At 39.5% G+C, this 72,089-nt stretch overlaps 1 protein-coding gene across 2 annotated transcripts; it reads left to right on the forward strand.

The window, feature by feature from the left end:
• Positions 1-3,872: 3,872 nt before the first annotated feature.
• LOC127409910 (interactor protein for cytohesin exchange factors 1-like) lies at positions 3,873-28,424 on the forward strand. 2 transcript variants are annotated; one of them, XM_051644879.1, is made up of 10 exons: positions 3,873-4,023; positions 4,576-4,745; positions 5,121-5,194; positions 6,340-6,411; positions 7,256-7,317; positions 7,474-7,571; positions 13,783-13,954; positions 14,838-15,019; positions 23,523-23,644; positions 25,847-25,985. In XM_051644879.1, exons 2-9 carry the CDS (start codon positions 4,587-4,589, stop codon positions 23,616-23,618), a joined length of 915 nt encoding a protein of 304 aa, XP_051500839.1. In that variant the 5' UTR covers positions 3,873-4,023; positions 4,576-4,586; the 3' UTR covers positions 23,619-23,644; positions 25,847-25,985. The 2 variants fall into 2 exon arrangements, with proteins under 2 accessions (XP_051500839.1, XP_051500838.1); XM_051644878.1 differs by lacking the exon at positions 23,523-23,644 and having other exon boundaries at positions 25,847-28,424.
• The last annotated feature ends 43,665 nt before the right edge of the window (positions 28,425-72,089 follow it).

A 72,089-nucleotide genomic window follows, 5' to 3' on the forward strand; every position in this document is an offset into this window, starting at 1 on the left:
AGCATGTAGTGTATTTTTACTGTAGTTTACAGTAAAATCCTGCAAATATACCTCTAGTGAAAAAGTGCAAATAAACAGTAATTAACTGCTAATCCTTTTGTCAGTATCTTACTGTAAAGGTAGTAAAATAACAGCTTTATGCTGTATTTGCAAAAACAGTAGCAAACTAAATTTCAGCTACAGCAAGATACTGTTAATTTTACAGTAACTTGCTGGCAACCCTGCTGCCAGTTCTTTACTGTTTTTTTACGAGGAAATTTTTAACAGTGTGGCTTGACAGGTATGTGAGTTTTAAACACAAACTGGCACTCTTTCACTTTCTTACACACTTAACACACCAAACAGCAAATGTGTTACGACCAGTGGAAAAAAGGACCCGATAGCGAGATGAATCACACAGAGCTTTATTAGGAACAGACAGGGGCAGAACAGAAAATGTAGTGGAAGGTTTGCTATTGGAGCTCTGTGGAAAACAGGGAAGAGGCACACACTGCTGGCAGTAGAGATACAGATACATTTATTTATTTTTTTCACATTTTAGAATAATAGTAAAGTCATCACAACTATGGAATAATAGAAATGGAAATATGGGAATTATGTTGTGACTAAACAAAATCCAAAATAAATCAAAACTATGTTATATTTTAGCATCTTCAAAGTGGTCACCCTTTGCTTAGATTTTGCAGAAATGTACTCTTGGCATTTTCTCACCCAACTTCTTGAGGTATCACTCTGGGATGCTTTTTAAACAGTATTGAAGGAGTTCCCATCTATATGCTGGGCACTTAGTGGCTGCTTTTCTTTTTTTTATGATCAACATTTTTATTTATTAAAACACAGGAAAACAAAACATAATTATAAATGCACAAAATCAACTTTTAACTCAGAACCATACCCCCTAAACACTGGAGGATCTTTCACATCTGTTTGCAGTATGACATTCTCCTGAGAGCGGTCAAAAACTGCACTGAATCTTGAGCGTTTTGTCTAACACTTCCCCCAGAGAGCTCAGAAAGCCCCTCAAACTACCCAGAACACAAAAGTCTGGCAGTAATGGCATCACCAATGTGTTTCCCCAATTCCTCAACCATTACACTTAATTCCCTAACAACACTGGATTCACCTGTATCAGCTCCGGGCTTAGGCGTAGACGAACACTGTGGTTGATCCACATCAGAGTAGATGTTGGTAGGGTTGCAACGGTATGAGACTTTCACGGTATGATAACCATCTCAGAAAATATCACGGTTTCAAGGTATCACGCAATTACTATTATCAGTTACAATGATCTTTAAAAGAGTGAAAACAGAAGTTTTTTTTTTTTTTTGGTTGAGCAAACACTATTATAATTGAAACTTGAAACCATTTTTTTTTTTTTAAATTGAAGTATGTGAAAAAAAGTCTCCCTTTTGAAAATAAATAAAATAAATAGAATAAATAAGAAAGCTAACAGAATTATAATATACCAAATTATAAACATGATACAAAATTGCATGTAACTATAACATAACTAAAGCATGTTAGTATACATGTTAGCATAGCATGATAAAATGTACTTCTAAATGAAAAATAACATCAGCTGTGTGAGCTTTTAAAGTAATGTCCTATGATTATTAACACTTAACATATACTGTAGGTGCAGAACAGCACAGCCAGACTGCTCCTGTCTGTACCTTTAACTCAGTGGTTCTCAACTGGTTTTGCTTCAGGACCCAGATTTTACATTGGAAATCAAGTGGCGACCCACCATAGTAAAAAAAAATGAACCTGTATTTAATGTATCCTGGGTTGTATTTCCTTTTATGTTGCACAGTTTTGTTCATGGTTTTCAAGTACAAGGACATGCATCAAGTGGCATTTTTGTTGTTGACGTCAACAACAAAAGCGAAAGGAACACATCTTGAAAAATGCCACTGTTGTTATAAAATGAGGTCTAATAGATTCTAGCTTTAGATTATTTCATATGAAACTATAACATTTTGTCAAAATATAAAACAATTAATTTTACTCATGTAAAATTGTGAAACAATTTTGTAAAGGTGATGATGCATAATGAAAAAATAATAAAAAAAAATAGCGCATAACACAGTGTTGCACTTTTCCTTCTCAGTGCTGTTTGGCATGTCAGAGCTGCCTACTGTTCGAGAGGTTCGACAGTAACGCTTTAAACTAGAAAAGTCTCACTAGAATTGAAATTGGTCACATCAGTTTTGAGGTCTGCGCTCCGCAATATTGAGGGAAGCCCGGTAGTTGCACGCGTGCGCCAGATGAGAAGCCTATCACTTGGGCGGCCGCCGAAATATCTTCAATGGGAGAACCATGGCATTGTTCTTTCCCTGCTGTCCACGACCCAGTCCGAATAGACCTGCGACCCACCAGTTGAGAAACACTGCTTTAACTCACACACACTCACTTATGTCAGACCGCCTCGCCTAGCTTCTCTCTGACATTTTCTCCGCTGCATGTGAGTGTGTGGGGCAAGTTGACGAGTCTGACAGACAGTCGAGGAGGAAAGGAAATGCGCACGTGCAGGTGAGATTCTCCATCCGGTTAATTTTCTTTCTCAATACCGTAGATAAGCAAATGTACATGGTATGATAACCGTCAATTTTCATACCGTGGTGTACTGTGAAACCGGTATAACGCTGCAACCCTAGATGGGTCATATCATAGTCATATCAAAAATAACAATGTTCTTCCGAGCACTTGCCCCATCATCAAATTGTACACCTGCTTTACTTCTTGCACCGGTAATAATCGGACTACCCATAAAATGAGCCATTTTTAATGTACATCTACAGTGAAAAAAATAAAAACAAAATCACATGTACAAGACCCCCATTTTAAATCATGAGAATAAAAAAAATCAAATAAGCAAATATATTCACTCAATGGGAAAAAACAAAAAAACATTTATAAATCTATGTTGCTATGATTATCTAAACTAAGTATGCAAATGACCTTTGTAAATAGAGGCCCAGCTACAACACATCCGACTAACAGAATCCGATGCCACCGCCGAAGACAAACTGGGTTCGATGACAACACAGAAGACCTGCTCACGCCACCACTGTAACCCCTTCTTGTCTGGTCCGTTGTCAATGATGACGCTAGTCAAGCGCAGATTGAGTTCATCCTCTTTATTGAGCTGGTAAATCTGTTTTTATCTACTCGCGAATTGTGAGATCAACAATGGGGGAATAAACACTGTCAAAAACACCTTCTCAGCTCCAAAACTCATCCTAAAGTGCAAAAATCAAGCATTTATTTTATCACGCACACTCCAACCACATGTTGCACAGCGCTAGCAAAGCTCGCCTATATCTTTCTCAAATTAGCTGATAAAGAAAACACTGAAATCTTGAAATACTATGCTAAATTTGGCACATAATATATTTTCAGTTGTACATTAAGCACACGTTTAACAGGTTACACATGCACATATAAAATTATTAAAACAAAGAATTATTTATTTAGTGCTGGTGGAGCGGAGAACATTTAAACGTACCGCCTTTCTCACAGCCAAACTCAGACTGTGAGAAACGTGATGGTAGTTGCGAGAAAACCCTACCGGTTGTTCCCCCTTCTCCCACTAGAGAACGCATTTTGTCCATTAACGGGACAGAATATACTACAGAATATATTTTTTTACAGAACAAATACAAAATGAACATTAAAGATACTTAAGACAATTATATTGAAAAAGTAACATTTCCTCTTTTGTTTTTTGACGAACTTCAAATTACCCAACATTTCAAGTTTTACTCTGTTACGTGTATGTGTGTGTGTGTTTTGAGAGAGAAATATGTCACTGTTGTTGCATGTGTACTTGTTCTCTTACTGGTGTGTGTGTGTGGTGGTAAAGGGAAGTGAAGGCTCTCTTTAGAGGCAACGTGTTATTAACACTGTCTGACTTTACTGCTTAATTTACTGCCTCTCTCTCCCTCTCTCTCTCTCTCTCTCGTTTCCTCACACCTTCAGTATCCTCTCCATTACAAGACTTTGCCGCTGAGAGAATACAAGGTAAGTGGAAGGATTGGTTCTTGAATCTTGATGTAGATGATTATTATTGTCAAGGGAACTTACAGATGTTTTAAACTTGTTGAAGGTGTACAATGATCATGGTTATTGTGCATACAGTATGTAATATACAAAGAAAGAAAATAAACTCACCATCATGTTGTTCCAAACCTGTATGACTTTCTTGTGTGGAACATAAAAGGAGATGTTAGGGAGAATGTTTGAAATATGATGTACTTTCATTGCATCTTTTTTTCCATGAAATGAAAGTGTATGTGTGACTGAGGCTGACATTCTGCCCAACATCTCTTTTTGTGTTCCACAAAAGTGAGAGAGTCATACATGTTTGGAATAACATGAAGGTGAATAAATGACAGAATTTTCATTTTGGTGTGAATTTACCCTTTATCTTAACCCTGTTGTGTGCATCATACAGGCGTGTCTCTATTATCCTTTGTTATTGATTTTTCAAAGTACAATCGAAAAGAACCAGTGAGAAAATTACTGCTGAGTTTTCCCCTTCATTTACATGTGGTTTTTTTTTGTTTGCAATAGGCGATGGTGCGATGAGCCGCAGGAGGGTCTCTGTGAAGGACCTGGGGCAGGGCGACTGTCAGGGCTGGTTGTACAAAAGGAAGGAAAGCAAAGGTCTCTTGGGCTGGAGATGGAAGAAGTTCTGGTTTGTGATGAAAAAATGTTCACTGTACTGGTACACATCCGACATGGTAAGCTGTGTGGTTTTCCACTGGTCAAGTGTGGCTTTGCTGCAGAAAATGTGAACAAATGTTTGTTTTAAAAATTCATGGTCGTCTGTTAACTAATGTTGAAAACAAGTATCAACCCTGCTGAAAAAAAAAAAAAAAAAAAAACTGAAACCAGCCTAAGCTTTTTATCTGGTCTTGGCTGGTTTCCCAGTCTGGTCATGCTGATCTGTTGGTTGGTTATAGGGGGGTTTTGAGCACTTTTCAGTTGATCAGGCTGAGGGACCAGCTGGCCTCCCTGCTAAACTAGGCTGGGAGACCAGCTTAAACTTAAGATGGTTTAAACTGGTTTTCTACGCAGGGAGGTCTTTTCCGGAGATAAATTATGTTTCCCTCTAGGCCGAGAAAGCCGAAGGCTACATCAACCTGAGGGACTTCACTGTAGATCAGGCTACTGAATGCAGGAAGAAGTTGTAAGTTCATCTTCCTTATTTATAAAGATTTTGGCCATTTGTGGTTAAAGAACAGATGCGGTTGGTGTTACTGCAGACCTGTTTACTTCATGTTGCTGTGTTATGTTGTCTTTCTGTTATAACCACATGTTGAATGGTTAGTGGTAGTTGCTAAGGCATGCATCACTATTACTTTTAAACATATCTGGTGTTAGAGATTTTAACATGCACTAAGTACTTTAATGTGACTGGTCCGCACAGTTTGTGCTACAGACAAGGTATGAAGGATTCCTCAAATTGTGTGGCTTGTTGAGGAGAGATGTACTGTCACGATCAGTCTTACATTTTTGGCCTGGAACAGTAACGGCCACCTAGAACATAGCAATGCCCCAGGAACCACATAGACAGTCAAGTCAAGTTTTATTTTCATTGTATAGGCACAACAAGGTTAATTTTTTATTATTTTTAAAATAAAATTTAAGAGAAATACTTGAAAAACATTAGCACCCTGGCAACCACCCAGAACACCCTAGCAACCACCCAGGACACACTAACAACACTCTAGCAAGCACCCAGAACACCCTAGCAATGCCTTAGCTACCACCCTGAACACTCTACTGTAGCAACAATCTAGCAAAGCCCTTGCAACCACTCGTAACACCCTAACAACCACCCAGAACACAATAGCAACTCCCTGGCATTGTTGTAATGAGTTTTGCTTGGGAAAAACCACTCACGGTTTCCTCAGAAAATGGAAACATTAAGTTATAGGATTGTCATGTATCTGATGCATTTTGAACATGCAGGGTGAACTGATTGTAAACCCAGTGTTAAGTCAGATTCTTATCTAACTATAACTGTATTGTCTGTACGTCCCTTAATAGTGTGCTGTCTTGAGCTCTTCTAGCACAGGAAACCATCTGCTTTAAGTCTGCGGTCAGAGCTACAGTGTTTCTCACTGACTTGCTTTGCAAAGACACACAGTAATGGCGCTTTTACTTTAATCACTGTGATCAAGTAGAAAAGACCAGACTGCCATTGTTTTCAAATGCGTTTTTGTATAATACTTCCACTATGCCACCCACACAAACATAAACAAAGATATTGAACCTGAGAATTGCCTGAGATGTGTGTTTATTTTTTTTTATTAAAATGTTTTTTTCCAGTGTGATAAAAGCGAGCCACCCCAACATGGTGACACTCTACATGGCAGCTGAGAATCTGAAAGACATGAACAAGTGAGTGTACAATGAAACTTATTGCGCATGTGTGTCACTGTGATAAGTGATACTTTCTGATGGTAAAGTCTCATGCTCTGTGAAAAAACACTTACCTATTTTAGTCTTGTTGCACTTATGCATACATTTAATGCGTGAACGTCCGGTGTTTGGTCCGATGTGACATATTTGCACTGCAGTGTGGTGGCACTCACCCTGTGGTTTGGTCTCATGCCTAACTATTGTGCCAAAGCTCCAAGCTCTCAGCAGCACACCATCCAATGGCACATTTTTATTGAAGATACAGGTTTTAAAGAACTCTAGAACTACAAATACTGTGATTCTGTGAGAACGTTCTTGGCATGGTATAAGATGTGTATAATTTGTCAACTGATATGTTTTTAGTATAAAAGGTCTAGAAACTGGTTTCCAAGCTCAAATGCTTCATAAATAGTTAAAGGCATAGATTTTTTTACTCAACCTCATGTCGTTCCAAACCCATAAGGCTTTCTTTCTTCTGTGGAATACAATAGAAATATTTTGAAGAATGATCATGCTGCTCTTTTTCAGTTAAGGACAGTTTATAGTGACCTTGTCTGTCAAGCTCCAAAAATAACCATACAGGTTTGTATTGACACATGTGAGAAAATTATGACAGAATTCTTATTTCTGTGAACTACTCCTTAGAGGTTTGTTGAATGATATTGGAATAACCCTGTAGGAAAAACACTGAAGAGAAACTTAGGGTGTGTTGTTATTAAACTGTGTAGGCACATGACACATAATGATCCATGACAATATTTCTAAAGGTTTGATGAATCTTATGAGGGTTGCTTTACCGTTATTGATGTTATTTTTAACTCAGATGGCTGACTAAACTCAAACAGGCTTCAAATGAACCCGAGCCCACAGACTCAACCAATGGAGGTAAAGATTCATAGCATACTGTACACTCATAGAAACCCAGTTAACACTCTGCTTCTATTTCAGTCCACTTTACATCTTTCAGCAAAGTCTCAGCCAAACCTGACACTTTAATAGCGAATTTGTTCACATTGAGACTGTGATTGTGTGTGTGTATAGAGTGCTACAGTGAGGAGAGTGATGATGATGATGATGAAGCAGACACAACTGATATGTGTGCAGAGTACATGGATCAGCTGACCCCTTGCTCTCTGCATGTGAGTAGTCTCAGCCTCAAACGGTCCACCCACAGTCTGTTCTCTGACTGTCTGATGCATATTGCACACAAAACTGGAAAGCACTTTCTCTATCTAGTAAGCTCTTATCTGATTGGCTGGATTTACACATTAAGGGCACATTCATTAAGGGTTTCTTGTGTTTACAAGAAATCGGGTTGATACAACAAGCACTTTTGAGGATAAAATTATTACTGGATTTGTCTGGTTATTGACATCATGGGCTCTATTTTAGTGACCATGCTTGCCACAGTGCTAAGCGCAACAACCATGTGCTACGTCTTACTCAAATTTGGTGAGGCCGCTAATTCTATGTGCAATTTTTGTGCCAGCACAAAGCACACGTAGGCATGGATGGAAGTGTTTGCACTATCTGTGGGTGTATGCGTGCAAACTGTGGATGTATTGTATGTTAATGAACTGGTGCAAAGCGCAATTTGCTATTTTCCTGACAAATAGGTTATTGCGCTAAGACGTCTGAGAAGCACGACTTATCATGGCGCAAAGTCTAAAAACAGTTCTTGCATTTGCAGATTCCAACAGAAGATGATATCAGAGAGTTATCGATCACTTTTAATACTAGCCATTCTTTAAGTGTCAGTGGATCAGTAATGTTTATTTTGTATAGCACCTTTCCAAAGCTGAAAGACACTGTACAGAAATAAAACATTAAACAGAGAAACATATAACAAATATACTGTACATTACAAAACAATGAATAATGGGAGAGAAGTAGGACAAGAGCCAACAGTCCCAGATAGGCCAATTGAGAACATACATCACAGTTGCAGGGGATGTATTGCATACAGCCCATTTACACTACCAAATTCTTATGAATGGGCTATATTTATTTATATTGAGGTTGCTTAACATGAAATGTAATATACAGTATAATAGGGTCAGATGGTGCGATAACCAATAACCACAGTAATATCACCCACCACTAATCAGAATAATATTTCACTTCACCCAGCCCATTAATGCTTTGCGCGCACAGTTTCGCAAACCCAGTTGTGCCTAGACTTAGTGCAACCCACCTCCCATTTTTTCATAGAAATAGCGAAATACATTATGGAATCAACTGCTCATGCATTTCTGAGATCAATATGAAGTAGCAATTTTGCTTAGTTTTTTTCAAAGCTGCATACCCCTTAAGAATGTGCATTTATATTTACATAGTAAAATAATTGGATAGTTTAGTATGTTCAAAGGCAAGATTATGCCTTACCTCAGGCAAGAAGATAACCTTGTCCCAGCTGTCATCTGATTCTTATAAAATGCATAAAATACATCAGATATCATTATCATTTTTTTTTTCCATTTAATCTACAATACTATGTAGATTAAAAAAACTATTTTCATAATAAAGTTAAATTATGACAGACAAAGAGATTCATCTGAGAGAAAAAAATATATTCCATGAAATAGGCATATCCCTATGAATATACGGTATACATATTAAGACACATATTTCTAATTGAATGAATGTTATAACAGCAATCACACGATTTTAAGGTTCCCCATCTCTGAAATCTCAATTTAACACCTGCTTTCAAGACAAAATATTTTATTAAATGGCATCTAATACCAACTGAATATGTTCACACTCCATACAAAACCTTCCAGACGAATAAATGGTTAATTATTGTTATTTACACAGATGCCAGTTGGCTACTCATATTAATAATTATTTTAGCGACTCAATATTAGGCTACAGCAAGCAAATATGCACGATTTGTTTTATTGCCATAACAGCAAATTAAATAATAGTAAGTGTCAGATCATCCCAGTCTACAGACTCCATTTCCCAGCAAGCAACATGGCCTCCAAACATGGCCGCCACGAACTCCAATTCCCACAACACAATACAGCACTCTCAATCACCAGACTTCTGATCACACACACCTGCATGCAATTACACTCTCACAAACACCCTTTAAGAGACTTTCTGCCCCAGTTACTTTGAGAAATATACACTCTATTCCATGTGTCTTTGACGTTACCAAGCCTGTATATTCTCTGCCTGATATTTACTGGTTTTTTGACTTTGTTCCTGGTTTTTGAGTCTTTGTCTCTGATATTCTGTTTGCTGATTGCCTGACCCTTGCCTGTTCCTGTTTTGATTCTTGCACTACGTTTCTGTGGAATGTTTGCCATTCTTCATTAAAGTCACCTAACCTGCACTTGCATCTGTTTCAGTCATCACTGACAGTAAGCACTCTTTGCTAACGCAGCAAAACAAAAATAAAAATTTAAACCGTTTGACCTGCATACGTCATTAAATGTGGTACCGCACCTATGTATCATGCAGTTGAATTAAAGTTTTGGAAGTTAAGATAAAATTTAGTGGAGAGATAAATTTGATGAATTTATTTTCAGTCATCTCCATGCTGAATTGTTTCGAGTTTGATTGGATGCTTACTGTTTTAAATGTGAATGGATGCAAGTAAAAAGGAATGTTACAAATGTGGATACACTCGTTTCAATGCTACCACAATCTAATAAATTTGTATTAATGCAATAATTGCACTGTTATTATGTATTTGTTTTAAAATGTTAAATTCTTTAATGTTTTAAGATGAATTTGGTCATGGACACTGATCTAGAGTCAGCTTTCCCTTTTCTAGTAATTAAAGTTTGTATATGAGGTGGGGAAACAGATCCTAGACAGTTTAATGGTGCAGCTACAAGCAGTGTTATCCTGGAGCGGCAAAAGAGACTTTCGATCAATAAGCATTAATACGAACATCATGCCCTTGGCCAGGGAAAGGTGAAGCCTTGCCCAGCCTTACACACGCTCTGCCTATAACTATACGTGGACTATTTTTACAATCGTTTACGGAGACTGCCGCTCCATTTTTTTAAATACATTTTAACAACCCCAGTCAATTATTGTGATATAATCTATGTAACCTACCCTTAAAAGGCTCGTAAGAATAAAGCAAACTGTGATTATTTACATGTCAAACATTGTTAGTTCTTGGGCAGATTAAGCAGCATTGTGGACCAGATGTTATACCATTTAGTCAAAGGTCTGGCTATCTGAGACTAGAATGTGAGTAACCACACACACTCTGTACAGACATTCTAAGAGCCTCCTCTGATGTCATTGCAGACAAATGTTACAGTTGCTGTTGAAAGCTCAATGTGTTTTTGGTTGGTCCAGCATTTAAAACTAAAATTGATGTGCTGTGCAACAAAACTACTTAGTGGTGTTTGCTAAGACAAGTCTTACCCCATTTGGCACCCTAGGCAAGACCCTCAAGTTACCCCCACAAAATAACTATTACGTGGGGTTCACACATCCTCTGTGACGCCGGGTTCAACACATCCTCCATGAGCGGGGCGTGAGCGGTGTGTTTTCATTTCGGGACCCATAGATGACACCGTTTACACTGCAAGCATGAGTCGTGAGGTGACGCGGATAGTTTAGGCGTTGAGCCTATTTTTGCCACGTGGCTCATGCTGAGCTCAACAGCTGTGGGTGCAGTACAACACTAAAATAATCAGGAGATTATAGAAAAGACACAAAGGCAAATCAAAATTATTCAAACTGAACCTATAGTACACTACAATTGATATGTCTGCATATACTGCAATTTATATATTAACTGCAAGTTAACTGAATAAAAAACTTAATATAAGAAATAATTAATAAACTGCTGTACATTTTGCCATTCTGTGTATATAGGTGTATAGTATAGGCACAACATTAACCAATCACAACCAAATGTGCTGAAAAAAATGAAGTGCACATGACTGCCCGCTGTTGTCCTTGAAGCAGCCATAATCTCATCTTATGACCTTATTAAAGAAAAATAAATTAGCGTAGGACCCCATAGATATCTTTATTTCCTGCGCAGAGGCGTGCTGTTTCTTGCGGAAGAGATGCAGCCAATGTGAAAGTCCATCATGACCGCCCCGCTCACGCCACGTTCACGGAGGATGTGTGAACCAGGCGTTAGAGATTTATGTATTTATTTTTATGCAAAAAAAGAGATTACAAATTATCATTATTAAATACATCACCAATGTGTATAAACTCAAACTAGCCAAACATTAATAATAAAAAGGTTGGGAAGAAATATGCAAGTGCATGTTATGGCTTCTTAAGTAGGCATCATAAATGTGTATCACCATATATAGAAATAAACTTAATTTAAAGTGCACATAAACCAAACCAAGTGGGCTAAGATGATAAAAAAACAAGAAAGAAAGAAAGGAAAAAAGCAAAGGCGCACTGCCCTGAAGATTGCACATTGTATGTTTCACAGCAGTGGCATTTGTATGCTTTCATTATTACTGGGGATTCTGGGGCCCATCAAGTACACAATCTATTGTACCGTGATGTTGTAGGGGCATCTGGGGGCATGCTCCCCTGGAAGATTTTTATTTATTTATTTTTTGCAAAAACAAAACCAAAGCATTAATTGTTTGTGATTTTAGGGTCATTATTTGAACATTTTCGTTGGAATAAGTTTACATACACCTTAGCCAAAAACATTTTAACTCAGTTTTTCACAATTCTTGACATTTAATCGTAATAAACATTCTCTGTCTTAGGTCAGTTAGGATCATTACTTTATTTTAAGAATGTGAAATGTCAGAATAATAGTAGGGAGAATTATTTATTTCTGTTTTTATTTCTTTCATCACATTCCCATTGGGTCAGAAGTTTACGTACACTTTGTTAGTATTTGGTAGCATTGCCTTTAAATTGTTTAACTTGGGTCAAACATTTCGGGCAGCCTTCCACAAGCTTCTCACAATAAGTTGCTGGAATTTTGGCCCAATTCCTCCAGACAGAACTGGTGTAACTGAGTCAGGTTTGTAGGCCTTCTTGCTCACACACGCTTTTTCAGTTCTGCCCACAAATGTTCTATCAGAGTGAGGTCAGAGCTTTGTGATGGCCACTCCAGTACCTTAACTTTGTTGTCCTTAAGCCATTTTGCTACAACTTTGGAGGTATGCTTGGGGTCATTGTCCATTTGGAAGACCCATTTGCTGATGTCTTGTGATGTTGCTATAATATATCCACATCATTTTCCTTCCTCATGATGCCATCTGTTTTGTGAAGTGCACCCATCCCTCCTACAGCAAAGCACCCCCACAACATGATGCTCTCTCCACTATCACTGTAATGAGAAACAACTGTTAGAAATCATGTCAACCAGCTTGACGAGCCACACCACTCCTTCTCTTCCTCAAACAGACACACGACCACGCCCCTCTCACCACAATGTCTTTACCTGCAGTAGACAATCACTCACAGGCTGCACACCCATTCGCACAAGACCTTCTTCATCACTGGCAAATGATTGAATACAGTTGCAGGTTTTGTTTCAAATGATTTGTAAGTAAATATCCACTTCATTAGGTGTTGTTTTGTTCTCTGTCTTCTAAAGCATTCCGTTACTGCTTTATTGCATGACAAAGCGTTTCAAACGATTCAGCCCTCATGTTAGACAAATTCATCGAGAAGAACCGACTCAAAAGAGTGATTTTACGCATCGGGCATTGCTCCCATTCACGAGCCCTGCGCTTGTGAGTCTATGGCCGTGTTCACAATGGCATACTATCCATACTTCTCTCACTGTTTTTGCCAAACACAGATATAACAAACTGTGAGAGTAGTATGGTAGTAAGGCATTCAGTACATGGTCTCTATGTTCCGTGGCGGGCGCCACAACATGTTATGGGAACGCACAGGGTGCATTTTGTTTGACACAAATTGGACACATGCTGATATTGGCTTGGTAGATCGGCGCCCCCAAAGCGATGGTGCCCTAGGCGCCCTCCCTATGTCGCTTAATGGGCTGACCGGCCCTGCAAGCATCACTATTGCTAATGCTCAGACTTACAGTTAGGGATTTGAACTTGGCTTTAAGTATTAAACGGTATGTTACTCGTTTTGTAATACACACATAAACGTTACCTCATTGTGTGGCTTATTGAGGAGGGGAGTTATTAAAAATGCCATTAAAAATCTAGTTTGAACTTAACATACTGTTTTAAAATTGCATAAGATGTGGTACAATAGCCAAAGATATCCATCTGATGCATTTTTACATAAACCAACAATAGTACACAGACCAACCAACTACAAAAAAAAGTGCAGGAATTTGGACACATTAGTCCAGTCCAGGGGGAGGTAGTATATTGAATATTGAAAATTTATGTGTGTGTGTCTCAGGGTTGTCTCCCGCCTCCCTGCTCATCTTCGTCTCCGTGTCAGGACATTTTCCCGCTGGTGTCTGGGGTGTGTAAGCGCACAGAGACTCAGAGTGCAGACAGCGAGTCTTGGCTGGAGCTCAGCTCAGAGGACAACCCCATCCTCAGAATACAGGAGCTCAAAGGAGATGACTGTGAGTGACTGCTGAAATAAGAAGTTTTATCCCAATGAGTGCTCTTAATGGCACACATATATAAGTATATAGTTATATATAGTTTTAATACACAGCAAATGCTTTCTCAGTAGTGTCTATATTCTGTAGTTCAGGGCTCAGCAATAGAGAGTTTTGTGCCAGTTGATGGAACTGTCACTTGTCCAATATGTCTTATGTTAATTAGTCAAATAAATGTTTTTATGCCTTGCCAACTTAAACATTTGGTTTACTGGCATGTATTGAAAATTGCTGCTGAATTGTGCTTATTTACAACACTATCTAGCAGGCTAACGTATCAAGATAATATTAATCTTGGAAGCATCAGTCAGAATGGGTACACATTATAACCAAATCACTGTATTTCATCACTTTCCAGTATGATTGAATTTATAGCTGTCATGGAGATACATTTATAGCTGTGTAATTTTCAGATAACCTACTAATTATTTGTTGTAACTTTTTTTTGTAAATAAAACTTTAGTTTAATGCAAAATATAAAAATATTATTTTTGAAATATATAAAAATGTCTCTAAAAATTAAATGTATAATATTTTGTGGTGGGGCAAGTGAAAATATTGTCAGGTTAAGTAAACATCTGAAATAATGGCCAAACAGGGCCAACTGATTAATAAAATTAATGAAAATCTTCAAAAGTAATTGAAAAGCCATGGAAATCTCTAATTTTTATAATTCTGTTGGGTTCTAAAACATTTCTTCGGGTAGAAAATCCTTTTTGGAGTGCAATCTCTAAAATATTATTTTGAATCAACTTGAAAAGGCATGCTGCAATTCATAGGTCAAAAGGTGTGTCAATCCTACAAATTTGTAATGTAAAGAGTTTTTTTCATATTGTTTAATCAGGCCCACCTTCTGATGAGATGGAGATGCTGTATCTTCACCTCAAACACGCAAGATTATCTCCCACAGGAGCCCTGCAGCCAATTACCAAACGCGACTTCAGATCCTCTTTCATCAGACGCTGTAAAGACGAGAGCATTAATGACAAGCTGCACCTCATCCGAACTCTCAACAGCACTCTAAAGGTGAGATCAGCCCTATAAAGATAATTTAATGCCAAGATTTGTGAAAGTGTAAATAAAATTGCAAGCATAATATTCTTTACATGCGCACAGAACATTACGTAAATGTGTAAATTAGAGTTCTGCGTGGGATGGATTTTTCAGACCCGCTCCCTAGAGGTTCTGTTCTGCAACATTTTTAAATATTTTGTCCTGCTCCCGCCCGCAGGTAGAGATCCATGTGAATTTTTCAGTTCCGCTCCAATAAGATTCTGTCCCGCACCGGTGTCATAGGCTATTTTTTTCTAATTCTCACCCGTAAAAAAAGAAAAGCGAAGAAAAACAGAAAAAAATTGTGTTAGCACTCTAACATTGCAAAATATCTGTTTTACCTTTGGTTGGTTTCAAAGTTTTATTTAATAAAGCATTAACATCGGAGAGTCGTGTGGCGCCATGCAAGGTTCGGATGTGTGAATGGCGAGCTCTGCGCACTTTGCTAGTTTTAACACTATTAATGTCATAAACCGGTGAGATTCGATACACTCTGTTCCATGACTGTTCTAGGAAGACAATATATCAAAGAATTCAAAATCCTCGGGCTCTGGAGACATTAAAAGACACTTACGTGCTCAAGCTGACGCCCCCCCGGAGGCCCGAGCGATTTGGCCGGAGAAGTGAGGGAAATTCGGCGAGAATTGTTGAACGTGTCGACAATGCTGACAAAGGTCGTTGCTGACTTGGAGGATCTTGCTGTAATACGTCGATCGATCACTGCCATGGAGACTAAATTCTCTGAGGTGGTTACAAGAGTGGGGGATGTCGAGAAACGGATCGATTATCTGGAGTCATCGGAAAGGGAATTATCTGCTAATCCGCTAGCGACCAAGGTGGATTTGGAGTGTGTCTGGGAGAAGTTGGAGGACTTGGAGAACCGTAGTCGGCGGAATAACGTCCGAATTATTGGAATTCCTGAGGCCGAAGAGGGTCAAGATGTGGTGAAATTCCTGGACAGGCTCTTTTCGAGACTGCTCGACATAACAGGCCATAAGCTGGAAATCTGCTGAGGGAGACAGGCCCCAATCAATTCTGGCCCAAAAAAATCTGATAAAGATCTCGTGTTACGCGAGGAAAAAAGGAAGGCTTTCTTGGAAGAACCACAGCATTTCCTTGTTCCCAGACTTTGCAAATTCGACAAGAGAAACGTGTTCGATTCAAGGAATGCAAGAAACTCTTACATCAACGGAAGGTCGCTTTTGCAATGATGTTCCCGGCCAAATTGAGAATAGATCCTAAGGATGGCCGCAAAATATTTACATGTCCCCAGCAAGCGATGTCCTTCATAAAGTCAATGGAGTAAGTTATTTTGTGGTACTCACATTGCAGCTGAGTGGACTGACTCACTGAACATTCACTTGACTGTCCATGGAAACTGAGCGCCTTTTTTTTTCTTTTTGTGCTGGTTCCGCCAAGCGGCTGGAGTTTGTTTTGTGAAGTAACACTCCTTTGGGACAGTTTGTGGGTGAATCTGCACAATCTTTGTGCTTATGCCTTCTATTGGCTGGAGTTTGTTTTGTGGAGTGTTTCTTGCAAGACATTGGAGTGATTACGTCATTTGTTGCACACATGTAGCAGCCAAATAGGCCGGCTCACTGAACATACGTTTGACTGTCCAAGGAAAATGAGTGCCTTTTTTTTTTTTTTGGTGCTGGTTCTGTCTAGCAGCTGGAGTTTGTTTTGTGGAGTAACACACCTTTGGGACAGTTATGTGGATGAATCTACGCGCTCTTTGTGTTTATTCCGCCTATTGGCTGGAGTTTGTTTTAGAGATTATCTTTTGTTGTGTAATTCTGTCTCAATTTTTTATAGAAACACCGGACTTGAGCAATCCAACAGCAAAGCTGTCACGGGGGCTCTTGTAGGCGTACATGGACTGTTTGAGTTTAGAGGGATGGATGCCAGTTGGCGCTGGCGTGCGCACGTTTTACTTTTTTCTGTTTGTTTGGTTCAGGTGGGAAGTTTGGGGTTTGATTGTTGCACTAATGTTGGAATGTGGTCTTTATAATTTTGTTTTTGACACGCAATCTATTTTTTCTCATTTCAAAATGTCAAATGTTAATATGAGTGGATTGTCTCTCTCCACGTGGAATGTGAATGGGTTGGGGCACCCCATAAAAAGAAGGAAGGTTATTTATCTTAAGTGTAAGAAATATAGTGTTTCTTCAAGAAACACATCTTTTCCTGCAGGAAGCTGAAAAATTTGGGAAGATATGGGGTGGACATGTTTTATTTGGTGCTGGCTTAAGTAAGAGCAGGGGAGTCATTACACTAAGTAAGCATCTTCAAATGTCTCAAACAGACTAAAGATAAATTAGGAAGGGTCATTATTGTTTTAGCAGAAATTCAGGGGCAAAGTCTTATTTTGGCTAATATTTAAGCACCTAACAATTGTTAATCAGGGCTTTTTTATAGATCTTGAGGGAATGTTGCAAGCTGCTGGCACCCCTCAAGATACAATATTGGGAGGAGACTTTAATCTTTTGATGGACTCAGTCCTTGATCTCAGCAGCCATACATGGTGCCCCCAAGCTGTCTGCTAGATGGCATCATTGTATCACAAATGAGCATGCCACCTGTGATTGCAGCTCAATGCAATGCCCCAGCTCAAGTGGGCAGGATAAAAAAATCACATACAAGCCTGGCACACTGTGTCGGCTTCCGAGTGGGTGATTCCGACAATTATGCAGGGCTACAGGCTTCAGTTTGCCACGAAACCCCCACGTTTCGGCGGTGTAATTTTCTCACAGACCAACAAGAGCTCTGCTCATTTTCTGGAAGGGGACATTTCTTCTCTTCTAGAGAAAGGGGCAATTCGGGTAGTTCCCCCGGGCCAATGTCAACAGGGGTTTTATTCACATTATTTTCTAGTTCCAAAGAAGGGTGGTTGACCGCGTCCTATTTTGGATCTCAGAGTGTTAAACAGACATTTGAGAAAATAAAATTTCAAGATGTTAACATACAATACTCTCTCGTTCAATACATCAGAACGATTGGTTCACATCAGTTGATCTGAAAGATTCTTTCTTCCATGTCAGCGTTTATTCCCCACACAGAAAATGTCTTAGTTTTGCCTATCACGGCATTTGTTATGAATTCACGGTCCTGCCATTCGGTCTCCCCCTGAGCCCGTGCTTATTTTGTCTGTGTGTGGAAGCAGGATTAGCACCGTTATGCTTAGCGGGGCTGAAAATCCTGACATATACACCGGCGGCAAAAAGTTTGGAATAATGTACAGATTTAGCTGTTTCGGAAGGAAAATGGTACTTTTAATTCACCAAAGTGGCATTCAGCTGATCACAAAGTATAGTCAGGACATTACTGATGTACAAAAACAGCACCATCACTATTTGAAAAAAGTAATTTTTGATCAAATCTAGACAGGCCCCATTTCCAGCAGCCATCACTCCAACACCTTATCCTTGAGTAATAATGCTAAATTGCTAATTTGGTACTAGAAAATCACTTGCCATTATATTAAACACAGTTGAAAGCTATTTGGCTCGTTAAATGAAGCTTAACATCTTTGTGTTTGTTTTTGAGTTGCCACTGTATGCTATAGTCTGGCATGTCTTAAGCTCAATATTAGGTCAAAAATGGCAAAAAAGAAACAGCTTTCTCTAGAAACTCATAAGTCAGTCATTGTTTTGAGGAACGAAGGCTATACAATGCTTGAAATTGCCAAAAAACGGAAGATTTCATACAGAGGTGTTGTGGGGATGGGGGCGTGGCCATGTGTCAGTCTGCCGGAGAGAGAGAGCGGTGAGGCTTGTCACCTGGGTTGTAATTTATCTCTAACACCTGTCTCTTATTATAGTAATAGCAGAGGGAGACCTGATAAGATGCACCAGCACATCAGTTTGGGGAGAGAGAGAGAGTGACACGAGAGCACGGTGTCGCTGTATACTGAGTGTATTAAAGTTTGTTACTGAGTGTGGTGAAGAAGCTACGTGAATTGAGTGTTTTGATAAAGCAGCCAAACAATACAAGATGCTGAAGGCAGAAAATAAAAAGACTTGCCTAAAACTGCTTTGTTGTCTCCTGACTCCATTGCCCTGAAGAACAAAACCTACACTTCAGTCTTCAAAGACAAAGGACAACTGGTTCTAACAAGGACAGAAAGAGATGTGGAAGGCCAGATGTACAACTAAACAAGAGGATAAGTACATCTAGTTTATAGAAAATAGAGTCTCTAGTTTGAGAAATAGACACCTCACATGTCCTCAGCTGACAGCTTCATTGAATTCTACCCACTCAACACCAGTTTCATGTACAACAGTAAAGAGAAGACTCGGGTGCAGGCATTGCAGGAATTGCAAAGAAAAAGCCACTTTTGAAACAGAAAAAAAAGAAATGGTTAGAGTTGGCAAAGAAACACAGACATTGGACAACAGATAATTGGAAAAGAGTGTTATGGATCTTAACCCCATTGAGCTTTTGTGGGAGACTGTAAGGTGCGTGAGAAGTGCCCGGCAAGACAGCCACATCTATGGCAAGTGCTACAGGAAGCGTGGGGTGAAACATCACCTGAGTATCTGGACAAACTGACAGCTGGAATGCCAAGGATCTGCAAAGCTGTCATTGCTGCACCTGGAGGACTTTTTGATGTGAAATCTTTGAAGTAGTTTATGAGGTTCTGAACATTTTTTAAAAGTTGTAATAGTAATTTTTCATGTTATTAATGTCCTGACTATACATTGTGATCAGTTGAATGCCACTTTGGTGAATAAAAGTACCAATTTCTTTCCATAAGAGCAAAATCTGTACATTATTCCAAACTTTTGGCCGCCAGTGTATAGACGATTAGTTAATCGTAGCCAATTCAAGTGAGAAAGTAGTGCAAGACACACAACTAGTGCTCTCGCACCTCTCATCTCTATGTTTCAGTATAAATCTGAGCAAGAGCAATTTCACTCCATCCCAGAATGTAACTTTTCTGGTACTGGAGCTGAATTCCACTGCAATGCGTGCTCATCTGTCAGAAGAGCACATTATTTCTCTAATGAATTGTCTCTCACAGTTCAAAGAGGAAGTGAGTGTGCTGTAATCGCATTTGCCTCAGACTACAGGGCCTTATGGCATCAGCCATCCGGATTTTGCCCTTGGGGCTTTTGAGAATGACAGCTTTCATAAAATGGAATTTGTCTCTTCGTCTCAGCCCCCTATGCGATCTCCGTCGAAACATTACAGTGATCCACGCTTGCAAATCAGCATTGCGCCACTGGACAAGCACTGAGTTTTATGTACACGGGATGCCTCTAGGGCAGGGGTACTCAAAGTTCCAAGAGGCCCGGTCTCTACATTTCCTTCCCAGCAAAGGTCCGGATAGTATGTAGCTTACATGGTGTCAGTAGTTATATGGCTAGGAAATTATGTATCTTTTTTTAAATATTTTTTTTATATTTTGCCATGTTGACAGCAATAGTACTTTGTTAAAAAAGAAAAAAGAAAAAAAATCCTGATGAGGATATTGGGGGCCCAGAGACAGCTAGTGGGGTCTGAGAGATCTTTTCTACCAAAAGATTAAAATATTTCATCAAGACTTCATCAGTCGAGGGCACTTAGATGTGAATATTAAAAGATAAGATCAACAGTTTGTTTTGAAGCTGAATGACAGCGGTCCAGTTTTGTTTAAATATTTTTACATTCAGAATCTATACCAGGGGTCGGCAACCTATGGCACGTGTGCCAGCATTGGCTTGCGGAGGGGTAATCACTGGCACGCCAGCAACGGCGAGAGAGGTGTGGACTATTTTATTTAAATAAATTATGCACCTGCATTCCAATCTACATATTTATGTAATCCTTCCTTATGATTACGCAGCGTGTTTTCATCAGCTGTATGGGAAGCTAAACACTATTAAAGTGTGATGAGACTCGCGCTGTGCGTGCAAGCCATTCGCACATCATGAGCTGGCAGCGTTTCTTTTTCGGTTAATTGCACGAGTAAACGCTCCCGCTTTGCTTCGGTCAGGCTGCACAGATGACAGCCTACATTTAGTGTTTCATTTGTTTCTTTTTGCTTTCAGAACAGCATGTCACGTAATAAGGAAAACACCACTATTAATCCTTCAGATTTCCATTACCGAGCTCTGCGTGATTTTGAAAAATTTGACATAAGAAATATTTAAGATTTAAGATCCTTGGGCCACTACAGCAGATTCCAACGTGAGGCTGCCTCTGCTGGTGAACCCCGCTCCAGACCCATTCTTCTCTTCACTTCATCCCTCTCCCTTCTACCATTTTAATCTCTCCTACTCCGGATCCATTCCCTGCACGAGGCTGCCTCCACAAGTGAACTTCTTCCCAAATCCCTCCTCAGCTAACCATAATTAAAGCAGAAAACTTTCCAGGCTCAAAAACCATTTTGCTGACTCTTTCTTGTTTTTCTTCAGAGATCCAGAGCCTTGGCCCTAGAAGCAAACCCGACAACAACCCCAGTTCCTCCCCCATTCAGAACTTAAATTCCTAGAAATCACCCTCCCAGACTTCTCCACGCCCCCCAGGACTCTTCAAGCCCAAACCCCCAAATCCTACAAACATATCGGACAGCTTGGACATGCTTCAAATATTTTCACCTAAATTACAATCTGCCATTTCTAGATTTTTCTCTCCTCTCTGTATCCTCCTTCGCCTCACACCCAAACAAGCCTAAAACTACTTACTATCGATCTACTATCTCGTTGCTTAAACACTCTTCGTTAGGGCTACATTTCTCTAAGCACCTCAAATAATACTCAAGCCATTCTTCAGCCTTTCGCATCAGCACCGCAACCATAGCAGCCCACAAAGGCCTGCCCGAACACCAAACACAACGGGACGCTGGCCATTCGACACATATCTCGGTATCATCCGCACCAACCATCTTCACATCAGGAAGGCACATCAAGCCCTGATTAACTAGTCACAAGTTGTCATCTGAGGTCAGGGGGATGTTTGCTTCATCCTCGACTTCCCAACAGGCTGGCCCCACCGCTCGGACACAGCTGCGGTCCACCCAGGCTAGTCCGGAAGCCCCCCGTCCCACAATGCAGGACGGGCCTGTGTAAAGCACTCAGGGGCTCTTCCGTTCGAACCGCTGCGGGGGTTCTCCCGCTCGAATGCCGTGTGTGCTAACTCACGTTTATTTGTATTGTGGGTACCTAGGATCCACTCCTATACTCGGGGTGACCTGCCCTAGTGGCTAGGATTCACGCCTCTGCTCGGGTGGGCCTGGCTCCCCCAGCACAATCCACAAGGACTCTCCCATTCAAACCGCAGTGGGGGTCCTCCTGTTCCGAACGCTGAGTGGGCTATTCATGTTTATTTGTATTGTGGGCTCTCCCGTTCAAAGCTCGGAGAGACCCCATTCGATTGCAGGTTGGGCTCGCCTGCTCGTGCGGAGCAGTGCTCTGTCCCTTGGGATTCACCTGCTCGCTGCATGGGCCCATCCATCGAACTTACAAAGCCTGGAGGGAGACATAAGGTTAGGTCCGGGCAGCTCGGATTCTCGCCTCTGTCCGGGGCAACCTGGGCCTAATGCAGGGGTGGCCCCCGCATTCGGGCATAATGATCCCTTCAGCACTTTTCAGCTCTCGCAGAGCTCATTTCTATGTGGTCGCAACCGCCACTGTCTCTTCAGTGCTTCTGCCTAATTTCCATTCTCCACCTCTAACTATTCTACATCTCCCAGTTTCCTATCCCTGAGCAGACCCTAGTGTGTGGCTGCCTCCACTAGCATCCCCCGCTCGTTCTATCATACTTTGGCACCCCTGCCCACCTCCCACAGGGCTCAGCAAGCGCCTTCCCCTTCCCCAAACTCATTTTAACACTCCATGCTCCTTTTTGTGGGGTACAAGAGGTATCATAAATACTTCGTCTAGTCTCAAATACAAGACTCCATAGACAACAGCTCGTTGTCCCGTTTTCTGGCATCTTTTAGGGGGTATTTGTACTCGGGTTAAGCCTCGAGCCTCAAGCCCTTCACCAAGGACAGCGAGCCACAAATGTTTATACTATCCCCTAAGCAGAATTACATTAACTTGCAAACTACTGAAATGGAGTTTTATATACAAGGTTCGGGAGGAGCAAGGTCATTTAATCTGACCAATCACATTGCTAGAGTAAGCATATATAAACAGCGGCTTACCTCTACATGGCATCGAGTCTTCCGGCATACCTCCACCTCCCCTTTCTCCTTCTATCCATTTACTAATAGCTAGCCTAAGTTGGGGGGTATTTGTGCTAAGGTCAAGCCTCGAGCCCTTCGCTCAGGACAGCGAGCCACCAACATCTACTCTATCCTTTAAGCAGGATTACATTAACTTGTGAACTACTGAACAATATTTCTAAATGTGCACACTTTTGGCCAGGCTAAACATTCTTTTGGATGTAGTTTACTGAAGCCTGCATAACGATCAATGGGAGTTTACACAATTGAACAGGTATGTGCGTATTTACTATGTTTTAATTTTCATAACTTTCGTTTTGACAGGGTTCGTACAAGGTGCATGAAGTGCTTGAATTTGGCTTTTTCAAATTTAAGTCCTGGAAAACCCTTGAAAATACAGGGTTCGTACAAGGTGCATGAAGTGCTTGAATGTGGCTTTTTCAAATGTAAGTCCTGGAAAACCCTTGAAAATAGCTTTTTTTTTTTTTTTTTTTCAAAAAGAAGTGCTTAAAGTGCTTGAATTATAGAAAATTGTTAAATACATTGGCTAAGTCATTTAATAAATGACATGTATTTTCATTAAAACATGACAAATATTTTTAATCCGACATACAATGTTCCATATTCCCTTTTGTTCTGCTCTCCCTTTTAGCATGACTTTCTCACTCACAAGAGTTTTGCATGCCCAAGGAGAAAGGCTTTTTTACCTTCTACTCGTAACCAAACAAATTAGGTTTTTGTTGACCAACAGTTTACTCTGATCTGATTTGTTACATAACATGACAGACAGCTTCATCTTTATATAGCTCAGTGTCATTTTAAATGTTCTTTTATTGTGTGTTTAAAGTTGGGCCGACACCATTTATTGATATAAATCTATATATGATACATTGCTTAGTCTCAATCTGATGTTCAAATGTTTCTTCTTGATGCTGTTAATTATTTTTATTATATTTTTTATTTATTTATCATTGGCATGGCATTTGGATGGATGGATGGAATTTGTTGGTATCATAGAACTTAAATACAAAATGGTAAAAGTAAGCCATATAAAGAGTTTTTCACTCTTTCTGCTGATTTGGTGTTATTTTTTTTATAGATAGATAAATAGTTATATAATTTTGTTTTCTAGGCTGAGTTCTATGATACCAGCAAATTCCATCCATCCAAATGCCATGCCATTGATAATTACAAGTACGGAGAGACTATTTGCACTAGGTGTAAATAGCACCTGCCACACAGTGGGGCTATTTGCACTCCAATAGTCTGGTGAAACACAGAAATTAAAGTCAAACTGTGCCCCCAAGCATCGCTGCATTAGCATAGTGCAGTGCTACTCAACACGTGGCCCACATGCTGCATGATTTCATCATTAATAATACTGTATATTTAGCCTTTGTCAGTTCGAACCAGTCTGGCCATTCTCTGTAGACCTCGCTCATAAACAAGGCGTTTCCGTCCACAGAACTGCCGCTCACTGGATGTTTTTGGCACCATTCTGTGTAAATTCTAGAGACTGTTATGTGTGAAAATCCCAGGAGATCAGCGGTTACAGAAATACTCAAACCAGCCCATCTGGCACCAACAATCATCCATGTGATTAACTGATCAGCCAATCATGTGGCAGCAGTGCAGTGCATAAAATCCGGGTCAGGAGCTTCAGTTAATGTTCACATCAAACATTAGAATGGGGAAAAAATGTGATATCAGTGATTTGAAGTGTAGCATGAATGTTGGTGCCAGATGGGCTGGTTGAATATTTCTGTAACTCCTGGGATTTTCATGCACAACAGTCTCTAGAATTTACTCAGAATGGTGCCAAAAGCAAAAGACATCCAGTGAGGGGCAGTTTTGTGGATGGAAATGCCTTGTTGATGAGAGAGGTCAACAGAGAATGGCCAGACTGGTTTGAACTGACAAAGTCTACGGTAACTCAAATAACTGCTCTGTACAATTGTGGTGAGAAGAATATCATCTCAGAATGCTATTCTGAGATGGTTGGCGCTGTTTTGGCAGCACGAGTGGGACCTACACAATATTAGGCAGGTGGTTTTAATGTTGTGGCTGATTGGTGTATATACTGTATAAGAATTATTATAAAAATTATGAGTGCGGCCCTCAAGGCTACACATATCCAGCTTTGCGGCCCTTAAACTATCCAAAGTTGAGTAGCCCTTGCGTAGTGTGTAAAGACGGTGTGGATGAGTTTTTATCAAGTGGACATCCAGGGTTCGATTCCCCCCTTTGTCTCACTTTTTCCCATCTTGTCTCCACTTAATATTTCCTTCAATACTACTTATAATAATACATAAAAATTAATATAATCAGTTTTCTTTGGGCATGGTGGGGAGTTGAGAGAAAGGTTTGATGTAGGTAAAATTAACCATGCTTTTACTATAGAAATATCGTAGCAACCATGCTTTTTGGCCATGCATTTTAATGCAATTAATCATTGTGTTATTACAGTAATATGGTGTTTAATTTCATGGTTTACTATGATTTTACTACAAAATACCATGGTGATACTATGGTTACTGTAGTAAAACCATAATTTTTGTAAGGTAGGGTTAGGTTGGGCAGCTTCACTTTAGCTTTGTGAAACTTCAAATGTTATAATTGTTCTTAACACTCTGTGTATGTTATTTCAGGCTAAGGAGGCCAATCTGCAGGCCATAGAGCAAGTTTTGAGTGAACCCTCTCTGAACGTTTCCAAATACAGACAGTGGCGAGATGCTAATGTGCTCTTACTCCAGGAGATCTGTGAGAAACACAAAACCGCTGTGGAGCCACAGGTCCAGAAACCTCTGGTTCAAAATCAACCCCAGCATCAGTCTGTCTTTGGCTCAAATGCTGCATTCCCTGTCATCTCCATGTACACAGAGACCAGCCTGTGAACATGAGAGGCTGATTTCCGAGGTTTAACATGGAGGAAAAACACTCAGAAACCAATTGTGCCTTGTGTGAAGATGAACAAAGAACCGAATAACATTGACAGGACAGGAGCATGAAATGTCAAGAGCTGGTTTCCTTGATACATGAAGCTCGACTGCCTCAAACACTCCACACAGATAATTTTACACTGATATATATATATATATATATATAAAACTACTGAACTTTTTTTTTTTTCTTCAGATGTGTGCTTTTTCTGTGAGTTTGTAGATATGCTGTAATGCCTTAACTAGTTCAGCTGTTGGAAATTAAATTGTGCATTTTTGAAGGTATTTTGGAGATTTAGTTTGATCTATGAATTTGATCACTGTGGATTGAGATTGGAACAATATAGTTTATAGTTTGACTTAAAAGTAGTCTAAATGTTAATTTCACCAAATTGTGGATTTTAGACAGGACAAACACTATGTTTACACACATCTTGTTCAGCTTTAGCATTACCCAATCACACCATTCTGCACACACACAAACACACACATCTATGGTCAATTCTTCCTTCCATTCTAAAGCTTGTTAATATTTGATCTTTTTAGGAGTGTAAAAGCCTTCTGTTTATATATTGTATTGTATATATTGTTTATAACATGACGGTTCACTTTAGATGTACATATTTAAGCATATTTCTATGGTATAAGTATACAGGTGCTGGTCATATAATTAGAATATCATCAAAAAGTTGATTTATTTCACTAATTCCATTCAAAAAGTGAAACTTGTATATTATATTCATTCATTACACACAGACTGATATATTTCAAATGTTTATTTCTTCTAATTTTGATGATTATAACTGACAACTAAGGAAAATCCCAAATTCAGTATCTCAGAAAATTAGAATATTGTGAAAAGGTTCAATATTGAAGACACCTGGTGCCACACTCTAATCAGCTAATTAACTCAAAACACCTGCAAAGGCCTTTAAATGGTCTCTCAGTCTAGCTCTGTACGCTACACAATCATGGGGAAGACTGCTGACTTGTCAATGGTTGTCTTTTGGACAACTGTCACGTTGCACAAGGAGGGCAAGACGCAAAAGGTCATTGCAAAAGAGGCTGGCTGTTCACAGAGCTCTGTGTCCAAGCACATTAATAGAGAGGCGAAGGGAAGGAAAAGATGTGGTAGAAAAAAGTGTACAAGCAATAGGGATAACCGCACCCTGGAGAGGACTGTGAAACAAAACCCATTCAAAAATGTGGGGGAGAACCACTACGCACAGACGTATGCAAGACATGGGTTTCAGCTGTCGCATTCCTTGTGTCAAGCCACTCTTGAACAACAGACAGCGTCTGAAGCGTCTCGCCTGGGCTAAAGACAAAAAGGACTGGACTGCTGCTGAGTGGTCCAAAGTTATGTTCTCTGATGAAAGTAAATTTTGCATTTCCTTTGGAAATCAGGGTCCCAGAGTCTGGAGGAAGAGAGGAGAGGCACACAATCCACGTTGCTTGAGGTCCAGTGTAAAGTTTCCACAGTCAAGTGATGGTTTGGGGTGCCATGTCATCTGCTGGTGTTGGTCCACTGTGTTTTCTGAGGTCCAAGATCAACGCAGCCGTATACCAGGAAGTTTTAGAGCACTTCATGCTTCCTGCTACTGACCAACTTTATGGAGATGCAGATTTCATTTTCCAACAGGACTTGGCACCTGCACACAGTACCAAAGCAACCAGTATCTGGTTTAAGGACCATGGTATCCCTGTTCTTAATTGGCCAGCAAACTCGCCTGACCTTAACCCCATAGAAAATCTGTGAAGAGGAAGATGCAATATGCCAGACCCAACAATGCAGAAGAGCTGAAGGCCACTATCAGAGCAACCTGGGCTCTCATAACACCTGAGCAGTGCCACAGACTGATCGACTCCATGCCACGCCACATTGCTGCAGTAATTCAGGCAAAAGGAGCCCCAACTAAGTATTGATTGCTGTACATGCTCATACTTTTCAGTTGGCCAAGATTTCTAAAAATCCTTTCTTTGTATTGGTCTTAAGTAATATTCTAATTTTCTGAGATACTGAATTTGGGATTTTCCTTAGTTGTCAGTTATCAAAATTAAAAGAAATAAACATTTGAAATATCAGTCTGTGTGTAATGAATGAATATAATATACAAGTTTCACTTTTTGAATGGAATTAGTGAAATCAACTTTTTGATGATATTCTAATTATATGACCAGCACCTGTATAGTGCAGTACAATATTGCATAACTATCTGATTTAACTGTGTAGATTTTTTTTTTTTTATATTTTTGGAATAACTGTGCAAAAGGGAATTAAAAATGGCTCCTTAATAAATTATTTCTTTCAAAAACTTGACAAATTTGTCTACTTGAATAATAGCTAGAGTGCAATGTATAGTGGCCCCAAAATGTATTGTGACACTTCTGGTAATCAAATGTTGGTGAAACATGTTCATTAATGTGATGAATGACACACTATGGTTACTCTGTTAGGACACCTGTGTCAACTTGAGGACAACTGACTTCATACCAAAAAAAAAAAAGCACCTTGAAACCAGTGCTTAAAATGCATTGCAAAAATGTCTGTTAGTTCTGGGAAAAGCTCTAACATTGTTTTTTGCAAGTATTGTAATCTTTGAGAATAATCTAACAATTGAGTACTTATGTAAGGGACCCATTTAGATAACTGTGACCAGTGTTACCTAGACGTTTGACATTTTAACTTTGTCATATTTTTCCCATCAACTGTCAGCTTTCCATGAAACAAGACGGTAATGACAAGGCTGCTAAATCTGAAGCAACTTTGAAAAACAAGATAACACCTTTGACTAAAACAAACAAAAATAAAAAAATAGTTTTGCAGTCCATAACACTAGACTAAGCTGCAGTCCTCTATCATGCCATCTGTGAGGGATGAGTAAATGAATGTTTACACAAAACTCTTCTATTTTCATTAACAGGGAGTTTGAGAAAAGTCCAACATTGATCATAATCAGCCATCTGCAGCCAGCTTTTGTACCCCAGCACAAAGTGTTAATCCGGCTGCTGTCTGGTTCTCCCTCACACCCACACTGATTTACGTGACAATAGAAGAGACTGGATATGTTCAGACAGCTGCTGACATGTAGGGGGCACCATCGAGTCTGATGTCAAATTTGACAGCACACAAGCTTTAGCGTCGTTTCACATGTTCCTAACATGATCCTTATGTTTCTTGCAAACAGAGCGCAAGAGTCGGGTTCAGAAGTAAAAATCTCTTTCTTTTTTCCATAGAGAAATAGATTTTTAATGATAACAAAAACTTTTCCATGGCAGACCTAAAGTATGCTTCTTATCACTGTCATGACTGCTATGTCGCTCGGAAATGCACCCAAGAATTTCACACTATTGCACTTGTGGATATGGTTGTGTGACAATAAAAGTGATTTGATTTGATTTAGAAGTCACTATTCAGTGTGATTTCAACTTCCAATTTATTATTATTATTATTATTATTATTATTATTATTATTATTATTATTTTGAATAGCAGAATTTTCAGTGAAGAACACTACCCAAGATCCATCAATCAGAGAAGTCAATAGGCTTATTTGAGATGACAAATTTCTTTAAAGTAGACGAGAGTAGGCGGCTGCAGTCAGGGGAGGAGTGAAATAAGTTCAGTCAAGTCGTACAGTTCTCACTTCTTGTAGTGGATCAGCCACCTACGAGACCAAAGGCAGATATCGCGTGATCCGATATGAAAAAAATAAAATAAATAAAAATAATAATAATTACCCTCTGAGAAAAAATAAAAAATAAAAAAAATATTCGCAGTTAACAAGTTTTACGAAATTTACACTGATGCAAAAAATGTATATCATATCACAATTGAATGTCTTAGTGGACATATTTCTGGGGAATATGTGGATGCTAAGGGCAGCCCTATAATAAAAAAACTGATAAATACACAAAATGATACAGACACCACTTATTCCCATCCCAAGCTCAGTGATGTGCTTCAACATAACCGGAGTGCTTCATAAGTGTATATTAGGGCTGCACAATAATGGGTAAAATGATAATCACGATTATTTTGATTAAAATTTTAATCATGATTATAAATCACGATTATTCTGCCCTTTGACGTTTTATTTATTTTATTTGTTTTATTGCAGGGCTGCACAATAAAAAATAAACAAAATATTATATATATATATATATATATATATATATATATATATATATATATATATATATAAAAAAAAAAAACTGTTGCCACAGCTTTTTTTTTTTTTTTCCTGAACTAAACCATAAAATTACATTAAATAGCAGCTCTCATGTTGAACAAGGTGTTAAAACTACAAACAAGTACATTATTCTTTTTGACCAAAATTAAGTTATGTTTTGCCCATGCTTTCTTCCAATTTAAGGGTTTTTACTCTCAAGTTCTCTAAAAAATTATTTACTTTTATTATTATTATTGCAATAAACAGTAGTAATATATTTCTGTAATAATTTAGCAGACGGCAATGCTAAACTGTCTGAAGCTTTTACTTTGATGTAAAAAAAAAAAAAAATAAAAAAAAAAATGGAAGTGTGTATGTTGTTTCTTTTGACAACAGTTTTGGCAGGCTCTGGTGCTCCATCTAAAGATGGTGAAATGCTCTCATCTCCTCCACCCACAAAAAAAAAAAAAAAAAAAAAAAAAAACTGGTGCCATGGGTTTACTTTAGATTTTTTAGACACTTGTAATGGCCAAACATACCTGAAATTACGCAAATGTGCAATGAGGTAAATCTGGAGTGCTTTTTAGTGCGTTCAACACAAGTTAGCGACGAGCACGAACCGAACCGAACTCTGAGCACAGCTGCTGGTGTATAATATATAATGAGAGCACGAGATGAAATTAATCGCTATTGAGCACAGAACCACTCTAAAAACCACTGTAACACCGCACTGCAACCAGAGTTTTTTCAGCTGAGTTGCTGCGTAATCAGTTAATGGCTGAACAGACAGAGTTGTTGAATGATTGATCTCAGAACAGTTTGAAATGCACCTGATTTTCATCCTACCCCCACATACCGTCTCCGAATGCAGCGTGTTCCAGCTTTCTGATGCGAAGCATATGTATGTCAGCGTGTGCTTAAAACTGAAAAAGTGATTGGTCAGTGGCAAACTTCTGAGGAGAGCACGATTGGTCAGGTAGGTGAAAATAGATTTCAAAGGCACTTGTGATCTGTAGACACAGCAACTTTACCTGGCTGATCATTTCTGTTTGTTAGCTCACTAATATCGCCGACGAATATGCTTAATTAACCGTGATCGCGATTAAAATACGATTAATTGTGCAGACCTAGTCAAAGGGGTGAGAAAACCAACGAAAGACATCTTGAACACAATCCGTTTGCACAGCTGCAGCCAGCAATTTATTGTAAGAGACTCTTGTCATATGGTGGAGCACACTAGGGTGGACAAAGGCCTCACGGCTAAGGGCATCAGCAACATTTTTTGGACCTGGAATGTAGTTAATGTCAAACTGGTATGGTGCCAGTTAAGCAGCCCATCTGTGCTTGCAAGCATCCAGTTATGCTTTGGAAAGAATATACATTAATAGGTTATTGTCCATCCATACAATAAATTCCTGACCCCTGAGCCAGTAATGGAACTTGTCACAAATAGCCCATTTTATGGCAAAAAACTTTAACCTAGGCGCAGGATACCTCAATCTCGAAGTGACTTGCTGGCAAAACAATTAGCCTAGCTGTCGTTACACCTTTAGGAAACAAATTACACCAGCATCATCCACATGAAAGTAGCAGGACTATTACACAGCCTTGCGGTAAACGATTCTATTCGAATAGTCTGAATCGGGATGTAAAAGCTGTGTACTTTCGATCATCTTCGTGCACCTCTACATTATAGTAACCGGAAGTGAGGTCCATTGTCGAGAAGTAGGCATTTTCACCCAGTACAGCAAGAGCATCCGCCTGGTGGGGAAGGGCATGTGCATCTTTGATGGTATGAGCATTAATCCAACGAAAGTCTGCATATACCCGAATCCCCTGACTTCTTCCAAACTAGGACAAGAGGTGATGCAAACTCACTGCTAGACTTTCTAATGATCTCATCTCATCCAAAGCTTGGCAAAGTTCCTCATATTGATTGCTCCTAGCAAGACGTTGGTATGGCAACTGAAAGAGCTTGTCATCACTGAGATGAATCTGATGAGCAAAGCCTGTAGCTTTTCCACAGTCCAACTTATGTCTTCAAAAGATGGAACAGTACTAAGCTATAAGCTGAATGAGTTTTGCCTTGCAGTCAGCCGACACATCACAAGAGTCAATGTCTAAATCAGATAAGCCTAATTCACATAAAACAGCTTTCCCCTCAACAACACTTGAATCGTTATGTGCATCTGAAATGTCAGCTGTTCTGTGCACTTTCTGCTCTAAAGAGAATAAGGAACAGTCAGACACTTCAAAACAGACCAAGTCCTGCAAGGCCATAAATGGAAAAGCATCAGCAAGCTTGGAATTTCACTTCAAAGTAACAACTTTCTCAACACCTTAAGTGGAGTTAAGTGCCTTATCCAAGGACACAATAGTGGTGGCTATTGGGATCGAACCAGCAAACTTCTGCTTACCAGTTCAGTGCTTTAGCACTAGACGTCAGTTTCTAGCTCACACACTCCTAAAGGACATGTTCTAATCCTGCCACATCCAACCAAAACAAACTCTTGGGGCTAGTGAAGGGCTAAAAAAACACAACAGCACTTAGCAGCTTTGACAAGATTCTGGAGCTCAGGGTACACATCGTCCCACTGTCGAGCATGGCCTTGACTTGGACTTTTGCACCGATAATTACCTTTGTATAGAACAATACATTATATGACTGAAGTTTTTGTGTTTTCTGCAGTACAATTAAGACCATTCTTGTCACACACTATTATATTGACCCGTTTCAGAAACATCACTTTTTCCCAGCAGCCGCCATATTTGTGACCATCAGGAGGAAACAATGGTGGTGAATGGAAAAACACCCATAAATCTATATCAAGAAAAACCTCAAAAAATGGTATTGATCCATGCCAAGTCCCAGGAAAGGTGTATACAGGTCTGAGGTCAACACAAATATGGCCAAATTTGACTTTTGTGGACATTTAAATATATTTTATCCATGATTTACCTCCGTAAGGTGGCAAGTCTGTTGTGTGACCGTGACTGCACACGCCTATTGGTACATCACCATAAACATCTCTCATTCAAAAGTTACACATATTTGTGTTATTTTCTGCTCTGATTTGGTCAAAATATTACAAAACGTCTGTGATGATCCTGTCTGTATGAATGTAAAAGCTGCTTTTAACTCATGAAGAATACACAGAATGCAACCGAGGCATATTAATGAATAAGAATAGTATGTTTACATTGTAGTCTGGTGGTGTGAATAAAGTCTTTGCTTCATAATATTACGATGTATTGTTTATTGACTAACATTAGTATATACACATAAAATATATACTATATATTCACATTATAGTGCTTTTTTATTTATTACAATGTGTTACAATTATCAGTATAATAACTGACACGTGTACAGATAACTGACATGTCTGAATAAATGAGCAAAAGACCCACAAGTGTTTTTAATCCCTGCTCTCCCACTTCATCGCTGCTTGTCTTTGGTGAAATTAAGCCATTACACTTAAAAGATAAAAACGTTATCACCTTTTAGCAGTATCACCTTTTTCACGATTTATAAATAGAAGCTAAAATTTAGCCGACTTTTGCCGCATCCCACAGCGCAGCACAATGAAGGTAAATGGAACTTTGGTCACAAACATGGTGGCGGGGTCATACATCACATGAAACAGGTCAATACAGATTCCAAATCAAAATCTGTCAGAGATGGGGGATCATCACTAGGCCTTGCGCTTGTGGAAGATCAGTCACAGGCACCACACTAACTGTTGAGCAGGATTTGGCTCTTAAGCGTTTAGTACATGCATGACCTGCCTTGTAACAAAGAAAGAATAAATGATTTACCCTACAGTGAAAGGGAATTGTGTGCCAAACATCCCAGTTACATCCCCGCACACCTCCCATGGCACTGAAGGCCGGACTCTGGTCTTTTGACTATTAAAGTGCTGCCGTTGTGCACCTCTGTGATTTCTTGATTGTCCTTTCTCCAAAACACGCTCTAACATTCAAGGATTCACTCTCCTGTCTCTCCTGACCGAGCTTGTGGATGAACAGCCTCAGACTTAGCAATCTGCCTAACTTTTGCATGAGTGTTCTCAACAGCAACTTCCTGTTTCAAAACAGTAATTGCTGGGCAAGCTACACACAGAAAGCTACATTGCTTCTCCCTTCTGTACTCTTCCAACCACTCATGAACATCATCTGCTGTCCATTGCTCAAAAGGTCTGCACTTGAAAATAAGAGAAAGTTCAGGGTCCTATTTCTTACCAATGTTTTTTTTTCTTCTTCTTTTACAGAGTACTATTACTGCCAACTTGGAAATTTACAATTTGGCCTACTATTTAAAAAAAAATGATAATTCCTTATGTCATAGCTATACTGACTATTAATACCATGCAAGTTATTGTCCGGACCTTTGCTGGGAAGGAAATCTAGAGACCGGACCTCTTGGAACTTTAATTGAATACCCCTGTACTAAAGGCTAACAAAAAAAACAAACAAAAAAAAACAATTGCCCCATTTGTTATTTTCAGCTCTTTTTAGCTAATTGTTAGATGTGATAGATGCGCTTCAAATGGGGGAGCCCACGATACAAATAAATGTGAGTTAGCTCACACGGCATTCAAGCGGGAGAACCCCCGCAGCGGTTCAAAAGGGAGAGCCTTTAAGTGCTTTAGGCGGGCCATCCTGCGTTGTAGGATGGGGGGCTACCGGACTGGACCGCAGCTGTGTCCGAACGGTGGGGCCGGCCTGTTGGGGAGTCGAGGATGAAGCAAGCATCCCCCTGACCTCGGATGAGAACTTATGACTGGTTAATCAAGGCTTGATGTGCCCTCCTGATATGAAGACGTTTGGTGCGGATGATGCCGAGATATGCGTCAGATGGCCGGTGTCCCATTGTGTTTGGTGTTCGGGCAGGCCTTTGTGGGCTGCTATGGTTGTGGTGCCGATGTGAAAGGAAAGGCTTGAGTATTATTTGAGGTGCTTAGAGAAATGTAGCCCTGATGAAGAGCGTTTAAGCAACGAGTTAGTAGATCGATAACAAGTAGTTTTAGGTTTGTTTGGGTGTGAGGCGAAGGAGGATACAGAGAGGAGAGAAAAATCTAGAAATGGCAGATTGTAATTTAGTTGGAAATCTTTGAAGCATGTCCAAGCTGTCTGATATGTTTGTAGGGTTTGGGGTTAGGGCTTGAAGAGTCCTGTGGGGGGGGGGGGGGGCATGGAGAAGTCTGGGAGGGTGATTTCTAGGAATTTCAGTTCTGAACGGGGGGGAACTGGGGTTGTTGTCGGGTTTGCTTCCGGGGCTAAGGCTCTGGATCTCTGAAGGAAAACAAGAAAGAGTCAGCAAAATGGTTTTTGAGCCTGGAAAGTTTTATGCTTTAATTATGGTTATCTGAGGAGGGATTTGAGACAAAGTTCGCTTGTGGAGGCAGCCTCGTGCAGGGAATGGATCTGGAGTAGGAGAGATTAAAATGGTAGAAGGGAGGAGGATGAAGTGAAGAGGAGAATGGGTCTGGAGCGGGGTTCACCAGCGGAGGCAGCCTCACGTTGGAATCCAATGTAGTGGCCCATGGATAGGAAGGGGTAGAGGAATGGATGTTAGCAGAGAGAATAGGTTGTGTGGGAAAAAACATAGGCATCTGGAACGTATGTGAGGCAATGTAAGGATACGTGCTTGAATGGAAATTGTGATATGAACGGGCTGAATCCTCAGGTGCGGGATCACAAATGGGTTGAGCATGGCATTCGACGTGAGGGCATATGGTAGGCTGTGTTTGAATGAAATCGATTGGTGCGAAGATGCAGGCTTATGGGGAGCTATTTATGGAAGACCTGACCTGACCAGATTGTTGTCAGTTGCTAGGTGGGTGACGGTTCGTTTGTTTTGAGTGGGTTATAATATGGGTTACAGAGCAATGAAGGCAGAGACGCATGGTCTGAAAGATGTGCTGCGGTTGTGGCACGTGACCAGTTGCGGCGCTTGGAAAGCATGTGCGCTGTTTGCACTGTAGTGGGGGTTTGTTGCAGGCCTGGAAAGATGCCACAGTTGCGGCGCTTGGACAGCGCGATGCACTGTTTACAGTGTAGTGGGAGGTTTAGTCGTACAGCCCTGGAAAGAACAGAAGAACAGACGGAAGCCACTCCTCAGTAAAAGGCACATGACAGCCTGCCTGGAGTTTGCCAAAAGGCACCTGAAGGACTCTCAGACCATGAGAAACTAAATTCTCTGGTCTGATGAAACAAAGATTGAACTCTTTGGCTTGAATGGCAAGCATCATGTCTGGAGGAAACCAGGCACCGCTCACCACCTGGCCAATACCATCCCTACAGTGAAGCATGGTGGTGGCAGCATCATGCTGTGGGGATGTTTTTCAGCGGCAGGAACTGGGAGACTAGTCAGGATCGAGGGAAATATGAATGCAGCAATGTACAGAGACATCCTTGATGAAAACCTGCTCCAGAGCGCTCTGGACCTCAGACTGGGGTGAAGGTTCATCTTCCAACAGGACAATGACCCTAAGCACACAGACAAGATAACAAAGGAGTGGCTCCGGGACAACTCTGTGAATGTCCTTGAGTGGCCCAGCCAGAGCCCAGACTTGAACCCGATTGAACATTTCTGGAGAGATCTGAAAATGGCTGTGCACCGACGCTCCCCATCCAACCTGATGGAGCTTGAGAGGTCCTGCAAAGAAGAATGGGAGAAACTGCCCATAAATAGGTGTGCCAAGCTTGTAGCATCATACTCAAAAAGACTTGAGGCTGTAATTGGTGCCAAAGGTGCTTCAACAAAGTATTGAGCAAAGGCTGTGAATACTTATGTACATGTGATTTTTTTTTTCGTTTTTTTATTTTTAATAAATTTGCAAAGATTTCAAAAAAATTTCTTTCACGTTGTCATTATGGGGTATTGTTTGTAGTATTTTGAGGAAAATAATGAATTTAAACCATTTTGGAATAAGGCTGTAACATAAAATGTGGAAAAAGTGAAGCGCTGTGAATACTTTCCGGATGCACTGTAGCTTCATTAATCAGCATGTTACAAGTCTTTCATAATAAACAGATTTTTGTTCTAATTTTGTGAAAATTAAGTAGAGATGTCATCGTGGCAAGGAAAGCCTATTTATCCTTAAATTAATCAAACAGATATTTAACGCTTCACTTTTATGTAAATTGTTTGTTGTTAGTGGATTCTCACTTTAAGGAAAATATAAAAATGGTCCATTCAGGCTTTTACGTTTTTATACATTTTCTCTCAGGGGACACCCCTGAACCCACAGTATTTTATCTGTCAAAAGGCCTCCTATGTCGTATAGATTCTGAATGTAAAAATATTTCAACAAAACTGGACTGCTGTCATTCAGCTTCAAAACAAACTGTTGATCTTATCTTTTAATATTCACATCTAAGTGCCCCCGACTGATGAAGTCTTGATGAAATATTTTAATCTTTTGGTAGAAAAGATCTCTCAGACCCCACTAGTTGTCTCTGGGCCCCCAATGTCCTCATCAGGATTTTTTTTTCTTTTTTTACAAAGTACTATTGCTGTCAACATGGCAAGTTATAAAAACTATATATAAAGATTCATAATTTCCTAGCCATATAACTACTGACACCATGTAAGCTACATACTATCCGGACCTTTGCTGGGAAGGAAATGTAGAGACCAGACCTCTTGGAACTTTAATTGAGTACCGCTGCCTTAGAGGCAACCCATGTACATAAATATCTGTGCTCATCCAGTGGCGCAATGCTGATTTGCAAGTGTAGGTCACTGTAATGTTTCGACGGAGATCCAAAATCCATTTTATGAAAGCTCTCATTCTCAAAAGCCCCAAGGGCACAATCCGGATGGCTGATGCCATAAGGCCCTGTAGTCTGAGGCAAATGCAATACAGCACACTCGATCCCTCTTTGAACTGTGAGAGACAATTCATTAGAGAAATAATGTGCTCTTCTGACAGATGAGCACGCATTGCAGTGGAATTCAGCTCCAGTACCAGAAAAGTTACATTCTGGGATGGAGTGAAATTGCTCTTGCTCAGATTTATACTGAAACACAGAGATGAGAGGTGCGAGAGCACTAGTTGTGTGTCTTGCACTACTTTCTCACTTGAATTGGCTATGATTAACTAATCGTCTATACACTGGCGGCCAAAAGTTTGGAATAATGTACAGATTTTGCTCTTATTGGAAAGAAAGTGGCATTCAACTGATCACAATGTATAGTCAGGACATTAATAACATGAAAAATTACTATTACAACTTTTAAAAAATGTTCAGAACCTCATAAACTACTTCAAAGATTTCACATCAAAAAGTCCTCCAGGTGCAGCAATGACAGCTTTGCAGATCCTTGGCATTCCAGCTGTCAGTTTGTCCAGATACTCAGGTGACGTTTCACCCCACGCTTCCTGTAGCACTTGCCATAGATGTGGCTGTCTTGTCAGGCACTTCTCATGCACCTTATAGTCTCCCACAAAAGCTCAATGGGGTTAAGATCCGCAACACTCTTTTCCAATTATCTGTTGTTCAATGTCTGTGATTCTTTGCCCACTCTAACATTTTCTTTTTGTTTTTCTGTTTCAAAAGTGGCTTTTTCTTTGCAATTCTTCCTATAAGGCCTGCACCCCTGAGTCTTCTCTTTACTGTTGTACATGAAACTGGTGTTGAGTGGGTAGAATTCAATGAAGCTGTCAGCTGAGGACATGTGAGGTGTCTATTTCTCAAACTAGAGACTCTGATGTACTTATCCTCTTGTTTAGTTGTACATCTGGCCTTCCACATCTCTTTCTGTCCTTGTTAGAGCCAGTTGTCCTTTGTCTTTGAAGACTGAAGTGTACACCTGTGAGAAGGTTTTGTTCTTCAGGGCAATGGAGGAGTCAGGAGAAAATGAAGCAGTTTTAGGCAAGTCTTTTTATTTTCTGCCTTCAGCATCTTGTATTGTTTGGCTGCTTTATCAAAACATTCAATTCATTTAGCTTCTTCGCCACACTCAGTAACAAACTTTAATACACTCAGTACACAGCGACACCGTGCTCTCGTCACTCGCTCTCTCTCCCCAAACTGATGTGCTGGTGCGCCTTATCAGGTCTCCCTCTGCTATTACTATAACAAGAGACATGTGAGATAATTAGAGATAATTACAACCCAGGTGACAAGCCTCACCACTCTCTCTCTCCGGCAGACTGACACATGGCCACGCCCCCATCCCCACAACACCTTTGAATGAAATCTTCAGTTTTTTGGCAATTTCAAGCATTGTATAGCCTTCATTCCTCAAAACAATGATTGACTGATGAGTTTCTAGAGAAAGTCGTTTCATTTTTTTGTGCCATTTTTGACCTAATATTGACCTTAAGATATGCCAGTCTATTGCATACTGTGGCAACTCAAAAACAAACACAAAGACAATGTTAAGCTTCATTTAATGAGCCAAATAGCTTTCAACTGTGTTTGATATAATGGCAAGTGATTTTCTAGTACCAAATTAGCAATTTAGCATTATTACTCAAGGAAAAGGTGCTGGAGTGATGGCTGCTGGAAATGGAGCCTGTCTAGATTTTATCAAAAATGACTTTTTCAAATAGTGATGGTGCTGTTTTCTACATCATTAATTTCCTGACTATACTTTGTGATCAGTTGAATGCCACTTTGGTGAATTAAAGTACCAATTTCCTTCCGAAACAGCAAAATTAGTACATTATTCCAAACTTTTGGCCGCCAGTGTATATGTCAGGATTTTATGTCAGGAATTCGTAACAAATGCCATGATAGGCAAAACTAAGACATTTTGTGTGGGGAATAAACGCTGATGTGGAAGAAAGCATCTTTCAGATCGACTGATGTGAACCAATTGTTCTGATGTATTGAACAAGAGAGTGTTGTATGTTAACATCTTGAAATTGTATTTTCTCAAATGTCTGTTTAACACTCTGAGATCCAAAATAGGGTGCAGTTAACCACCCTTCTTTGGAACTAGAAAATAATGGGAATAAAACCCCTGTTGACATTGGCCCGGGGGAGCTACCCGAATCGCCCCTTTCTCTAGAAGAGAAGAAATTTCCTCTTCCAGAAAATGAGCAGAGCTCTTGTTGGTCTGCGAGAAAATTACACCACCGAAACGTGGGGGTTTCATGGCAAACTGAAGCCTGTAGCCCTGCATAATTGTCTGAATCACCCACTCGGAAGCCAACACGGTGTGCCAGGCTTGTATGTGATTTTTTTTATCCTGCCCACTTGAGTTGGGGCATTGCATTGAGCTGCAATCACAGGCAGCACGCTCATTTGTGATACAATGGCGCCATCTAGCAGACAGCTTGGGGGCGCCATGTAGGGCTGCTGAGATCAAGGACTGAGTCCATCAAAAGATTAAAGTCTCCTCCCAATATTGTATCTTGAGGGTTGCCAGTGGCTTGCAACATCCCTTCAAGATCTATAAAAAAGCCCTGATCATCAAATATTATGTTTAAATATTAAATATTAGCCAAAATAAGACTTTGCCCCTGAATTTCTACTAAAACAATAATGACTCTTCCTAATTTATCTTTAGTCTGTTTGAGACATTTGAATTGAAGACGCTTACTTATCAGTGTAATGACTCCCCTGCTCTTTCTTAAGCCAGCACTAAAGAAAACATGTCCACCCCATATCTTCCCAAATTTTTCAGCTTCCTGCAGGAAAAGATGCATTCCACAAAACATTCTCTAGCCAATAGGAGGCATAAGCACAAAGAACGTGCAGATTCACCCACAAATTGTCCCAAAGGAGTGTTACTTTACAAAACAAACTCCAGCCGGTAGGCGGAACCAGTACAAAAAAAAAAAAAAAAAAAAAAAAAAAAAGGCGCTCAGTTTCCTTGGACAGTCAAGTGAATGTTCAGTGAGTCAGTCCACTCGGTTTCAGTGTGAGAACCACAAAATAACTTACTGCATTGACTTTATGAAGGACATCGCTTGCTGGGGACATGTAAATATTTTGCGGCCATCCTTAGGATCTATTCTCAATTTGGCCAGGAACATCACTGCAAAAGCGACCTTCCGTTGATGTGTTTCTTGAATTCCTTGAATCGATCACGTTTCTCTCGTTGAATTCGCAAAGTCTGGGAAAAAGAAAATGCTGTGGTTCTTCCAAGAAAGCCTTCCTTTATACCTTGCCTCATGTAACACGAGATCTTTATCGGACGATCTCAGAAATTTGGCCAGAATTGATTGGGGCCTGTCTCCCTCAGCAGATTGCCGAGCCAGAACACTGTGAGCTCGCTCGATTTCCAGCTTATGGCCTGTCGAGCAGACTCAGGAGCCTGTTCAGGAATTTCACCATATCTTGACCCTCTTCGGTCTCAGGAATTCCAGCAATTTGGACGTTATTCCACCAACTATGGTTCTCCAAGTCCTCCAACTTCTCCCAGACGTGCTCCAAATCCATCTTGGTCGCTAGTGGATTAGCAGCTAATTCCCTCTCCGATGACTCCAGATAATTGATCCATTTCTCGACATCCACCACTCTTGTAACCACCTCAGTGAATTTAGTCTCCATGGCCGTGATCGATTGACGTATTGCAGCAAGATCCTCCAAGTCAGCAACGACCTTCGTCAGCATTGCCGACAATTCTCACAGAATTTCTTTTACTTCTCCGGCCAAATCGCTCAGGACCTCTGGAGGGGCATCAGCTTGAGCACATTTAATGTCTCCAGATCCCGAGGATTTTGAATTCTGTGACATATTGTCTTCCTAGAACATTTATGGATCATGGTGTATCGAATCTCACCGGTTTATGACACAAAAAGTATCAAAACTAGCAAATTGCGCAGAGCTCGCCGTTCACTCGTCCGAACCTCGCATAGTGTCCATGTTGCCCCCCTTAAACCTTTTTTAAAATCTGTCTGAAGAACAAACATAGCTCATAACCTACAATAACAAATAGGTTGATCAGCTTGAAAATAAAACAATAATCCTTTCAACATATCAGGGCTATGGTTAAACTATGAAACCTGAGAGGAATATTTAAATCTGCTAAAGCCCTTATCTTGACCGTATCGACGCAAATAAGAAAAACAATTGCCATCGGAGAACAAACTGATTTGCTAATATTCAGGATTGTGAGGGCTGACACACATCTCTGTATATAGAACCAAACATTCTCTTTAATACATTTGTGCATATGAGTAGACATCACTCTGTCGTCATTTTTATATGTATAGCGCCTTTCATAACACACATCGTTTCAAAGCAGTTTTAATCATGCATTAACAGAAAATGAAACGGTAATATCTATAATGTCTTAGTCATCATTGTGTAGTTTGATAAAAGACGATTGTGAATTGTGTTTAAAAATAATTAAATAATAATTGTATTTATAACCCCAGTGAGCAAGCCGAAGGCGACTGTGGCAAGGAACACAAAACTCCATAAGATGTTGGTTAATGGAGAAAAATAACCTTGGGAGAAACCAGGCTCACTGTGGGGGCCAGTTCCCCTCTGGCTAACATCATGAATATAATGCCAATATTACTTGTGTATAATGCAAGTTATGGTTTAAAATTATTAAACTGTGCAAGTGTTAAGGGTCAGTGTTTAAACAAAGATTTTGTATGAACGGTAAGATTAATGACAAATGTCTTTGAAGTCCATCCTGGATTAACTGCAGAAGTTCACATAGATGCAATTGTCCTTGTTAGTTGGCTGATGAAGGGTTTTGTTGGCAATTAATTGATAGTCGATGTATTCCATTTCAAGAGTGTAGTCCATCATTAGACCGAGGTGATGCAGGCAGAGATCAGTTAGGTGCATCACAGTTCAACCGGCCAGTAATTTCGGTGAGGTCTATCCTAAGTCCAAGGTTCAGGCAATGACATATGAAGTATCCCATGTCTTATGGTTGGAGTTGGCATCAGTTCATCCTCTGAAGTCCATCGTAATAGACTGAAGTGATATGGCACCGGCTGCTATAGATTATATTACATATAGATTATAGATATTACGGTTTAATTTTCTGTTAATGCATGATTTTCTGTAAAGCTGCTTTGAAATGATGTGTGTTGTGAAAGACGCTATACAAATAAAAATTACTTGAACAGTAGGCTTGGGATTGATGACTTTTTCATGCATCAATAATCGGAAGATTTTCCTGATGATTATATATAATGTGGATTTTTTTTCAGATATAAATAGGGCTGCTCGTTGCACAATAGTATTTGTCTCTTCAGACATATTTCTCAGGACAACTTTGGTATTTGGGAGCGGCAGGGTAAATTAAAGGGGGTCGCACAACAGACACATCTGATGGAAGACATGGCGCATTCTAAAATTAGAAAATTATTTATTTTCTACAAAGGTACACCCACACCGCCAATGCTCAGCATCAGCGTCAACATTCTGAAGTGCCAGGGACCGCAACTCGGAGCGAATAGTTTTCCATTAAATTAGACCCAAATCATTATTAAAGGACAAAGATTATTTACTCTAGCCATCACTGGATGATATATTGTTTATATGTGTCTTTCATTTAGCCTATACAATGTATTTTCAGTTACAAGGAAGTTGTTTTTTGGTTTGACAGCTATAATGAAAGACCTACATAAAGAGAAATTGCACAATAATATAGTCGTATAATAATAACCATTTCTAATCATTCAGTTTGCGCAGTTACAAGGGTTTCACTAACCTGCAAACTCATTAACGTCACTTTAATTCTTGAATAAGTACCAAAACTTTTGTAACTTTGGACTACCATCTCCTGTGCTGCTTCAAGTTGTCCTGTGTGTGTGCTTCAGTAAATGGTATAATCGCCCTCTTGTGGTCTCCCAACGCTATTACTCCAGACTGTTAAACAGAGGCCAACTGAGTGTATTGGAAAGCATGCAAATTGGGCTTCTAATTTCAATGTCGGCTAATTTTAATATATCGGTAAAATAACGTGCCGATCAATAATCGATTTATTGATATTTTATGACATCCCTACTGAACAGCCCCTAAATAGCTGTTCAAGACACATTGTCAGAGTTTTTCTGTGTGTATCAGTGAAAGAATGCAGATGTCCTTGAACCATTAACACAACCAAACATCATGAAATTAAGTTATAGTATTTTTTTTTTTTTAATATAAAATTGGAACAAGCTTTCAAATCCCAACCCCACTGAGGCCTTTATTACACCTCCGTAAAGTCCTTTAATAACTCATTTATTATGTCTCCAAATTCCAATGTGAAAACTTGAATCTTCCTTTATCCTCTTTGTCAATAAGGCTCATGATGAGTTTTTTTTTTTTTTTTTCTCAGCCAAGTGAAATTAATTATAATGCTGATTGGCTTTATTTCTTCTGCAGGCGGTTTGTAACCCTTGATTTCTCTGATGTTGTTTTCCATTCCATGATATGATTACACTGTTCTTGAGATCTTCATCTCTCACTCCCCGCAGCTATGATTCTGTGGCCCGTATGGTTGCTGTTGTCATTGCCAACGAGCCCTGAGACATGAAATGTTGGACTCGGAGTGAAATGTGGCTAAACCAGGGGGGGAGATAATGGTGTTTGTGTGATCAGCAACCACAGTTGGAGCTGCAGGCTACAGGCCAAATCACATACTTGTCTTTGTAAATGACGATGCCCCTCTATACAGACGGGACCTCAACCGAGAAAGAGAGAGAGAGAGAGAGTGAGCGACAATAACAATGGAACATCCCCTGCATAAGACTTAACCAGTCAAGCACAGACAACATGTGCCCCTATAGTCTGGCGGGTTGATTGAGTTTAAGTTTGTGTGAGATGAGAGGTCAAAGGGTTTAACTGAGAATTGAACAGTTTATGGTATCTAAATGAGCACAAATATCCTGAAAAATAATCATTTAGTGTGTCTGCATCTGCCTTTGTATATTTTCCTTACAATTAAATATTCCTGTGCAGGGGCAAAATACATCTATTTTTATTGTTTTATCTATTGTTTATATACAGTACACAGTATACAGTCCTGGGTAGATTACTTATTAATTGAAATCTGGAACCGATTACAAATTACATGACTGCAATTGCAATCAGTAACAATCTCTTATAGTTTTGGCAACCTAAATACTTTGAGTAATGTATTGTACTTGATGTCACATCCTACCTGATGTTACAGTAGGATAATCATACAATTTTGACATTACAGTATGCTGCTTAAATGCATTTAAAAAAAATAAATCAAAATGAGAATTGTATGAACATATTTTAAATATAGAATATGATTTTTGTGTTTTACTCACTATTTGTCTGTTACTGAGTGAATAAAAAAGGCTTTTAAAGGGTCCACAAATACAAAAACACATTAACACATATGTTTTGTCCAAGATGGCAGAAAAAGTTGGTGTGAATTATTCTTATTTAGAAGAGGATTATTAAACTATTGACATTTTTTTTCCTCTAGACTTCCAGTTAGTGAAGGTCACTGGATATGATGTAGATGTAGTATTTCACAGCTATACAGCAACAGTATTTAGTTACTTTTACAATTATTCATTATAAGAAGGCATGGTCTAATTGTTTGATTGGTGCTTTTGTGCAGAAATTCAGAAACATGGATCGCAAATGTATTTTACATGATGTTAAAATATGAAGGGAGTTGCATGTTTCCTCCTGTGATGCTGATAGTTCTAGGCCCTCCATAGATGACTACATGCACACCAATGCAATCGGTTTACATGTATATTTAAGTGTACTGTAAGACTTAAACATTATTATACCATTCAGGGTTGGGAGGGTTACTTTTTAAAATGTATTCAACTACAGATTACAGAATGCATGCTGTAGAATGTAATTTGTAATATATTCCGTTAGATTGTTACTGACCTTGAATAATCTAAATACTTTGGATTACTTATTCAGCACTAGCAGATTTTTTTTTTTCACTTGTTTAGACTATAAACAAGTTAATAACATGACTGCCAGTAAAGTAAGACCAAATACACATATTAAAAATATATTTTCTGGAGAAAAAAGGGAGAAAAAAAAAATTCAATTTTCTGAAAAAGTGTAAATTTCTTATGCAAAGTAAATTAATCCTTTTTTTTCTTTTTTACAGGAAAAAAACAAATTACAAAAATCATCATCAAGAATAAAATTGAAATATATATTTGCCCTTATATCAAAAAGGTCTTACTAGAGAAAAAAAAAATACTATATATGTATGATCGAATGTGGATTTTCTTAAACAATACATAATCGTGGCTGGTAACGTGCATGTAAAAGGGCTAGAAATAGCATTTTAGCTTAGCATAAAGCAAAATGTTCACATGGAACTATTTCTGCTGATCCAAACTTCAAAACCCCACAAAGTGTACACAACCACATCTTTTCCCTCAATGACATCATATCCACCTTTTCACTCATAACAGTGTAAATGTGCCCTCTTGCTGCAGGTATGAATGAAACACATTTCTAAAAAGAGTTTCACTGCTGTTCAAATGTTCCTCGGATCACATCATTTATACGGATAAATGTTTTCCTACTGAATAGACTAAATATTAAATTAAACAAATGGCAATATAATGCCAATTAATCTAATCAGTAATCAAAATACTTTAATGTTGCTGTATTCTGATTACCAACTATTTAAATTGTACCTGCTGTAGAGGAAGACAGTTACTAATATTTTGTACTTTAAATACCAACCCTGATACCATGGTATTTGCATAGTACTCCAATGTATTTTAAAGAATAACATGATGTTACCATAAAAGGCAGTGTTGTGTCCTGACCATCTAATGTGGAGGTGTTTAAGCAGAACATACATCTTTACAGAATTTAATGACTGCAGTGCGGTTTCATTAACATTCTTCATTCACGTGTACTTTAGACAAACAACTTGGACGTTGTTTAAGAGCGCTCAGAGTGTCTTGTACAAATTGAAATCAGGACTCTCTTGTTAACACATTAGATGTTTAATGTGTGTTTAGTAAGATGTGTGGAATGCGGTCTCTAGACTTAGACTTTAAGAACACAAAATATTAAAGGAATAGTTCTCCCAAAATGAAATTTCTGTCATCATAAAAGCTGTATATCAGAAGGTTTACGCCAGGTTCACACATCCTCTGTGAGCTTGGCGTGAGCAGTCGTGTTGGACGTTCACATTGGCCACGTCTCTTCCATGAGAAACAGCAGTGCCTCTGCGCAGGAAATAAAGTTATCTAAGGGGTCCTACGCCAGATTTTCTCTTTAAAAAAGGTCATAACAAGCTGAGGTTATTGCTGCTTCAAGGACAACAGTGGGCAGTCACTTGTACTTCATATTTATCAGCACACTTGGTTGTGATTGGTTAATATTGTGTCCAAGCTGTACACCTATATACACAGAATGGCGAAAGGTCCGGCAGTTTATTAATTCTTTATTTTATTGAGTTTACTTGCATGCAGACATATAAGTTGTAGTATACTATAGGTTCGGTTTGAATAATCTTGATTTGCTTTTGTGTCTTTCAATAATATCCTGATTATTTTAGTGTTGTACTGCACCCACAGTGGCTCAGCCTGAGCCACGTGGCAAAAATAGGCCCAACGCCGAAACTATCCACTCACTGCTGCGTCTAGAACGCTTCACCTCGCGACTCACACTTGCAGTGTGTGGTAATGGGGGCGTGGTCATGTGTCAGTTTGGGAGAGAGGGAGTGGTGTGGCTCGCCAAGCTGGTTGACATGATTTCTAACAGCTGTTTCTCATTACAGTGATAACGGAGAGAGCCCTTAAAACAGCAGAACACGCCCGAGAAGGGAGAGAACGACACGAGAGTGCAGCAACTGGCATCTTATTACTATATACTATATTACTATTATAACGTACACATATGTTTGTGTATTGAGAGTTTGAAGAAGTTTGTTTACTGAGAGTGTGTTACACTGAACTAAGAAAAGCACCTAGAAGAGTGCACAAAGTGTGTGAAGGCAGAGAATAAAAAGTCTGACCTGAAGTGTGTCACCGCTCCCCATCTCCTCATTTCCACACACGAACCCTGACGTGGTGTCACACTCTTCTCTGTGCTTTTCTTAGTTCAGTGTAACACAAACTCTCAGTAAACAAACTTCTTCAAACTTTCAATACACATACGCTCAAAAAGACATGCCAGTTGCTGCACTCTCGTGTCCTTCTCTCTCTCCCTTCTCTGCCATGTTCAGCTGTTTTAAGGGCTCTCTTCACTATCACTGTAATGAGAAACAGTTGTTAGAAATGATGTCAACCAGCTTGACAAGCCACACCACTCCCTCTCTCCTGCAAACAGACACACGACCACGCCCCCATTACCACACAGCGTAAACTGTGTCATCTGTTAATATGTGCGCCGAAATGAAAATGCGGTGCTCACGCATCGCTCACGGAGGATGTGTGAACCCGGCTTTACACTGTTGTTTTCCATACAATGAAAGCATATAGTGAATAGGGGCTGTCAAGCTCCACAAAGGACTAAAAAGCATCATAAATGTGATCCATATGACATTTGTGATTTGTCCACAGACTGAACAGACTTCACCTCTTTGTGTGTGACTGTTTGAATGCAATTCTGCTAAATGAATGCAATTGTGAATTAGATTTGAGAGCTATCGCCCAGGGGAACACTTCCATTGAGTAATAACTTAATATTTGGTCTGTTCCTCACACAAAGCTATTGTATGACTTCAGAAGACTTCACAATATAGCACATAATAGTCTCAATGACTAACTTTATAGTGCTTTTTGTCTTTTTTTAAATAAATGATGACAGAATTTCCATTTGGGTGAGCTACTCCTTTAAGATATTGGTAAATGCTTTTGGTTTGTTTTGGCTTATTTTGGATACTGACGTTTAGACACTACACAAGCCAGGTGCGTAAGTACAGTAACATTATGCCCCTCATGTCAACCGCACTAAAGCCGAATAATATGTAAATAATACCACCAACAATGCAAATAAACCTATTTAATTGGCTAGTGACTAACAGACCCCATTTTTTTCAGAGTGTGTGGCTTTGTTTTCGGCTGGTTTAAATAGTTTAGAGAGGGCGGAGGTGTGGTTTCATCGCGCCTGATGGTTTTTTCGCGCTCACAGCTCGAGGAGGCAACATCATGTAATTCATCTGGCCAGAAAAATAATGCCATATTGAAATATCTGTTGTATAATAAGAATATATTGATTAATGACGAGAAGTTTTCTTCATTTCAGCTGCGGTGAGTATGTGACTCTTCTATTAGCGCAACATCATGGGTTTAATATACTTTGCTTTACAGCTTCAGAGTTGTTACATTTGAGATTGAAACTGTTGTGTGTAACAAGCACAAAATTGTATTGTTGTCTATAACATTACATTTTGTATATTATCTTAGAGCCATCACCATTTGTGGAGAGACAACATTATAACTATGCTAGATGTGTATTGTACTGTGTACATTGTACGTGTACAGTATTTTAAGCAGCCACAATATTATGAAAAACAAGACAAAAAACAAACCAAACACCAGAAGACATTGCATAGCACCATTGTTTGCATAAATATTTTGCCATGTTTTTCTCTGCCTGTGTCTTTCATTATAGGCTACAAACAATTGAAAAGAGTTCTCTCGCGTCCTTTCTATTTCCTTTCTTTCTCTATTGCTATGAATTTGAATGCACTTACAATTTCTGAATGTCACATTGTATTATATACAGTAACAAGAATAAACACAATTTGTAAGCCAAACATTAAAAAGCGAAGTGTGTTAGGCTTAAAATCACAAAACAATACGCTATTTAAATGTATTCGGTTTCGTTGTCAAACGTTAGTGGATATAGTTCATTTGAAGAACTACGAGGTAATTTTGATTTTTTGATTTGATCCCTTGAGCGACCTTCAGGACATTTTTGTCTTTTCCATTTTTGCTTTTTCTATCATTTTGGTTTATGCCAATGGCATAAATTTTGCCAAAGGTGTGTATTTTTGGGGGGAATTTTGATATTTCAACCTCAGTTCCTATAATAGCCTACATCTGTAAAACACTGTGTACACAAAATAGTTACACTCATGACCTTAAGGACAAAAATATCCCCATTTAAACCCATGAAAACTGCAATATTGGATCCCATTGCCATTAAAGCATAACATCATGAATTCTATGATATTATACTTTCATTCCGGAGCCTTGGCTTAAAAAGTATTTATATATATTTTCCACCAGATGGCTCCATTTTTCTCATGTTTAGCCTATGGAGCAAATAAATGCTTTTTTCCTATTTTCTGTTTGCCGTATTATAGAGCATTGCAGGCCAATTGAATAAATTATGCAGCTAAAATTGTGTGGGTGTGTTGGTATGGATGTAAGAGTGTGTTTTGTATGTGTGTATTGAGAAATGTTTGTGTGTGTGTGTGTGTGTAAAAGACAGTGGCATTATGTAAACAAACTGGCATTTAAAAGATTAAAATCCTGAAAATGAATGAATATTTGGTAGTTATGATCAGGACTGATGTTGGTTAAAAAATCTAAGTCAGTGACAGTGGAAAATAATATTAATATATAATATTTTTATGGCAGTTTTTTTGATGTGGACATTTTTGTCCTCTTAGGTACTGAGTGTGAATTTGTTTTTAAATCTGACACTGCACAAAAAATAATAATGCATCAAAATCAGTGTTGTTTCTAATCATTGACATATCTCAGACTGTGATAATCCCAAAAAAATAATTTCCCCTTAGCATTTAGTATATGGAAAATAATTCATTTTTTTGTTTTGTTTTTTCTCATAAAAAACAACAATGGCATTATATAAACAAACTGGCATATAAAGGGTTAAAATCCTGAAAATGAATGAATATTTGGTAATTATGATCAGGACTGATGTTGACATTGAAAGTGGAAAATAATATTAATATGTAATATTATTATGGCAGTTTTTTGATGCGGACATTTTTGTCCTCTATGGACCTCTGAGTAACAGTAAGGACCTCTGAGTAACTTTTTTAAATTGATGCACAAGGGTTAAGTGTCCAAATACTTTTCGGTGCCTCTGTATCACTGTCAGCACTTGATAAGTCTGGTCTTAGAGATATTGAAATATCAGCTTATAAAGTAACAGATCCATTCTAAATTGTGTCTTTAATAATATTATAGTATTAACTGGATTTTCCACCATTTGTTTCAGTGATGGATGGGTAGGGTCTAATTAGTGCTGCTGAGCAGTATAATGTTCAACCATACATTTATTAAAAGCAGAATTCTTTATAAGCCTATTATTGATTTACACTGTGCAAAACCCACCCAGGGGCGTAGCAGTCATTTAAAAGTGGAGGGGACACACTCACACAGACCCAACACTTACAGTGCAGTATTAATATATTACAGTATATATTAATATATTTGATATATTATATTAATATATACATATTATATACATTTAATATGTGTGGTATTTTAAAGATTGAAGTATTGCAAATTAATTGCAAAATTAGCTGCAAAAATTTAGGGCATCTTGTGGAGCACTTGCTCCTGATTCACACATGACAGTAAAAGACTGAGCACAAGCTGGTCCTGAATAAATAATTTAATCAATGACAATAATGCATGTGCACAACGTGCGATTTAAATTTATCCAAGTGGCTCGAATGTTTTGACTGTTCACCAAAATTTGTTCAGATCTGTAACGTTGCTGGCACTGATGATGAAGGAGTGAAGAGAACCCAAGTGCAGTTTATTTACAAAGTGTCGTAAACATGACAACAGCATACCAAACACATACATTCACATTCAATACTTGACTAAGGACAATGGTAAACATGAGGGCTTAAATACAAGACATGGGAGAACAAGACAAACAAGTTAACCAATGAACAAACAGAACTCTAACAAGATAATTAAACAATAAACCAATGAAAACATGACGCATGAACATAGAGGGGAAACATGAAATCACATGACAAGGGAACAGGAACTAAACTTTTCAAAATAAAAGACATGAATCAACAAAATACACACGACAAGATCCATTTAATGATTCATTCAGTGACCATTTCTGGTGATGCCAGAAGGTGGTGACAAATGAGTGTCTTGTGTGAAATGAGGTAGTCACTGAATCAACGATCAAAAGAAAATTTTAATCCTTTAACATTTGTATGTCTACAGACCTACAAAGAGAATTTAGTAGAGGTTTTAAGAATTATATGAACAAAGCAAATCTATAATTTCCCTACAGTTTGTGAGCTGCTGAGCATGACTTTTATCAAAAGACAACAATAACAGACTTATCATAAGAGTGTCAGTAACGTCCGTATGTTTTCATGTATAAAAAATGTGTGTCTACAAATCTGTTGACTTGTAAGAACACAGCAGATCTATCTTTTTTCATATAGTTTGTCAACTACACACCAACATAGAGGTAAAAAACTGATTATATTAAATATAGCTTTACATATTTAACACAGATCTAGTAATCTGCTTAAATTGGCAAAAACAACTGATCAAACTATTACCTCACAAACATAATGTAAAAAACATAACTTAATGAAGACTCAGGCGCTGATATAAACTCCACTTACAATGTGTGTTTAAAAGAAGGATTGTCCTTTGAATTTTTTTCTGCAGTGCATTTCACGTAATGCTGCCAATCAAGAACAATATGCCGATAAATAACTCTCGTTTGTGTGTTCCTCATCTCTAGATTATTAATTTAGATCAACATCAATGCTGATAAAAACATGGATAAATGACCACTGTTGAAAGCAACTTTGTAGAAATGAATGGAGACTGTGAAATGACATTAGACTGTCTGACTGATGGCCTATTACGTAAGGGTTGTTTTGCCTCATGAAACTCACCTGTGATTGGCTGGATGGTCACTCAATCAGCCCAAAGTAACAAAATGCAAAGAATACTGTATACAAATCCACCATTTAGACTCGATATGGGTTTAGCTTGAAAAAGTGCAGGGGACCAAATCACCTTTTTAAAGAGTGCTGCTACGCCCTTGAATCCACCTCATATTGCCCATGATGAGTCCTCTTGCCTCATTGTGTCTTCAAGAGTCTCAGACTCCCACGCCCTTTAAATCTCTATGTGTTGCATCTTTGTTGTGGTCTTAAGAAGTGTTTATTATGGATCTCAAAGAGCATACACAGACCAGCTGGATTTCCAGCAAGTGCAGTTGAGGTGAATGGGCTCAAAGCATCAGCTGCAGACTCCTGTATCAGGGATAAAAGCTTTGGTAAAGCAAGCTCATCTCAGAGCTAAGGCTGGGTGATAAAAAAAATCAATCAATATATTCCTCAACATTTATGTATTTACTCTAAAACAGCATGTTTTTCCACACTGTTGATTTGATATTAAATCATTTATATGCATCTATAAAACAATATGTAGTAATAAAATAGGCCTAAATATATTTTTACTAAAACATTTTAAAAAGTGAAAAATAGCACACAGACTTGTTTTTTTTTTTTCTTTTTCAATGAAACAGAGATATTTCTTTGAACAATTTGAGTAATGATGCAAATAAATAGTTAAATCAGAGTTTTGAATTGATTCATTGGAATGGACAGTTTGAACTGATTCACAGAAATGATTCGAACAACTCGTGAGTCACAAGATAAGATAAAATTGTAAAACTAGTCTCCTGACATCTAATGACCAAATAAAAAGCAAAATAAATAAAAAATAATATGTTGCTTAATTTTATAACTCAAATATTGCAGTATCAGTGCGAATATACTGTATTTAAGTATTAGAAATATTGTTCAGTTCCTCTCAGAGCAGTTTACAAGTGACTTCAGCTGCAACATTTATACAAGAGTGTCTTACACAAAGATGGCAGTGTCGTGGAACACTACCCCATAATCACGACCACACACTCCACCGGCATCCAACAAAACTTGCTTTTTTGATCAGAGCGGCCACATCACTATGGAATGCACATTCTGATGTATTTTTGTATATAATTGGAGTTTTGCCTATGACAACATACATCTGAAAAACTATATTTGACGTACATAGAAAAATGTTTAGTTAAGCAGGCCTGTGTTGTTTTTGGTCCTTAATTTAAAAGATTTGAAAAGGAGGATAATCCAAGGATAAAGTGACATGCTGGAATGTTTAAAAGAACAGTTCACCCAAAAATGAAAATTCTGTCATTTACTCACCTTCATTTCATTCCAAACATACTGATCTCACCATGAATTTGTGACAGTTGGTTGAAAGATTCCTTGCTGAAATTGGTCTATGCTTTCAAATCACTGCCCACCTATCCACACAGATTTGACTTAAGTGTCATCAAACCTCATTGGATCTCACTTGTCTTGTGACAAATCATGCCACTTTGTTGTTTCTTGTCTGGCACAGAAGCATTATGCTACTGCAGCTGCTACGCAGTGAATTTAGTGTCGACAAGCAGTTAGATTCTCTTGATTATGACAAATTAGCTCTGTTTTGATTCCAATTGAGCATAAGAGCCATCAGCATCTGGTGATCTGGCAGTGTGGCAACAGCATGGCAAGTTTAATCAGTGATGTTAATGCACCTGAAAATTATTGTTAGTTTGTAAGCACAAGGAGTTGCAGTGTAGATAATTCTGAGGTTGGTCAAATGTTTCATAGGTTTAATTCTGTCCAGACGTCTAATGTAAATCTAATGTATTATTAAGTAAAAATGTTCACTGACCGTTATTCTCCTGTGCACGTTCATGAGTCTGCACGCAAGCTTTTTGAGCTCTTTGCACGAGAGCAACAGTAGTTACGCAGCACGTGCGAGATGGGGCAGAAAACACAACATAGCTGCACACAAACCAGAGAACAGAACTTACAAACATGTCTGAAGAGTTTGTAGTAGAAGAATAGATGCATTTCAATGTCCAGCCTTATTTATTTGAACCGGAGTCCTCAATCAAAAAGTGTGATGGAGGAGGCTGAAGGTAGCTACCAGTACCGCCGCTCCCTATTCGCATATTACGCAGTCTGCGTAGGGCACCAACTCCCTAGGATTGCACCATCTTACCCGAGGGGGTTACCAGAAACTCCACCGGCTGTCGCACATTATACCTTATTCAAGGACCTGAAAGCATGGAACACAGACGATCGCCCTGCGCTCGCACCACACATCGCATTTTGGACAGATCATAGCGGACGGGATTACCAGGCATCCAAATATAGAAACCAAGCAATCAACAGAATGTCCTGTTGCTCATCGTAGCCGCTTAGGACAAAAAGCTCTGACATAGAAAATACATTTTATTGCATGCTGTTTGACGTCTGAATAGGACACGGTGTGACTGTAGCTACCTTCAACCCCATCTCTCTGTTTGATGGAGGACTCCATTGAAATGCATCTATTCTTCCACTACAGACATGTTTGTAAGTTCTGTTCTTTGGTTTGTGTGCAGCTATGTTGTGTTTTCATTTGTTAATACCGCTGGTGGTCCTGTTGAAGCAAAACAAAATGAGTTTTCGCTTGAACACCCCATCTCTCGTGTGCTGCGTAACTACTGTTGCTCTCATGCAAAGAGAGCGTGCAGACTCAAGAACGCGCACAGGAGAATAATGATCATTGATTTCGATTTGGTTATATTTTTATATATACAGTATTTGTTGGTGTTATATTCTCAACAAACAAAATATACTCATATACACTCTAAATAACAACCCAAATTGGGTTGTTTTTAGCTCCTCCACTATTTAAATATTGGACAGAACACATGTTGGGCTAATTTAATCCAGCATGTTGGGCTGTTCATTTTAACCCATAAACATGGGTTATTTATTAAACCCAAATGCTGGTTAATTGTTACAGGATGTCATGATCCTGCTCCATCTGCCCCTTGGTCCCTGTCTGTTTTCTGTCAGTGTGTGTTTGTGGTGTGTATTTGCATGAGGCTGAGTCAGTGTTTTCCCAATTCTGCCCCCTCATTTCCTCATTCCTCATTTTTTTCTCTCCAATTGTTTTCTCCCTTGTGAGTTTTTTTGTTTTCCCTGGTTGTATTGTTTAACCTTTTCATAAGTAGGGTCTAAATTCCCCTGCAGTGCCCCCTGGAGTGAGTTATTTTTACATGTGACACTGCACAGCTGGTAGAGGGGGGCAGAGTGTAAACGAGATTTTTTTTTTTCTTGTCATAAAAATAAAATACTGTATATAATATAGTAAACATGTGAACAAATGGTTTATGTCTGCTGTACTGTATTTGTCTTATTTAGTTAGTTTCTATAGCTGTAAAAAACAAATGAACAAATAATATCAGCAGTCCGGTTTGCCTATATGTGCTGTTTGACTTCCCAGACATTATGTGTGTGTGTGTGACAAGCGCTAATGTAAACAGACTTGGCTCTGTGCATCGGATAATCGCGCTCGATCTGCATGTTTTCACTGTGAGTATACGAGTTTAAAACCGTTAAAACTCGTGCTGCTTTTGTGATAGTTTGGCTGTCTGTTTCAGAAAACAAACGTATTATATGCATGAAAAGACTGTTTCAGTTACAGTTTGTGTGAATGAAAACTGCATCTGCACCTAATAAAAAGCAGACGTGGCTGTGTGCATGGGAAGATCGTGTTTAGATATGATGGCTATGCATATGCAAGCTGTGAACTGTTATTGTGGTACTTTGGTGACAATTAGGCTGTTTGCTACATAAAATAAACATATTATGTGCTTGAAAAGACTCTTTGAGTAGCTGTTAGTTTGATGAATGACAACCGCTACTAATGTAAACAAATGGAAGCACGCATCAGAGCAAGATTGCGTTTGATGTATTGACTGGGCAATATAACTTTTTATAGTGCTACTTTGGTGATGAGTTGGAAAGGGTTAATAAATCTTTATTTTGCCTCATTCCTGCTTTTGGGTTCTCATTCCTGACACATTCTGTGACATAACAATCCAACCCACATGGACCCAGCAGGAATGAGTTTTTCTTTTTGTTCACTACTTCCCACACGATGCAGAGCCAAGCAGGCCAGGAAGCTCTTCAAACTTCAGCAGGAGAACAAGTCGTGAGGGGGTATGTGCTGGAGTTTTTTGTGCTGTCCTCGGGTCTGGGTCACAATCAGGCCAGCCTTATTCAACACTTTAGAGCTGGTCCGAATGAGCCCATCAGGTCTTGTGTCTTGCCGCTACCATCAAGTTGACCATGAAATGGGATGAGCTTATCTCAGCCTGTGCCTCGGAGGACTTCCTTTCTTCTTCCCAGCCTGAGGTCAATGATACTCCCTCACCAGCAGCTGATGCGGCTGACCGGCAGGAGGCAGAGGAGCCCGCTGCTCTTTCTATCCACAAGAGGAGGAGGAGGAAGAGGAGAGGGTTCCCTGTCTGGGTCTACTGCAGCACCCCTGGAGGGGTCCGAGCCCGCTGCAGCACCCCTAGTGGGGTCAGAATGTGCTGCAGCTCCCCTGAACGCTGCTGGTTTTCCATCTACCATGTCAACAGCCACCACTGCTCATTCTGAATCCTCGTAAGTGGCTGACGCCCAGCCTGACCCCTCGCCTGCGGCTGCCGGACTGGTTCAGACTGGTCTCGATCCTGCGGCCAACGCTCAGTTTTTCCAGTTCCCTGTGGCCATTGATGAAGCTGTCCAGTTCCCTGCGGTCAACACCCAGTTTGCCCAGTGAAACCTGGTCTTCCCACTCAGCTTCTTGTTTGGGTTTCTGTTCGAACCGTACCTTTCCTTTCGGCCAGCGAGCATTTTGTCGTTTTGGCCCGGCATGATCTTTGGGGTGTATTTGGTCACCACCCCCCTGGTTCTGTTGCCCACCCTGCTGGCGAGGTGGTTGGTGCCCCTGGGGTCCTGTTCTAATGTTCACCTTAATGTGGGGCATCTCGTTGCTCTCAAGCGCTAGGTCGGTGTTTTCTGAGGCTTGGATCCCCAGGACTCTGGCATCACCCTTGTGCCCTCGAGCAGGGCACACGTGCGTCTCCCACGTGATTTCCTGTGTGGTAGGGTTGCCCGTTCTGCAGTGCATCGTGACGTCATATTGAACGCTCTCGTGAAGGTTGTGAAGGAAGAGAGACTTGAAAGCCCGTTCCTCCTCCAGACATGGTGCGTTACGTCCTTGGAAGTACACGGTTCTCAGGCATCTGTAATACTCATGCAGAGGCTCACGCTGTGTGTTTCCTGGGTGGCCAGGTCAGTTGCTGCACTTCCTGTGCCCGGACTCTCTCAGCTTGGGTGCACCTAACTTCTTGGCTGAGACCACTTGGTAGCTGTTCTGCAGCTGGGTGAGTTGGGCCTGGTGCTCTGCGGTTTGCAGTTGGGTTCTGCGGTGATAAAGAAAGAAAATTTGGCCCACGAGGTCCAGGATTATGCGCTCTGGCTTCCCGACTGGGTTGTTGACATAATCAACTCGTTCCTGCAATGCTTCATCACAACGACTAACATTGTAGCCGTTGAGGTTATCTCTCTCCTCTATGGAGTGACAGAGGATAGCGGTGTCCACATCTTGCAGTGCTGGGTCATCTGACCTCTGAGGAGCTTCAGCTCCAGCCACGTGGGGTGATTGGCAACTCATTTTACTGGGGCAGTAAAAATGCTCACGACACAGTGGCTCTGATAGATTGTGTTACATTTGCTATAATGCTGACACGAACGCACAGGTGAGAGGCTTCAACCTGTGGCTTACGGGTTATTGTTATACAATGTGCGAATTTCACTTCGACCTCTCCTTGGTGGACAGTAATTAGGTGACCTGACACCTCTCTGTAACATTTAAGCGAAAGTGTTAGGAGTTAAATAACAACAATAGCAGGATTGGAGCAGACTATCGTAATTTACCAACCCCTAATCCACTCTGAGAGCACTTTCACACCACACTGGCTTATGCTTGGCAAGTCGTGAGAGAAGTCAATCGTCAAACAGAGCCAAACTTTGAACTAATTATTCAAGTTATTACTTTGGATTCTTATGCATACACACTGTGACAAAACTGGCATGTAGGACGCCTCACATGGGGCACCATTAATGTTGGGGCTTCGTTCAGGAGCAGGTTTGGTTATTAGCGTTATTAGCAATAATTAATATTGATCAAAGATCATTATTATTAAAATCAATAGAACGTTGATTAGAATCAACATTAGTTTATTAATCCTTCAAATCAACAATCATCAAAGATAACTATCAATTATTAAAATCAGTAGAATATTAATAAGAATTAATATTGCCAGGGCACCACCCTGAAATCAGGGACTAATAACCAGACAGTATATCAGATAAGCCTATAATACATGAGAGCAGGGTAGAGGTGTGTGTGTGTGTGTGTGTGAATGGGTGTATGTATGTGTGTGTGTGAAGGAGTGCACAAAATGGCAGGCGTGGCTCTTGTGGAAAGTGCGTAACATGAGGTGTCCGGCCAGAGAATGTGGGCGGAGAGACTGGTTAATGGCGTCTGCCCGTTTAACGCATGTCTCCACTGGTACGATAACTTAGGGACAAAGCTGGGCTCTATCGCCAAATTTTCTGTTCACCAAATATGTGTGCAGGTATGTTTGTGAGGGGTCGTTTGTGTGCGGTTAGTATGAGAGAGAAAGAACAGGGTGATGGCGCAGATGCTGTTTTAGCAGTCGTTGGTTCTTTAATGGATAAACTCAGTGTGTTGGTCTCACCCGCGATGGCGGAAATGCACAACAGCCCAACGTGGTTGGACGACAACACAGCAAATCTCATTCATGGTAACAATAAGTTACAGTAATACCTTGAGTATTATTAGCAATGAGCGGACTTGGTGGTCCGTAAACTGTACAAGCAATAACCGTGATACACAAGTGTGGAGCCGAGGAGGGCGGGGCTGGGCTGGAATGACGCACGCCTGGTCCCCAATCAGCCTGATGGGGCGCGCAAGGGATAAAAGCAGCCGGGGACGACAGTTCGAGAGAGAGAGAATTACAGGCAGCTGTACTGTGTGTTTAAGGTTGTGTGGTTTTGTTTTAGTTGTTTATTAAATTATTATTTAAGTTATTATTCAAGCCGGTTCTCGCCTCCTCCTTTCCACTGAACCCCCTTACACTGGTGCCGAAACCCAGGAAGGAGGAGGGATTCCCATCGCAGAGTCCTCGACACTGCCGTCCACCCAGGGGAGCGCCGCTGCCATCCGACGGGGGACGGAGTAGCCCGACCACCCGAACGCGGGGAATGGCCGCCGTCCGCGAGGCGAGTAGGGACGGGACTCCCCAACCGCCTGGAGCGAGGGAGCCACTGCCGGGGGGCGGAGGAGTGCCCTGCCATCCCCCGGGAACGTGGAGGGGTCGAGAGAAGACCGCCGTCCATGGGGGGAGGAGGGAAGCGACTCCCCGACTGCCTGGAGTGGTAGGGCCACTGCCAGGGGCGGAGGAGTGTCCCCACGGGATGCCGGGAACGCAGAGGGGCGTTCTGTCCGCTGGGGGTTGGAGGTCTGACTCCAGTCCGCCCGGGGAGGAGCGGCTGCCGTCTGCCTGAGAGGGTGGATGAGTGATCGAGGACCACGTGACAGCGCATCAGAGAACCGGTGAGTTTCTTTTTCTCTCTCTCCTCTCTCTCTCTCTGTCGCTCCGTGTTGGCCTTTCCCTCGCCTGTTTTGTTTTGTTTTTTCCCCTCCTGTCTCCTCCCAGGTCGAGGAAGGCGGGTATGACCCGCCGGCAGTCGGGGCGCAAGGCACGCCCCCCTGGAGAGGAAGGGGGATGTACGTCATGCCGGGGGCTCCCCGGCCTGAGGCAACGCCGGGAGGAGTGTAGAGCCGAGGAGGGTGGGGCCGGGCTGGAATGACGCACACCCGGTCAGCCTGATGGGGTGCGCGAAGGATAAAGGCGGCCGGGGACGACAGTTCAAGAGAGAGAGAATTACAGGCAGCTGTACTGTGTGTTTAAAGGTTGTGTGGTTTTGTTTAAGTTGTTTATTAAATTATTATTTAAGTTGTCAAGCCGGTTCTCGCATCCTCCTTTCCACTGAACCCCCTTACAACAAGAATAACACACTATAATAATCTATCTCTGCCCAGACGTAAACCTCTTACTTGAGTTGCATAAGGATGCGGGTAGAATGTGTGTTTGTCCGTCGTTTGACTCCGACTCGGTTCCTCGAATCTCGGGTGATGACGGGAGGCCATTTCCTCGCTCTGTCGGCGGGCGGTATGGCGGATGATTCTTAGCAGGTTGGCGGAGAAATCAGCGAGGTCGACTCAGTTGAAGAAGGAAGAGAAATCTTCTTCACTTCTGCAGGCAAAAGGGTGAGACACGGATTACTCAGTGGTCTCCTTCAGATCCATTAGCGTGCTTGGTGGAACACAGAGAATCTTGGCTCGTCCAGCGAGATGGAGATTGTATGACCAAAGTTCAGGTATGTATGTTGCTTCCTTGGGCAGCAAGGCTACACCTGGGAGCAGCAGGGCTGCAACTAGACACAGCGAATACTGTCGCTGGAAGCAAGGCTTTGGAGGAATCTCCGGAATTTTATACTCTCGATGACATTGTTGAGGGACACGTTCTGTCATGTGTTTCATCCAATAGGAGTTGGGAGTTCAATCCTTCAGAATTTCACACCTAGGTGTAAAGTGAGCAAGGCTTGATATGATCTGCAGTCTGTTTGGACTCCCTTTGTTTGATTTTGGCGCCGTTTTTGTGTTATCAGGCTTTGAGTGTTCCTGCAGGCCTCAGTCAGGCTTTATGGCTGTGTGTAGGCCTGCCTTTGTCTCCTATCTGAGCACATGAGGCCCAACATTTACATTATTATAAATAATAATTATAATAAAACCATTTATTAATTATAATTATAATTATAATAAAACCATTTATTGTTAAATTATTGTTATTAATAGTATTATTGCTATTACTTTGAATATCATATTTTTCTATACAATAGTAATATTCTCTATCGTAAAGTCTTCAGTTTCATGCATCTGGTTAAACAGAGCTTTTATTTTAATGGAACTTTTATTTTGACAGACCCTTGAGTTCCTCCTGTGTGGTAGTTTTTAATAATATCCGCAACCCTACTATCCGACCAGTTACTTGTCTGAGGCCATGCCACTCTGATGATCTGATCTGCTGTAGCGCGCGCTGTTAAAGGCACCTCCACCTAATTTTCTTTAATGCAAAGAAATCCCATATTGACACATTATTACTATTGTTGTGAGATTTATTAAGAGATATTAATTTTATTTAATTGTTTTATTTTTATTTTTAGATTTTTCTGGACAACCAGATGGGTCCCTTTAGATTTGGGCACGTAAAGGGCAGTGGCTCAAGCCCCTGCTGCCCAGCCCTTCTGTGCATGTCACTGGAGCTGATATTACTTCCGGATCCATCACACTGGAAATGGATGGTCAAGTTGAGCGCATTGCATTGTGGGATACAGTAATACACTCAGTATGCCCTTTTGTTAACTGTTCATTTTGGCAAATGTAGCCATTCATACAAAAAAATGTCATACTGTTCGTGGTATGCATTAGAGCCCGACCGATATGGGATTTTTGAGACCGATACCGGTACTGATTTTAGAGGGGGAAAATTCACTGATTACCGATATGGTGGCCGATATAGTTAATTTTTGAGCTGGAATGAACACACCGACTTTGCACCGATATGACTATGCAAAGGTACTCAGAAGGCTGCTTTCTTAAGTATTTTTATCAAAGAATATTTGACATTATTATTATACATTATCAACAAATTCTAGAAATGAACACTGAGAAAATAAAGAATAAATAAAAATAAAATAAATAGCTTAAAAACATCAGTACTGTATGTTCAGTATCAGTCAATTGCTGACAATTTAAATAAAGAATAAATAAAAATACAATAAATAGCTAAATAAACATCAGTACTGTATGTTTAGTATCAGTCAAATGCTGACCATTAAAATAAAGAATATATTCAAATAAAATAAATAGTTAAATAAACATCAGTACTGTATGTTTAGTATCAGTCAAATGCTGACCATTAAAATAAAGAATAAATAAAAATACAATAAATAGCTAAATAAATATCAGTACTGTTTAGTATCAGTCAAATGCTGACTATTTAAATAAAGAGTTAATAAAAATACAATAAATAGCTAAATAAACATCAGTACTGTTTAGTATCAGTCAAATGCTGGCCATATTAATACTGCGGCGGTGTTACACCGTATTCTGCTATAAAATTTCAGGGGAAACTTTCAACAGTGGAAAACCAGACTTTTAAATATTACATTTTATAAATGCAACGACTGGAATTGTTCGGTTGAAGGGGGTACCAAACCGTGAATCCTGAACAAAACAGTTTGGTCAATACATATTTACACATTAGCTTCCACTCAGCTGACAAGCAATGAAAGTAGCTATGTGGTTAGCTAGTTAGCTATAAGCTCGTTGTCACGGAGAGTAAAAGATGGACTTTATTTACTTTCCAGCACTGCGTCTCACCAACTAGATAACAAAATAGCGTGAAATCAACACTCAACAGACACAATCTACCACCGCACCGTTGTCTGCTGAGCTGCTGATGTTTACCTTTCAATCTGCTACATTACTTACTGCACTGACAAACTATAGCTGGCTAACATAACAAACAGATTTGATAAACATAAGTGACATGGTTGTCAGGGACAGGGTTAATGTTATATTAGTTATATTGAAAAGGGAAAATTATGGGGTCATTATTTATTAACTTTCCCGTATGTAATTTACAAACTAGTTAGCAACTTACTGAGAAGACACCACTTAACTCCGCACCGATTAACTCCGCCCTGTCTGCAGAGCCACTGTCAGTTCAGAGTTCAGTTCAGTTCAGCTCTGTAAACAGTGGAGTCGGAGCATACTCTGCTGGACAAACTACATTATGACACCAATTCTAAAGCATTGTTTTCTGCATTATGTTCTGAAAAAAAGTTTTCATATCTGCGCATATCGGTAAATGTGCGCTGATACTGATATATCGGTGAAAGGTTAATATCGATAACGATATATCGGTCGGGCACTAGTATGCATACTATAATTTGAAGCAGTGTTAGGAGTAGTATGGTAGTATGCTATTCTAAATATAGCATTGAGTGGGATAGAATATGCATAAAGACTGGATAGCACTAGCATGAGTCACATGAGTCACATGTGTCTCCTGTTTTCATTATTCCATTGCTAGTCATTGCGGGCTCACAGCCCTAATCCACCCTCTAAAGTGCCTTGATGCCCTTTGTGCTGTGGGATGGAAGAAGGTTCTGTTCCCAACTGTCTGAAGTACTGCCGTATTGAATTTTACCTGGATTTTCTCCCTAATCAACCCTCATTTTTGTGTGTAGAGACTCACTTTCTTTGTGATAAAGTAATGCAGTAGGCATTGGTACTCCTTGAGTTCTGTTGTTTTTTGCCAAGCCTGGCTCAGACTCAACATTGGGCAGCTTGTTGGCAAGCAACAACATGTCATTGCACAAAGGCCATGGAGAAGCAAGAGTAGGCATGATAACATCTTCACACCTTATTTTAACCCAGCTCAACTTAATTTGTCTCACCGCATGCCCTTGGACAAGTGCTGCCAAATTTGATAGAGAACACAAAATTATTTCTTAATAAGAATATCTCAGATCTGTAGTGGATGGTGACCAAAATTTTGAAGCTCCAAAAAGCACATAAAGGCCACTTAAAGGTAATCTATACAACTCCAGTGGTTTAATCCATGACTTCTGAAGCTATCCAATCGGTTTTGGGTGAGAACTGACCAAAATATAACTCCTTTTTTTACATAAATCTTGACATCAGCAATTCCTGTGCAATCTTGATTTCAATCTTGATTACTCTTCCTAGCGCTCTGCGCATGTGTCAAGCACTAGGAAGTGTAATCGAGCTTGAAATCATAATCGTGCCTAGAGACTGCATAGCAAGTTGTACAGTGAAAAAGATTTTAATGGACTTGGACTTGTCATGGGCTCGGATACATTTTTACTCGGACTTGACTCGGACTTGAGCCTTTGGGACTTGGGATTTTTTTCAGAGTCCATGACATTTATGATGCAATGAAAAAAAATTAAAAATAACAAAATAACAAAACAGAAATTAATGAACACATCTCTGTCTGCATGCAGCTGTATTAGCCTCTGAAGTTGTAGAAGTAGCCAGAGTTGTTTCACTATGTTTAAGAAAACACACACACACACACACATACGCACGTGCACAGGCACACTCATCAGTCAACCAATACGCTTGAATGTTACTATAGACTTGGCTGGCTGGCACGACGAAAACATAAAGACGGGTATGTATCCAATGTAATAGAAACTAAACAAGGCAGTTTCACATGACATGGGACCTGACAGCTGGTAAAATTGCGTGTGGCGTTTTTGCAGCCAAGACGGTACTCGCATTGTGGTTTCATTGTGTTTCAAAACTTAAAATCAAGAACTTCAATGAGTCAAGTCACCCATATCATGTCTCTCACAGTTTACTAAAACCAGTATATCGAAATAAAAAAACATACAAATAGCAGTCTTTTAGGTGTAATGTATCTATACATGTAGGCTTCTGTAGTCTTTTGTGGTCCACGTAGTGTTGTCAGCTTGAACTGGTCCATAATAGCTTGATGAATTAACGGTGTAACTTTTTAAATAGTAGGGGAAAAAAGTGTTATTGCTAAAGCAGACAGCAACTCTAAACAGATAAACAGCGCCTATTTATTATTGATTGACTATTTTCAAAGCATTGACGAGCTGCTTAAAACATTCAACGATGCACGATAAAATATTAGGATATTCTGGGCAGTGAAATGTTTTGATTATAATTTAAATATATTTTATTTGACTATAAAATAAATGTATTATTCGATGACAGAGTTTGTGTATGAAGCTAAACTTCATGTTACGAGTTGAATTTAGTTCAAGACATTTTTATTTTAAATGTTTATTTAATTTATCGGAAACCACCAGGTAATTATGCACGCCATTTTTTAGCCTATATCTCTGACAGTTTTGAAGGACAATGCTGTTAAATTTATGACTCAGAATTATTATTCTCCATATTTTTGCGGTTAAAGAAGAGCTCAATAAATTTTTTTTTGAGACGCACATGGGCACATCAGGGATTTAGGTACATGAGCAGCATGCAGAACTGCCTTGCATTGTGTGGTTTCCTGCAAATTAACTTGAAAATCATGTCCGTGATGACATGGCCCTTATATTATCAGAGGGCTTTTCCAGTGTTTTTGGATGTAGCATTTGCAGTCAAATTGTGAGACTTCTTAACTTCTTAGCGAGTACTCATTTGTTTGTACTGTATTTTCCCAAATCAGTCAGCAGATAGATAAAAAAGATTCAGAAAGAAATCTCAGTATAGACTATTATTTCTTTAGATAGGGATCATTTTAAATAAAACTAAATTAAATTGAATTGACAATATGTAAATTAAGTAGAAATAATATATAACATTTTTTTACTTATTTTTTATTATTTAAAATAATAATAACTCTGGTTGTAATGATTGTTTTATCACAGTTATGATAAAACAATCATAACTGTGTTATTTTAATTATGCTAACTCATCTGTCAGCATGATGCCAGTGAATCACGTTCAGTCTCTTTGTACGTTACGTCATTGTTTTGGCCGATGCTCGCTCACTCGCATCCCTATGGAGTATGTACACAAGCGCGAGCACGAGCAACAGGTAGCTCACTTAACGGCCACAGGTGTCATTAATAACAAGGGTTTCTGAATCTTACATACTGCACCTTTAAAGATGAAATTTCATATGCAGGCAGATAGGATCCATGTTTAAATTGAGCATGATCATAGAATGAAAAACTATCTTTAGTAGCGTGTAAAGGCGGTTATACATGGGATGTGGTAACCATGAGTTCCTTATTCATTTTGGGAAAGGGAGAGAGGCGCCAGACCGCTAAACGGAGACGCCTCTGCTTGACAAGCTCATTCACGAGAATCCAATCACATTTTCATGCAATGCTGTTTGCGCCTAACACTGCGAATGATACATTTTTTTTATACTTTCACGGTTGCCACGTGTCATTAACCAATCACAGGTGACTGTAATCAACTGGTTAGTTACCTTCAGAACAGTCTGAAATCACTCCATACTCCCTATAGCATTCACTATAGAGAGAATGAATGAACGAGTGTTTTCATTCAATGTCTGACCACCAATCACATTTATTTAAGCTTAGGAAAGTTCTATTAGAGTTCTATTCACATTTGGAGATACAAAAGCAATACTAACATAATCAAGTAATTTTTATCTGTATAGCGCTTTTCACAAAACACATTGTTTCAAAGCAGCTTTATAGAAAATTATGCTTTAACAGAAAATGAAGCTGTATTATCTGTAATGTCTTAGAGTCATCATTGTGCGGTTTGATAAAAATGTGATTGTAAAATGTGCCTTAAAATAAATAAATAAATAAGTAAATAATATTTGTTTTTAGTCTCCCAGTGAGCAAGCTATTGGCGAATGGCGAGGAACACAAAACTCCATAAGATGTTGGTTAATGGAGAAAAATAACCAGAAGAGATTTGAGATCTAGGGCAGAGGGGAAGTTTATCAGTGAATAATAAATTATATTTTGGTTTGTTCCTCACACAAAACTTGTGTTCTACTTTTTTTTGTCCTTTTTGGAGCTTGACAGCCCCTGGTCACTGTATGCATTCACTGCATGGAAAACATATGTTCGACAAAAGAAAGAAAGTCATTCAGTATGAGGGTGAATAAATGACAGAATTTTCAGTTTTGGGTGAACTACCCCTTTAAAACTGTTTTTGTAGAATCAGCTACTGTTCTTAAAGTTGTACCTCATTCGAACAAGGTTTTGAATTAGTAGTTTTCAGAATGCACAGAAAGTAAGCTGAATTAAAGCTAAACTAAAGCTGTATTGATTAGAAAGCCCAGGATCTTAGCCATTCATCTGATTCAGCACCATAATGAAAGTTAATCAAGCTCATGCCCTTTGTCTGCCGCTCAGCTGAACACCCACAGCTCTGGAAACCAAAGAGCCATTGAATGTCCAGCTGGATCTTATGTGGAAAGTCAACATATGGTGAAAGAGAACTTGCCTTAATTTAAATCAACAAGGACCTACATTGTTCTTGACAAACTACAACCCAATTTTTTTATTTTTTGGCATGTTTGAATTGAGCTGAATTTGCTGAGTCTGGGGGTCTTGACCGTACCCAGTCCATGCACTGATGTGAAAAGGTGCAAATATAACAAAATTAATTTTAGTTTAAGGAGCCATGCAGTTTGGCCCTTCTTTATGGCAATGTATTCTAAAACGTTAACCAGATTTTAAAATTTTCTGTAGAAAATGTGACTGGTGCCTGTCTGACAGGATGTATATTAAAAGTAAGCCTGATATCATGAACGTTATGTGATTGTGGCAAAATTTTAGCAAAATTATATAATGTGGCTCCTTGCACTAGGGATGCTCCGATCAGGATTTTTACAGACGAAATGATCACCGATCTACTTGACACCTGATTGGCCGTACCGATCCCAATCATTCACCTTCTCTGTCATAACTGGCTGTATGTAAGCTTTCTGCACACTGTCACTATTAAATGAATGTTCCTCTTCCCAGTAATATCATTTTGCCTAGTTTTTGCTGACAAAATGTTTAAAAGGCTTAATACATTTTTATTTATTTATTATTTATTCTCTAAATTAAGACAGAGAGCCCTATAAACATGAAGCTTAGTGTCAAACTGAAGTGAAACTGATAACCCATAGGTAAACTTAATGTGGCATTTTTGGTTATTGATTCATTGTTATTATTTCATATAATTATTATTATTCCTTATTTTATTTATATTTTATTTTTACATTATATTCCCTGCCTTTTCATTTAGTTGGATGATTGTATTAACAGTTCATTTTTCACTTGTTGCTGCTTGAACTTTAATGAGGGGAATACACGCTCTCTCGTGAGGGCAAGAGATGAAAGGAAAGCGGAGTAAGAGTGCGTGTTTCTGGACTCTACAGGTGCTACTATTTTTAATGCCATTTAATCGGGAGATATTTAATAAAGATGTTTGAATTACACCACATCTTGTAACTCACGTTATTAGGATGTGAATATCAGCCGATACCGATCTATGGCCAATCGATAAGAGCATCCCTACCTTGCGCATATTACGGCAGTTCCAAGGTTAAATGTTCTCCCAAAAAAGATGACGTTTTTAAGGTTAATGCTCTATTGAGTTTTTAATGAACAAAACCTACCTTTCTACCCTAAACCTAACCAACAGCATCATAAAAGCAAATGTTAGATGAAAAACGAAATTGCTGAAGCAACCACGTCATTTTGTGATCCATCTATAGCTGGGTTTCCACCAACGTATTTTTATGTGCATTTTGGAATATTGCTTAAAACAATTTTATTAATAAAAGTCACAGTGGCTGTAATTTCTCCAGAAGTGACGATTTTGTTCTTTTGAACACATGGGATGGAAACGCTGCTTTATTCGCACACTGACTTTTGCAATATAATGGTTTTTAGCATGAATTAAACTTGCAGCTTGAATGGAAACATAGCTTATGACACTTTCGGTGCACGTCACGTGCTCTTCTGGACTCGTATCCTTGTTCTTTTTTTATTACAATTGCAACCCTCTATTAGTTGAGCTGCTGCACAATTTGATCAGAGCTGAACAAGCTTATAAATGTAGTTGGTTATGTTATGCAAACATTTAAAGTCAACTTAAAAGTCATGCACATTAGTAAAAGTGTTTTGATAGCATTGTATGAGGAACAGGGCGAAAAGTACATGTTTATGAATTATTATCTGCTTGTTTACTTGTGATTTGTGTGAAAGGGAATAAAAGTTACTGTTGTGCCTCTAGTGTTCATTTCACCAGGAAACTGCAACAATTTGTAAAACAATCCATTTACAAAATCTTTTATCAAAATGTAGGTATAGTCATGTGATTCTATGAAACCAGGATTGTAAAAAAAGGGGTTGCAAAACTGACTCTCTGTCATGCGACCAAAAGCTAAAAAAAAAAAAAAGTTAACTTTTGTGCAATGCATTTTGATGTAGGCATCCATTGACCATTGAGAATTTCAGACAGACAGGTGCAGCTGTTCTTTGGAAATTCCAATTTGTGTACCCCCTCAAAATGCATTTACACATTCATATTTGTCAAATACTCCACCAAGTTTAAAACTTAGGGTTAGGGTTTGTTCAAATCCCTAACCCTAAGAACAGTTTAAGCAATAGTAATAGTGATGCTTGCCTTAGCAAACACCACTTAAATATTATGCAACAGAAAAGAAATGTAATGTCTTTTGTCAGTCATTATGGTAGAGACAAAGTTATACCATCTAAAATACAGTTGCCTTCACTGGAGCCTGCACTGTGTATGTTTGTCATGCGGACACACTGCTTCCAGGAAATGTGGAAATTTACTCATGTAGCACATGGAAATGAGGAGTGCTATGTGCCCATGGCTGTAATTTTGGGAGCCATAGATCTGTGTATCTGGTCGTCCATTTGGATGAGGGGGGTACAGACTGGTTTGGGGGCTTGTTGTGGTCACACCACATTGGGAAACACAAGGGCCTCATCAGAACAGACACTCTGCTATTTAATAGTAAATGTGATCTTATCAGCTTCCCGCTTCTGTGTTAATAATGGATCTCGGGAAAGCGGTACGACAATGTGTCGTCTTTGCACCGCTCATTATCAAATTACCTCGGAGTAGCTGTAACCTTGCTGAGAAGAACACCACTTTTCAGATGCCCCTTTTCTTTTTCCCCTTTTTCTGATGCTTGATCCAGAACCATTCTGCATGTTTCCACAGTTAAAAAGGTGGTTTTGAGCCTAAATATCGGCTCAGCACCAGCCTGTTAAACTTGCTGGTCTTGAACCAGGAACCACAAACGTCAGGCCAGGGGGCAGTATAATGTCTGTACCAAGTAATGTTTTCAGAACATCAACAACCTGAAAGACTGATGCAAGATAAAACTAGATCGCTTTTATTATAATCAATGATTGTTAACACTAAAAGCACCCAATGTGGCAATGTAAAGTGCATTCAGTTGACAGAAGGATTTTAATAGTTCCTTGTACAACCCCATTTCCAAAAAAGTTGGGACAGTATGAAAAAGAAATTTGTGATTTGTAAATTATATTCACCCTTTGCTAAATTGAAAACACTACAACTACACATTATATGATGTTTGACCTTGTGAATTTCTTTTTTTAATTTTTTATGTAAAGTAATTTTAAAAGTTGAGACGGGCAATTTAAGACTAATAACAATTTGACGAGTTAAAATAACAAGGCAATGTGAAACAGGAGATGTTAAACAGGTGAGGCAGTCATGTCATAGTATATAAGGAGCCTCCAAAAACAGCCTAGTCCTTCAAGAACAAGGATCATTCGAGACTTGTCAATTTGCCAACAGATGCTTCAGCAAATAATCCAGCACTGTCCAGAAGCGCTGCCGACTTCTCTGGGCTCGGTCTCATCTTAGATGGAAAGTAGAACAGTGGAACTGTGTTTTTTGGTCCGATGAGTCCACATTTCAAATGATTTTTGAAAAACACAGCCGTCGTGTTCTCTGGGCCAAAGAGGAAAAGGACCATCCAAGCTGTTATCAGCGTCAGGTCCAAAGGCCAGTGTCTGTATGGGCCAGGGGCGCATCAGTGCCTATGGCATGGGTAACTCGCACATCTGTGAGAACACCATGAATGCAGACAGATATGTAAAAAATTTGGAGCAGCATATACTGTCATCCAGTACCATCTTCTCCAGGGATGTCTCGGAATTTTCAGCAGGACAACTTCAAACCACATACTGGCCAAATAAGCAGAGAGTGCGGGTGCTAGATTGGCCTGCCTGCAGTCCTGACCATCTCCAATTGAGAATGTGTGGTGCATTATGAAGCGCACAATATGGCAACGAAGACCCCGTACAATTGTGCAGCTGAAGAC

Source organism: Myxocyprinus asiaticus, chromosome 19 (assembly GCF_019703515.2).
Source record: "Myxocyprinus asiaticus isolate MX2 ecotype Aquarium Trade chromosome 19, UBuf_Myxa_2, whole genome shotgun sequence".
NCBI lineage: Eukaryota > Metazoa > Chordata > Actinopteri > Cypriniformes > Catostomidae > Myxocyprinus > Myxocyprinus asiaticus.

What these genes read in the sequence shown, in the direction of transcription:
- LOC127409910 (XM_051644878.1), top strand. Translation starts at nt 4,587, where the DNA reads ATGAGCCGCAGGAGGGTCTCTGTGAAGGACCTGGGGCAGGGCGACTGT. An exon ending in CACAGACTCAACCAATGGAG is followed by an intron (nt 7,318 to 7,473) that starts GTAAAGATTCAT and finishes GTGTGTGTATAG; the next exon opens with AGTGCTACAGTGAGGAGAGT. An exon ending in CTCTCAACAGCACTCTAAAG is followed by an intron (nt 15,020 to 25,846) that starts GTGAGATCAGCC and finishes ATGTTATTTCAG; the next exon opens with GCTAAGGAGGCCAATCTGCA.